Genomic DNA, 72,089 nt, shown 5'->3' with positions numbered 1-72,089 from the left:
TCTAGCTTTAAAATGGGCAGTCACTGAAAAGTTCCAGGATTATTTGTACTATGCTCCAACCTTCACTGTGTACATTGACAACAACCCGCTCACGTATGTCCTGTCCACTGCAAAACTGAACGCAACAGAGTTGGCTGATTTTCACTTCACGATAAAATACAGACTAGGGAAAGAGAACAGTGACGGAGATGCTTTGTCAAGGATACCACTGGATGCAGAGTCGCTGATGAGAGAATGTTCTGAGGAGTTGCCACCTGACGCCATCGCTGCCACCATTCAGGCCGTTGAGGTTCAAGAAGCGACTCTGCCGTTTTCAGCCGTATGTATGTCAGTCTCCACCGAAGGTGAGATAACCACTGCATCAGTCAGTCCTATACCAAAAGATAAGTTAAGAGATGCACAAAGATCGGACCCATGCATCTGTACTGTGCTAGATAGTAAACTGTCAGGCTACAAACTGCTAGCTAGAGAGCTAAAGTCATTCAACCCAAAGACAAAATGCCTGTTCAGAGAATGGGAAAAGCTGACAGTAGACAGTGACTGCATTCTGTACAGGAAAACCAAAGCCCATGAACAGTTGGTCCTACCAGAACAGTACAAAGGAAAAGTACTGGAAGAGTTGCACAATAACATGGGGCACCAAGGCGCCGACCGCACAGTATCTCTAGTACATGAACGCTTCTTCTGGCCCTATATGCAATCTGACATTGAGCACTATGTGACAAAAGCTTGCACCTGTCTCAAGCAGAAAAAGCCATGCCATGAAATGAGAACTCCCTTGACAAATATCGTGACAACACAGCCATTTGAACTCGTATGTATTGATTTCCTCCATCTCGACCGATGCAAAGGTGGATACGAGTACATCCTCGTCATTGGTGACCATTTCACCCGTTTTGTTCAAGCATATGCCACAACGTCAAAGTCAGGGAAAACTGCTGCAAACCTCATCTTCAATGACTTTGCTCTCAAGTTTGGGTTTCCCTCCCGCATTCATCATGACCAAGGGGGAGAGTTTGAAAATCAGTTGTTCACTCACTTAAAGAAACTCAGTGGCATGGCCGGGTCCAGAACAAGACCATATCACCCGATGGGGAATGGCCAAGTGGAGCGGATGAACTTGACATTGTCGCAAATGCTTAAGACGCTGACTGAAACACAGAAATCGAACTGGAAAGAGTCTCTGAACAAACTGGTGTATGCCTATAACTGTACCCGTGGCAAAATGACAGGTTACTCACCATTTTATGTGACTTGTGACTTATTTCTCCTCTATATAGATAGGGGGACAACATTTCCACGGCCGCATACTTCCTCTCAGCTGGGGACAACTTTCGACTGATGTAGAGGACCGTGTGTTCCTCTCCATTGAAGGTCTGCGAGAGAACGCCGCCCAGCCCGGTCTCGGAGGCATCTGTGTGTACGGTGAATAGGAGGGCGAAGTCTGGGTTGCGTAGCACTGGGGCGCTGGTGAGGGCCTCCTTTAGGGTTTGGAACGCCTGCTCTGGCTCCGCAGACCATTTCACCCGGTCCAGCTGGCCCTTCTTCGTAAGTTAGGCATGAACCTGCGATAATACCCTGCCAACCCCAAGAAGGCACGTACCTGTTTCTTTGATGTGGGTCGGGGGTAGTCCTTCACTGCCTCGATTTTCTTCACCTGTGGCTTCAGCATACCCCGGCCCAGGTACTGTGCCTTGGTCAGCCCTAGGTGGCATTTCTTGGGGTTGGCTGTCAGCCTGGCCTTCTGGAGTTCCTTCAGAACCTCCCCCAGTTGGAACAGGTGGTCCGACCAAGTGGAGTGGATGACTACGTCATCTAGGTAGGCTGCCGCGAACATACAGTGGGGTCACAGGACAATGTCCTTCAGTTGCTGGAACATTGCAGGCGCCCCGTGTAGCCCAAAGGGGAGAACCCGGTACTGCCAGTGACCGGTGGCTGTGCTGAAGGCCTTCTTCAGTCTCGCATCCGGTGCCAGCGCGACTTGCCAGTAGCCTTTCATTAGGTCCAGAGTAGATATGAACCAGGCCCTCCCCAGTCACTCCACGAGGTCGTCCACTCAGGGGAGGGGATAGCTATCGAACTCGGAGACCTGGTTCAGCTTATGGAAGTTGTTACAAAGTCGCATACTTCCGTCTGGCTTCGGCACGACGACGATGGGGCTGGACCAGGGGCTGTTGGACTATGATGTGGTCCCCCAATTTCTTCCTCAATAGATTTGCGCCAGGTCTCTGGGACACGGTAGGGCCGCTGTCTTACCACTACTCCTGGACGGGTCTTGATCTCGTGGTGGAGATGCGTCATTCCTGGGGAGAAAATTGGTCCACCAACTCGGTTAGCTCCTGTCTTTGTGTGGGGGTAAGATCTTCCCCCAATTCTACCAAGGTACCCTTGCCATGATCTGTCTCCAGAGCCGCATACGCCGATACTACCAGCACTAGTTCTACCCACTGCTTCAGCAGATTCACATGGAAGAGTTTTTCCTCTGCTCGCTTACCAGGCTGCTGCAGGCAGTAGTTTACGGTGCCTTTTCGCTCGAGGGCTCTGTACGGGCCTTTCCATCGGGCCAGGAACTTAGAGGAGCTACTGGGCACTAGTAGGAGCACCCGATCGCCTGCTTGGAACTCCCGAGGCTGCGTGGGACAGTTGAACACCCTTTTCTGTTCTTCCTGGGCGGCACGCATGTGCTCCTGAACTACCGGGGTTACCCGGTCAATCTTTTCTTGCATCTCCTGTATGTAGTCGATGAATGGGGACGGTTGCTCCTCCCATGACGAGTGGAATGGGGACGGTTGCTCCTCCCATGCTTTGTGGGCCACGTCCAGCAGTCCTCGAGGTCGCCGTCCGAAGAGGAGCTCGAAGGGGGTGAAGCCCATGGACGCCTGGGGGCACTCCCAGACGGCGAAGAGCACGTAGGGAAGGAGGAGGTCCCAGTTCCTTCCTTCCTCGTCTACCACCCAGCATAACATCTGTTTTAGCGTCTGGTTGAATCTCTCGACCAGTCCATCAGTTTGCGGGTGGTAGACAGACGTCTTGAGGTGTTTCACCTGTAACAGCCGACACAGATCAGACATTAGCTTGGACACAAAGGTGTACCTTGGTCGGTCAGAATGTCCTTTGGGATCCCCACGTGACTGAACAGGAGTACCAGTTCTCTGGTGATGTTGCGGGAGGTGGCTTTGTGTAGTGGCACCGCCTCGGAGTACCAGGTGGCGTAGTCCACAATGATGAGTATGTACGCATAGCCCCGGGTGGACTTGGGGAGCGGCCCAACGAGGTCCATGCCGATCCTTTTCGAAGGGGCCGCTGATCATGGGAAGTGGGATCGGGGATTCTTCTTGCCCCGGGCCATGTAAGCCAGCCGGGCTGGGGCCTCCTTGGGGGTTCCGGGCGCACGTATTCCCACGGCTCGTCGCTATGGGGACAGCAGAGCTCTCAGGAAATGGTCCATGGCCACCTTTTCTGCCACCTCGGCGGCGGTGCATTGGTCAGGGTGGAGACACCGTTTGGTGAGGCGCAGATGGGTGCTCATTTGACCATGGGGCTGGTCCCCTGGCCGGTAGCTCCACCGATTGAAGTCCGCTGCCATTCAGTAGGAAGTTCTGCCATACCATGCAAAGATCTCTTTCTTTACCTCTCTGTAGTCCGCCGCGTCCTCCGGAGAGAGGGTATTCTATGTAGTGCTGGCTTCTCTGGAGAGCAACAGGCCGAGGATGTGCGGCCAGGCTTCCATGCCCCAGTCTTCTTGGTGGGCGACTCGTTCGAAGGTCTCGAGGTAGGTCTCGATGTCATTTTCTGGTGTCAGGTGGGGGAGAAGGGGCTGGGCTTCTTGGCCAGGGTCCTGGAATGGAACTAGCTGCTGGAGGCTAGTGTCCATGAGACGCTGTAGCATGGGGTCCATGTTCTCTGTGTCCACCTCTCTATCCACTCAAATTATAATTTTCTTTTTTTAACATGTGGTTTTTCTTTTAAGTATTTACGTGGGTGTGTCTGCGCTCATGCCCGCATCCTCCACCAGTGTAGGGAATTTAGCCCACAGTGGGCGGAGCACAGACACACAGGAGGCCGTTTTAGTGTTGTTCGTGGAGGGATCTTTATTTAAGACGGGTGGTGAGGGGGGTGCGTGTGTGTGTGTTGAAGTGCGATCGGGCGGTGAGGGTCTCAGCCATCTTCGGTTACAGCCAGGGGGCGGAGCCTTCACTCGCATCGGATTCGTCTGAAAACCAGAAAAACACACAACAGCGATTAGCGGACATGCACGTGTCACAAAATATCACCTAACCCACACCAGATACCGCTCCAGCACATGCTCGGAGATCCTTCTCTTCTCTTGTGAGTGGAATATCGCCCCTTTATATTCTCCCCTCGCTCGCTGGTTGGTGGAATTCTTTCCACGCGGTGCACCATTCACGAGCCGTGGGTGTGTTGGCGGCCCCACCTCCCCGCCACATGCTCTTTGGCCATCCAAAACATTGGTAGCGCTGAAGCGGTGCTGTCTCTTCAGCGCCACCGCGGTGGAAGCGATCTTTGTTTCCTGTGTGCCTGCCACTGGCCTGTCGCCACAATATATATATATATATATATATATATATATATATATATATATATATATATATACAGTGTGTATATATATATATATATATATATATATATATATATATATATATATATATATATATAATATCTGGTAAAACATTTATGTGATGATGATGATGATAATAATAAAAAATGAGAAGCTATCAAATCATTATAGCCGATCGATACACCTACTGTTTGGAGATGAGTGGGGAAACTGAAGACAGGTGGTTTAGCTCCATCTCTAATCCTGACAGTCTAGCCTGACCTGTCAAAGTCCTCCGGCTTGAAATGCTCACTGCATAACACTCACTTGCGGAAAAACCTTCCTTTATTACAGCTACTTCCCACTGCCTCCTCACTGTCTCTCTTTGGGAAACCTTCCGTGTGAGAAAAGTTAACTAGCCAACTAACTACAGTAAGATTCACAATATGTCAGTCGCTCAGCCGAAACAATGAGCTTGTCATAAAAGTCAGTTTGGAGAATAACCGGCAATATAGATGACAATCTCAATTATGGGCAATTTAGTTTAGAATATAAACTATAATATAAGCTGAGACTTATACTGAGACTTATTACTGTTGCCCAGACCAAAATGGCGGTGACGTTGACGTATGATCCAGCAGCCAATGCGGCGTCTGTGTATTTGTCTATGACATGACGAGTGTGATGAAAACCTTGGAAGCTGATCTGTTTGAGCAGAGTGAAAGAGCTGGACAGGATAATGCACTAAAGTGCTGCTGCATCGCAATGAATTCCCAGGTAGAGCTACGGTATTGTGGGTAATGTAAGAAAGTAGTGCAAAATAGTGCAATATGTCCATGAAAGAAGTTTAAGCTAAAAAAAACAATTCAGAATTTTTAAAAAATGGGGGAAATATGTCCTTTAAGTGATGAGTGAAAGCAACAAAAAATTAATCTTAATTGTGATTACATTGTTCAAGCCTTTTTAAAGGTGAAGGTGTTTACCTGATATAGCTAATCGAGAGAGTTTGTTTACGTAAAAGCAGCCGATTTAACAGATTGTTCAGGTTCGATAAGTGCTTTATTATAAATAGCAGGACATGAAGAGGAAAAAAAGCAGATTCTCTTCCCAAACATGCTTTTCATCAACTGCAGCATGAATAGAGGAGACCATCAAGACAATAAGCAGTAATTACGACTTCATCCAGGAAATACAGGACGATTACTGTTAATGCTGCTGCTGCTCTGAATGTCTCATTAACATGCGTTTAGAAGCAAGGGAAATTGTGTTCTGCATTCACAAATAATTCCTACCGGTTTCCCTGGGCATTGTTTTAACTCATCTCGCTGTGAACATGGAAGAAAGAAGAAGAGAAGCTTTCGTATGGAGTTATCTCTGCCATTTATAGCTGATTTCAGACATTCAGGACGGAACCACATGCTAATCAGTCACACCAGCTAAAAAGAATTGTTTGAGTCTTCAAACACGCCATGTTTTGTTTTGTTTTTGTTGTCTTTTAATTATTAATGTCTGCTCCGTTTCTTCTAGAGGCAGAAAAGGAAAGTCATGTGCAGGACAAGGACAAGGCTGGGTTTGGTTCTATACACATTAAATGTCATCATGTTTCATTGCATAAAACAATACATTATGAATTAAACATGCATTTGAAGAACCTTACATTGATAAGACATTGATAAGACATGGTCTTTATTGTTTAAACTTTTGAACTTTTGTTCAAAAAAGTTCACAAAAATAATTTCCTATAACAGCTGGTATATATTATAGTACGTTATCGTTTCTATAGTAACAACGTATTTATGGCAGATTAAGAAAATCACTGATGTGGTGAAGTCTATAAGGAGAAGTTTATTTTATAGTTGTGGAAGGAGTGGAAAGAGTCACTGGTATCAGATGTAAAACTGTAGCTTTAAGTTTTCCGACATCTTCAGGACAGATAAGTTTGTTCTTTTGCAGTTTCTCGGTAACAAACAAACAACAAACTGTGTTTTTTGTTTTGTTTTATTTCTTTTTTGTCTTAATAACTTCAGGAGAGGAAATAAAGAGAGTCTTTTGAGCGAACGACTGTTTATAGCTACTATAATGTAAGTGAGAACTTGTTTCACAATATTAACAGATAAAAAGAATGACGTGTCATTTTTTAATAAATTGTACTTGGCAAATTGCGGTGGTGTAAGAGTAAAAAAAGCACTTCAGAACACACTGTTATATGAAAATAATCAACTTTGCGGTGGTAACAGTAACTCCGCTTCATCACACCATCCCAGAGATGGAACTAGTTTTTCAGGAATGTATGAATACGGTGAAACCGTCAAGAAAGTGTGAATTAACTGGAATTACTTTATACTGCATCGCTCCAGTGCTGGAAAGAAAGTTGGATAAGATAAAGAAGTCCATAAGATAAAACTTTCTCTCACATCCGTCTCATCCTCACAGCTTTACTGTTCCGGGTTATTGGCTGTAGTGTAATTTGTGTGTTGAAATTGTACCAGGAGTCCAACATCTGCCCTTAGACTTCCATTCTAACTGGGTTTGGATAACAACACGTTTAAGAACACGTTTTCTGTTCTTTTCTCAGAAAACAAGTCTTATCCATTGTAATCACACACACACACTTCAGATACAGTGGATAGAAATGACATTTTGGAGTTTCCCTTTAATGAGGAATCTGGAGTTCAAGAGACTAAACAGAAGGAAAAAGTTGGACTTGTGTTTCTGTGGAGGAAGTGCAGTCATTAAGAGCTGGCCTCAACCCTCACTTTAAAAACTGCAGACGAAGCAGAATACACACCGCCAGAATGCAGGATGAATTTTAAATCACATGCACACACACACACACACAAACACACACATTCACACGCTCATGTCAGTCGACTTACCCAGCACAGCGCAGGATTCATCAAAAACACTCATCCAATTATTCGTCAAACACCAAGAAACACCTGCTGTGTGAAGTGAGCGTACAGTTATGCGTGTATTGTTCTGCAGTGAGAAGACAGTGTGGCCTCATTTTAAAAAATGTAGTAAATAATAATAATCATAGTTGGAAGTTTCTCCAATTTGACTTCTGTTTGAATTATCCAAAACAGTGATACGTGGGGGGTCAGAAGGCCAAGTATTAAATAATTAGAGAAAAACATTGTATCTAGCGGCCATGATACACGTGTATGTTCTAGACTCGTTCAACATAAAGTTAGCAAACTGATTTTAAATAAAGCGGATTAGCTAGCTAGTTAGTTAGCTTGGATTAAGTACGGATGCAGAGTATTTTTTCATCTAAATGAAATAACAATAACATCATTCTCTGATTGTGGATTTTCTTTGATTTAAGAACACTTGTTCTATTTTATTTTGTGTTAATATAATTTGAGATGCTCAATTTATTCTATTGTATTTTATTTTTTTAAAGATGGACAACATATTGAATTGTTTTATTTAGCATCTGAAGGATCAGTGTATAAAAATCCTGACACTCTTATTACTGCAGTGTGATTTCATTGCATTTTCAGTAGAGAGCGAGAGTGAGAGAGAGAGAGAGAGAGAGAGAGATATTAACAATTTCACAAGCATCTGCACCAAACAGATCTGAAAGTCAGTAATTCTGCATCTCTCTCTCTCTCTCTCTCTCTCTCTCTCTCTCTCTCTCTCTCTCTTTTTCTCTTATTTGACTTGATGACATCGTCTGGTTTGTCTTTAGAAGAGGCAGATCGGAATCGATACCGTGATTGGCAGATCTGTTCCAGACTAAAAGAGCTATCGCAGCGGCACGGAGATGCCAGATTGCCCCCAGACGTCCTCTCTTTTAAAACCCTCATACCCACATAATGATGAAGCGATGTGTGCTAATGAAATGGCTCGAGTCGCCTCAAAGACCAAACTACTGGGACACTGAGCTTTCATGCCATTAGCCTTAACCACCTTCTTCCAATCTTTCACAGAGTTTTATTGGCTACAAACAGAGCAAATGCAGAATAAATAAGGTATAACACACTCAGAGTCATGCTGTTACAGGAAACTAAACATCAACAACGTTAATGCTACTTTCCTGAGAAGTTTAATCTATAACAGCAACTCCTCTTATACTACAGTACAATTTGACAATGATTATGATTTTTTTTATTCAGAAATTATCATTTTATCCATTTATATTTTCATTTAATTTTACTGTGACGGTATAAGGCAGAATAAAATACTTGGGGACATGCTGTTATAGCAAAGTTACCAACATCAGCATGGTGGCAGTAATGGCGCTTCATCTCACCACCCTATTGTTGAGTATTTTCCCATTACAGCACAGCACAGAGTGTTTATTCTTTACTTAGGAAAAAGGTTTCCTTTTATCCTGTCATATGAAAGTGTTACGAAGGAAAATAAAGCTCGGAAGGAAGTTGTAGAAATCGTAGCTACAATTAGTAGCTAGTACGTAGCTAGTGTACATCAATTCTGAATCAATTTTCACACTGATTATTATTTAATTTGTGTTTATTTAGCTAGCTTTAGAAGATATATATACTGTAGTTACTAATGTTTCTTATTGAAACTAAAAAACAAACACTGCACAGGCCAGGTCCACAAGCTACAGAATTTAGGCTTATATCCAGATGTGCAGGTTTATTAGCTATACTGATCTAGCAGGAGTGCCATACTAACTCTTCATAACCTTTGGGTTTGTAGATTTTAGCTTTCTTGTCTAATTTTGCTGCAATTAAAGTTTCGATCATGGCTGTTTTCATGATCAGCGTTTTCACACCCGATTAAATTCATCAGCTCATTTATTACTCAGGAAAAATAAGTGACTCAAGTGCACAGAGGGAGAGTAAAGACTAATGCGTATGTTTATCAGGGCTCATTTCTCCGTCCTCTTGTGTGGTGTAGTGATGTACGGCGTGTGTTGGCAGGGGAAATGTCCCGGCCAGATGGCGCTCTATTCTGTCTCTGGCTCACACACTCTCTTCCCAAAGGCCTTGTCAAACACTGTGACACTGTGCTCCTTGCCTTTGTTTGGGTATCTGTCGTCCTGCTCACCTTCGCCATGTTGTTGGCTTAGCTTGCTGTGCTAAGACAACATGTACGTGACTGACATAAAAAGTGCTACACCAGGACTGGACTGGACTAGAAACTAGCAGTGAGAATCAGTTAGCATGTCGTGATTTATATTGTGCTAACTGTTCTCGAATAGTTTTCAACATTGTGGCAAGACACACTGTATTTCTGTAATAGAATCTGTTTAAAACTAGCATGGTCTCTTATGAGTAATGGTAAATTGTCTAATAGTTGTTGTTGTTTTTACTCTTTATCAGCAATACTAGTATTTAAGCAAGGTATTTGCACGTATGTGTAAATTGAGGAAAGCTAACAGGAGTTGGTTAGCCAGTTAACATGTCCTGACATGCTAGCGCTTCTCTAATAGTTTTCTACATAAGGGAATGACCCTTTAATGTAGATTAATAAAACTTAATGAGGTGGTTGGTGAGATGGTTTCACTCTGTCAACAAACTGCAAATTTATAGAAAATACTGTTGTTATTTAGTTTTTGTCTGCTATCTTTGTTAGTGATGTGCAGAATTTACACAAATTACACATATTTTACACATATTGGCAATTAAAATAAGGAAAAACAAATAAATAAACGTCATAGATTTTATCCACTTATCCAGTAGCTGCGATTAATGTGGTGGACCATCATGTCATAATGGACTCAAATGGACTAAAGAAAAAGCATGACTGGTTTCGAGTTCACTAACAACAACCAGCACTTTCATACAAATTATACATACCAACATAAATCGGGTTTTATATCCGGCAAATCGATGACTTGTCCATTGGCTTCATCAGTTCCACTTTTCATTTATGATTCACACTTCACAACGAAAACCAATTATTCAAAAGCGTGTCCAGGGAAAGAGGTCATTCTGAAAGTGGGTTATGTGACACTGTGGCCTGTTCTGAAGAAGAAGAAAAGCGATTAGTCATGACAGAGACAGAGAGAGAGAAAGAATGAGGGCCAGGGTTCTCAAAGCAATTCAGCTCATGATTTCAAGTGCCATTGTTGTCATTGTTGGTCCTTTTTGTGAATCCAGTACCTCGTTTTCCTTTTCTCTTAATCGTCCTTAAAACAATGATTTAACACCAATTGATTTTATTTTGTGAAAAAAATCCAAGCAATTGCACTTCTGGCCTTGAGGCTGATTCACAGAAAGAGCCACACCACATTCATTTAAGCAGTTGGATAAATATCTCATTCAAACCAGTATATGGTTTTCTGTCTGAAGATCTTTAATAAGTGATACCTGAATTCTACTTCAACTCCTGCCAGATGAACTCTAGCCAGTAGCGACTTGAGTCATTTCCATGGCCTTTTTTTTTTTTTAATAAATATTTGATATATATTTGGCAGCAGGCCGATCTGTAATGCTTCCCAGTTCCTCCTGGGACACAGCTGTCAGACTGAACATTTTGACCCCTTTGATATAAAGTAACGTTTGCTGTTCTGCCTTTAATAAGCAAGGAATAAAAGACTTCAAGATATGCTGTTGTAGGAAAATAATCAACGATGGAGTGGCATGATGAAGCGAGATCACTGTTACCACCCCAAAGTTGATTGTTTTCCTATAGTGTAGCTCCAACCTCTGAAGAGATTTATTCCTTCTATTCCACAGCAATGTGGTGTTGTGATGTGGAACATCCACAAAACAAGTTAGTTCGTGTTCTCGCATTACGTTATAGCAGCAATAGTCATTCCATCACCAACCAAATTTTTTAAAAAGCTGTTCATTGTTAGGCTTAAATTATTAAATTATGTGGAGCAACCGTCCATGTGATTGAGCTGTTACTATAGAAACCATAACGTATTAGGATGAGTGCAATAATACAAATCTGTGATTTGACACCATTCTGTTATATAAAATTAATCAACACTTTCCAATCGGACCAATCAGAATCCAGAATTCCCACTCCCTGGACCACTTTTTTAAACTCTACATTGAATACATTATATTACTCTACATTATAAAGCTGTACACCAATTCCAGAGCTTGTCATCACCACCACAAAGATCTCGTTACGAATACTTCCAGTGGCAGGGCAGTGGTGGCTTGGTGGTTACTGATCAGAAGGTCGGGGGTTCAAGCCCAAGCACTGCCAAGCTGTCACTGTTGGGCCCTTTAGCAAGGCCCTTAACCCTCTCTGCTCTAGGGGCGCTGTATCATGGCTGACCCTGTGCTATGACCCCAGCTTCCTAACAAGCTGGGGTATGTGAAGAAATGAATTTCACTGTGCTGTAATGTATATGTGACTGATAAAGACTTATATCACTTATTATCATTATTATCGTGTGTTCACTATTTCCACCAAATTTGACCTCTTTGTGTCTAGCGCCTTGTTTGAGGGCTTCAAATCACCCCCGGAGCCACCATTTCTCTGCTTCATTTGCAGAGTTGCTCTTTTCTAAGATGCTTTGTGATTAGCAAGTGAGATTAGCAAACAAATTCAAGAGACTCCATAAATAACAAACGACAGTATGTACTGTGATATCACAGTACAGTCTGACCTCGCAAAAACACTCACTCACTCTCAAACACACACACACACACACACATATATATATATATATATATATATATATATATATATATATATATATATATATATATATATATATATATATATATATATCCGTGTGTACACTGATTAGCAGCGTTGTATGGAAGAGCAGCGCTGCCACCTACAGAAAGATCTAGAACCATCTCATTCCCTCTGGGCCTTATTAAAAACCTCATGTTTTATTTCCGTCTCTGAAAGCAGACTAGCTCCTGTATAGCACCCTACTTCATTAAGCTTCTGCTGATTTTTTTAAAATAAGATGAAGAAATTGACACAAAAGGCAGGAAACTGTTGACAGAGAGGAGATGGGTCATTTTCACCGGGCCTGGGTGGGCAATATGTCTGGATTAGAAATCAGAGAGGAAACCTGTCAGGAGAGCACTCATCATCATCATCACCTGTTCTATACAGCCTTGAATAGAGTTTACTCCACACTATAGTTAACGGTGCACAGGCTTACAGACGAGCCATCGATTTGAGTTTGTGGTTGTGTTGACGAATCCGTTTCACGTGATGAATCAGGACATGATTACGAGAGCGCCGCTACCGTATATTTTACATTGCTAATTTTTGTTTCTCTGTGTGAATCACGGTAAACAAAGGCTACAAGCCATGTGCAAAATGTAAAAATAAAAAGCAGTGCAGTGAGTCCCTGATGGAGCGGCATGTACACAGTGTTCTCCTTCATCTCCACAGTACACTGAGAAATTTGGCAGCTTGTTAGCACAAATATTTCCATCACAGAAATTAGGAACAAATTAAGCAAATGGTGTGTAAAATAATTTGATTCAATTTCATTTAATATTCAAGGATTTCTCAGAATTTACAACTGAGTTGTGTATTACTTTTGGAGACCTAATAAATACTTCAGTTACATGTGAAATCTTTCACATTTAAAGTCACTTTACAATCAATGAAAAAAGTTTTAATGTGAAAAATATTATGTTTTAAGTTTGGTTTTATAAAAAAAATTTTAAAAAATAAATAAAAAAAAAAAGATTATGCTGTATACTGTGAGAAGCAAAATGAATAAAAGATTTACACATTTCACAAAATATGGCTGTATATAAAATTTGCCAACATTTTATCTCAAAAATGATTTGCTAAATGAAAAAAAAAGTGCTTGAGAATGAACTTTTATATTAATTTAGTTAACTGACAAGATGTCTAGAAGCTAACCTGAGGGGGTTTCTAGAAGCTAACCTGACAGAATTTCTAGAGGCTAACCTGAGTGGGTTTCTAGAAACTAACCTGAGGGGGTTTCTAGAGGCTAACCTGCCAGGATTTCTAGAAGCTAACCTGAGTGGGTTTCTAGAAACTAACCTGAGGGGGTTTCTAGAAGCTAACCTGACAGGATTTCTAGAAGCTAAACTGAGGGGGTTTCTAGATGCTAACCTGAGGGGATTTCTAGAAGCTAACCTGAGGGGATTTCTAGATGTTAACCTGACGGGATTTCTAGGGGCTAAACTGAGGGGGTTTCTAGAAGCTAAACTGAGGGGGTTTCTAGAAGCTAACCTGAGGGGGTTTCTAGATGCTAACCTGAGGGGATTTCTAGAAGCTAACCTGACTGGATTTCTAGAAGCTAACCTGAGGGGATTTCTAGAAGCTAACCTGAGGGGATTTCTAGATGCTAACCTGAGGGGATTTTTAGATGCTAACCTGAGAGGATTTCTAGAAGCTAACCTTACAGGATTTCTAGAAGCTAACCTGAGAGGATTTCTAGATGCTAACCTGAGGGGATTTCTAGATGCTAACCTGATGGGATTTCTAGAACCAAACCTGACAGAATTTCTAGAAGCTAACTTGAGTGGATTTCTAGAAGCAAAACTGACAGGATTTCTAGAAGCTAACCTGAGGGGATTTTTAGATGCTAATCTGCGGGGATTTCTAGAAGCTAACCTGAGGGGATTTCTAGATGTTAACCTGACGGGATTTCTAGGGGCTAACCTGACAGGATTTCTAGAAGCTAATCAGTGCTTGGTTTCAGCAGCCATTTTTATAATGTAAACATAATGTTATCCAAACGAATCCTGATTAAATGAACTATAGTAACCTTTCAGTGTCTGTGTCCATCACATGACTGCTGGTCTCTTAACGACCTCCAAGCATAATTGGTGTTTATTTTTTTCTGTCTTCTCGTCTGGATGATTTCAGCTGAATAACGGACTCATCTATTATTAAGAGCTCATCTTTGTGTTGGTGTCTCGCTTTCTGTATAATTTATTTTAAATGAGAGCAAATTTGCCATCCTGTCTGATAGCGGACGCCGTGTGTGTGTGTGTGTGTGTGTGTGTGTGTGTGTGTGTGTGTGTGTGTGTGTGTGTGTATGTGTGAATCCCAGCGCTGTGTATAAAATTTCTTTCAAGTTAATCAAATGTGACCCAGAGGTGGTAGAATCCAGATGTGCAGTCCTATTCCAATAGTTCTGTCAATATAACCCATTGTGGTGCAAAAGTTTGAATACCAACTTGTTTTTTTTCTAGAACAATACAAAGAAAATACAGTACACAAGGAATAAAACACTCTATTTTGTGCTGTGACAGGAAAATAAGCAACGACGGAGTGGTGCGATGAAGCAGAGTCACTGTTCCCATTCCGAAGATGATTATTTTCCAATAACAGCACACCCATAAGCATGTTATTCCCTTTGTATATTACAGGAATTTGCAGATAATTACTTTGTTTTTATTTATGAAAGAACAACATGTCATACTTTTTACCCGTTTAAAGTTGCCGAACTTCTGGGAAACAAGTTAGTTTCTGTTCTCACTAACGTTATAGCAGCTGTAAGCAGTCTTTCCCTCACACCACCACTTGTTATTTTCTCTCTCTTCAAGTTAATAAGACGTTTTTTTTTGTTGTTGTTTTTTAATGCAACTCAAAGTGTAAACACATATGTCCTGAAGAAGGGGAAAATATAGTTTTACCTTTGACAGTTTCTAAATTGTTTCGCAGACAAGAAGTAACAATAAACATCTCTCTTTAATAAGGGAAAATGTAGTAGATGGTAAATGGTGTGCTGTGCTATAAGAGGAAGCTGATAGCAGCTGATATTCATAATTCATAACCATTCATCAATAATATTTCAGAATTTCAGCGTGTATAATAAATTATGTAATAAATCTGACGGAAGCAAAACATCCTGAAGTGCACTGAAGTACATTCGCTAAAGTCGGGTGTTTGTGATCAACGTCAGTGCTTTGTGTTTTTAGTGGAACAGCACTGACTCCCAGTGGTGGACTTCGGTAATGCAGCGTAACTTTACAGCACAATCTCTAACTCCGTGTCAAATCTTCACTTCTGTATACAGCGCACTAACTAGTGCACTCATTCTAGAAATACAGACTCATTCAATGTCGGTTGTGCTCCTGTAAATCACGTCGTAAGTGTCTGTAATATTAACACAGGCTGTGTTTGAAATTGAGTATTACCTACAACATAAAATACCTTAAAAATTAATTCTTTACAGTGCTTGGAGGAAACTGAAGCTCGGTGTGCTGGTTATGGTGCAAACAAAATGGAGTAAATAAAAAAAAAAAACACCACCACCAAACAACACAACATTAAGACATTTTGTTTTATTTCAGCAAATAATTTACTAACATTTCTGTGGCAGAATGCTGTAAACTTCACATTTTTGTTTTTTGGGTTTTTTTTGTACATACGACAAAGTCAAACTGTAACCGAGTCATTTTCAGGGACAAAAATCTTTATTTTTTTTAATCAATTTTTTCATTTTATGGAAAAATGGAAATAAAGGGTTAGTGGATCCTACATAACCTGGGAAGGGTAGTGTTTTGTAACATTAGACGATGAAAAGTAGAAAGAAAGGAGAAAGAGTCATGACGGTCATGTGATTTGGGATTGAAACATTTTTTTCAACATTTTTCAAATACCAACAATTCAAAACATTTACCTACTTAAATACCAAAATCTGCTTCATTGTCTCTCATCATAAAATCTAAATCAATAATGATAATCTTTAAAACTCTAATCCAAAGACTTCTGTATTAAATCATTAATACAGTATAAATGTTAAGTTTGAGTGGTGTGTAAAGGTACATGGTCAATATTCCAGATCAGGTGTAAAAATCTGTTTGTTTTGTTCGTTTTATTTCCTAGCATCACATCCTTACAAGGCGTCCTTTAAGAAACACAGGTTTCTTTCATTTCAAGTACATCAGCAATAAAGTTTCCTCTTCAACATAATTTTGAGCCACAGACCCTTTAATCATTGCACAAAAAGAAAGAAAGAAAGAAAAAAAATTGTAAAAGATGTACGAACGTTTAAAGATAAGCTCAATGTTATTTTTATTGCAACCGAATCATATCCAAAGAAGCAGCAGCTTTGAATGGAAATAATGCTCTCCATACACACCGGGGGGGATTTAAAAAAATTGTTTTTAAATTTTAAAAGGGGGGGGGGGGGGTACTGAATTGTACATTTCCTTGGCGGTGGCATCGTATTCAATTGAGGTCATACCTTTAATATGCATCTTTACACGGTAATGTGAGTAAAGCATATACTGAAGCTTGAAATGGCCAATCTTACTGTTTTAAAAAGGTAGACTGAATCCACATTTCCTCCACACATTAAAAGGTATGATCTCCACAACACTAGTTCCCCCCCCAGAGACTGTATGTTCAACAGAAAATAATAAAAACGTCATGATATGCAATGAAAAGCATGATGAAGGCAAAACAAATCAAATAATATATATTAAATATATACATTAACGTGGCTTTTGTAACAAATAAACCATTCAAATCCTAGAAACTCCGGAACGCTCCATGTGAATAAAGTGGCAATACTGTTATATATAATGCACAGTCACTATCGTTTGTTGATTATGGCAGCATTTGGCGGAGAACCTCACCCAAAAATATCAGTTGGCGATGAAATATTTCAAATTTGATGTCAAAAATCTGCTTCTATTTTCCCCCCTCAACGCCAGCTTGTCCTCAGTGTTGGTCGAGAGGTGAAAAAGCAGCAAGTATCCTTCACTGCAGAAAAAAAATATCCAGAGGGTGGAGTCAGACCTTATCCAGCTGCTACTACCTGGGCAGAGACAATTCAACATTCTAAATGTGTTGTTGGTTTAGGGGTTAGAGGAGTTGGATCAGGTCTGGCTCCACCCCCTGGATTTTTGGTTCTACATAAAACTGTGTCACGTGTTAAAGCTAGCTGATCAGCACTAAGTGAGCATTTTCGGGTGATGCGTCCCTTTTTTAACCCATCAGAGTCTACGTGTTAATCATCATGTGGCAAAATCAGTGAAATAACGTGAACGTCGAGGTACAACAGCATCTGCGTTCGTTACACGTTCAATGGCTTCCTTTCAAACTGGAACAGAAACATACTGAGGATTAAGTGGCTTTATTTTCGAGCAGCACGTGTGTGTGTGTGTGTGTGTGTGTGTGTGTGTGTGTGTGTGTGTGTGTGTGTGTGTGTGTGTGTGTGTTCTCGAGCTCAGATCGTCCTGTTGCGTTTGTGGGTCGGCGAGTCCGTGATGACGTCGCTGCACTGGGCACTCGTGCGCTTCCTGCCGCTGCCATTCTCCAGGTGCAGCGCCATCTCCTCCGCTATAAAAGTGTTCAAGTCGACGTCATGGAGGCCGTTTCTCCTGCGGCCTGGGTTTGAGCCGCCGCTCACGTGGGTGGGAGAACCCGGAGTACCGGAACGCACACTGATGCTGGCCATCGCACCGCTCAGACCTGCGACACCATGTGAGAACACACACAATACACTTCTTTTTCCCCTTGTATTCTCAACATTGAGTTTTTATACCATTCTAGATTCTGATTGGTCAGAAGAGTGTTGATTCATTTTCTATAAGAGCAGCTCTGACAGATCTGTGCAGCTGCAAGTCTCACACACAAACACACACACAGGTTGTATTAATGTGCTGGTTCTAACACATTAGGTTTCTATTTATTATTTATTTAACATTTACAGAAGGAGCCTCCAGTGTTGTATGTAAAGTAACGTAACTAAGTTTTCACGAGTTCTTCAGGACAGAGGAATTTACGTTTCTTTGCGGTTTCTCAGTAACATGACAATTCCGTCATATTTACTGGTGAGGGAACGACTGTTGTGAGAACTCCACATATTAAAAGTACGAATTAATGGTTAAAAAGTAAAAACTGTTTAATTAATAAAAAAAAATTTTCCTTGTTGGCACACTGATGTGGTATAAGAGGAATAAAGTACTTGGGGACGTGCTGTTATAAGAAAATATTTAACTATGGTGTGCCAACAGTGACTCCTCGGGAAATAGATGAAAGTCTTTAATGTAATGCAGATTATTTACCGTGCAGTGCGATGGCTTCGCGGAAAGGCTGCAGGTCTGTTTCCACAGAGGAGACCGTATCTGACGAAGGCGGTCGGTTGGGTGGGATTCTGGGTGTGGCTCTGGAGACCCTCGGAGGCGGCGTTTTGCCACACAGGAAGCTGATTAAATCCTCTCTCCGGATGGTCCTCCTTCGCTTCTTTACCCAGGCCAACATTTCCTTGTTGCGTCTCTGTTGACCCGTCTGGATCCCGAGCTCGTAGCTACGCTGATGTGCATCCACGCTTTCTGTTAACGTTATATTCAAAATATTCAAGGAAGATCTAGTCATCAGGATCGTACAGATAATCTATATCGTTTTTGTTTGCTAGCACTGGGATCAATTTTGGCGGTACCTTTGTACAGATTGGTGACGGCTGTTGCTGCATTCTGAAACGGCGCCCACAGGGACAGTCCTTGTTGATGGCAAACTCGATCTGGAAGACAAAAATAAAAGTGTGAGGGGTGCTGCCCCTTCTCACATTATACACGCATGCTTCTGCGTTTCCAAATAAACACGGCTTACTTCCTGGAAAACACACTGACAGGTACGTGTTACACAGTAGTCTGGGTGTGTTCACGGCAAATTCTGGAAGGTTCTTCAACACAGTCAGCACACAGTAAGAGCACTGCCCCAAGATCCAGTTACCGATCGCCACCGTTCCTCACAAGCCACCGCCACCGTTCCCCACAAACCATCAGCGATCGCCACCACTCCCCACAAGCCATCAGCACCGATCCCCACAAGCCATCAGCGATCGCCACCGATCCCCACAAGCCATCAGCACCGATCCCTACAAGCCATCAGCGATTGCCAACGATCCCCACAAGCCATCAGCACCGATCCCTACAAGCCATCAGCGATCGCCACCGCTCCCTACAAGGCATCGCCAGCCGCCACCGTTCCCCACAAACCATCAGCGATCGCCGCCGATTCACAAAAGCCACCAGCGATCGCCATCGTTCTCCACAAACCACCGCCGATCGCCACCTTTCCCCACAGGCCATGACCAGGACGAGTCAATGAATATGCAAATGAGGCTGCATCATCTGGCGACTTCTAGCTACTTTTGGAGCTACTTTCCCTTGAAAAGTGTTGGCAGCGCTTCTCAAGAAGAACTGGATGCCCAGGAAATCAATTATAGTGACAGGAAATCATCCTTAATGTGACCCCATCCAACCTCAAACTGAACCTTGGTGACTGAAATTCCACATGACGGCCACAAGCTCGAGGATGTTTTCAGGCTTCACTGCTGTCAGAATCAGCCGGCTTTCTGAATTCACAACTTACACTGACATTTTACTGAACTATACAAACACAAAGTGTTTATAATGCCTGATTAATATTATATCTTTGTTTAAAAAAAAATATACCGAAATACCAAATGACTCATTTTCTTTGCTTTATCATGTCCATCTGTCTGACAGACACCTCGCTAGCTAGCAAGCTAGTCATCCCCGTCGTCCAAAAGAAAATGTTTATCTAAAATTAGCTTCAGGAATTTTTTGAACACAATCCATTCAAGATTAACTGCTTAATTTTTTTTTTATCTATTTCAACGAGATTTAATCAAGCTAAACCACCTTATAGCTACATGCTAAGCTAGTCATATCAAAGCAGAAGAGTTATAAAGTGCTAATAATGCTGAGACAGCTAGCAAAATCTGTCACAAAGGTTGAAATTTTTATTTTAATTTATTTAAACCCGATCCAAATCGCAGTAATAAAGAATCAGAAGACGAACAATCTTTAGAAAAGAAATTGCCAGACTTGCTATATCAAGCTAACTAACGTTATACAAATATACAAATAAAAGCTAACAGCTGACTAATATAGTGTAGCGGTCGTTCTTTTCCCACCCGTAAAAACAAAAATCCCGCCTCTTAGTTATAATTGGCTAGCCTTTCTTGACACGAAGGAACACTAACCAATCCCGGTGCATGAACCTTGCTCTGATTATTAAATCCTAAAATCACATGACCCGGAATTCGCCGGGAAACGGTTGTGAAACAAAATAAGCGCAGCTAGCAAAGTATTCACAGGAAGCAAGCAATCATAGCAGACCTTTATAAAGCTGCGCTACCGCGGTAGCCGAATTTTGAAACATATGCCAGAGTTTTTCTCGGTTTTGGTCGACCTCCTCTTCGCTCGGCTCTCCTTGGTCGGCCTCGGCGAGGCACTGCCTCTCCCAGTTTGAAAACCAATGCTCCGGTCCGTGTTCTTGAATCTCTGCCTCGTTCTCTTCCTTCCGATCCTCCATTATGAAAAACACTCAAAAAGTCCCCAATAAAGTTCGCTTTGTTAACAGTCAAGTGTCTGGTGTGAACGTGTGAGATTTTAGAAAGAGTTATTCTAAGTTAATATTAACATAGCGCTAGGAACTGATAAACAATGAGATTGGAGCGGAATCTTCTCGCTAACTGCTCTCCTATCTACCAACTTCATTGACGTGTTGGGGGTTATAAAGTGACTACGCTCACTTTGTCAGTCTGGAAACCGCTGCCCACCGGAACAAAGAAAAAACCTGATTGGCTACACTTCTACTTTTGCGAGGACCAGGGTAAATCTGAATATTTGATTTGCCAGAGGAAACGCAAATCAAACCGTGACCGGAAGCATGTCACGTGGAATTAAAGGGCCAGCGCAGTTTTTACTTAGCTGAGTATTACATTGTGGATGACAAAGTCTTTTTTCAGTTATTTATAGCAGTAGCAAGTTTGGTTTTTACATTGGAAAGATCTATAAAAGATGCAAAATATAATTAAACACAAACTGGATCTTTGTGGGTTTATCATATTGCACACATCAGGATGATATCAATAGTATATTATTTTCAGTTAAATGTCAAATAAAAGTGTTTAAAGGGTTACACTGAATACAAATATTTTCTTCCTGCTACTAGAAACGTTACTTTTAGATTTTATTATTATTATTATTATTATTATTATTATTATTATTATTATTATTATTATTGCTTGGTTGTTTCATTATGTTTGTTGTTTTTGTTTGGTTTTTTATCTGTTAATTATTCATATAGCCTGTAGACATTTTTGTGGTTCTTGCACAGGCCTAGAATTAGTTTCATAATACGCTTCTCACAAGCAAGTGTCACAGATGGTTTTATTAGAATAATTGCACCATTCATTTGGTTGCTAAAAATATGGTTGTGAAATTTGCTACATATAAGTTGGTGTGCAAATCAGAAATATGTATTCACAAAAACAGCTATTTATTTTTGCTATTAAGTTGAATGCTTATTAAAAATTGCCAGTTTTCCTCATGGAATGTGTTTAGCTAGAAGCTTCACAACATGAAAATCAGTTAACTTTTATAGTTAATAATACATTACACACACACACACACACACACACACACACACACACACACACACACATATATATATATATATATATATATATATATATATATATATATATATATATATATGTGTGTGTGTGTGTGTGTGTGTGTGTGTGTGTGTGTGAGTGTGAGTGTTTGTGTGTGTAAATATGTTTATATATATATATATATATATATATATATATATATATATATATATATATATATATATAATATAAGTAGTATAATCAAATGAAACCCTCAGCTGTAAATAAATTATAAGTATAATGTATTTCTGCCAAAAATGTCATTCTAATATAATACATTATAGTTAAATATATAAATATAGTTTATGTACTTGCTATAGCATGTACTTGCAAACATGCTATTGAGTTTCACTGTTTGGGTGCATGCTAACAAAAAAAAAAACTTTTCTGTATCTTACACAAGGTGTCTGTGAAAGGCTATACACTATCTCTTAAAAAGAATCAGGTTTAAATCATGTTTAGACATTTTCTCATTTGTGATGTGTGAAGAGTGAGGACTAGAGAATCAGTATTCTCTGCAACGTACCTTTATTCCATACTTCAGTGTACTCCGTTTTTTTATTTTTTTGCACTCCATAGATGGTTTTAGGTGTTGAATCAAATCATGATATGAAAAAAACCCAAAATTCATTACACTGAATCTAAAAACAGACTCACTTTGACATGATGTGGTAGAATTATAAACTTTATTAATTATTAATTCAACTTCATTAACTCTGCAGGTTCGTCACAGGCCTCAAAAGTAAGTCTGTTTTCTGTCTGTCTATCTGTCTGTCTATCTGTCTATTTATATTTCTGTTTGTCTGTTCATCAGTCGTCCTATCTATCTATCTATCTATCTATCTATCTGTCTATCTATCTATCTACATGTCTGTCTGACTGTCTATCTATGTATTTATTTACAAGTCTGTTTGTCAGTCATCCTCTCTGTCTGTCTCTCTATCAGTATATCTATATATCTATTTACATGTCTGTCTCTCTGTCTGTTTGTCAATTTGTCTATCAGATATTTATCTATCTGTCTGTCCGTCTATTAATCAGTCTGTTTGTCTTTCTATTTATTCATCAATCTGTCTGTCTATCATTTATCTGTCTGTTCATCCATTTATGTGTATATACAGTGGGGGAAATAAGTACGGTATTGAATGCGTCAACATTTTTTTCAGTAAATATATTTCCAATGAGGCTATTCACATGAAATTTTCACCAGACTTTGGTATTAACTCAAGCAATCCACACATATAAAGAAATCCAAACCTTAAAATCCATAAATAAAGTTATGCATAATAAAGTGAAATGATAAAGGAAATAAGTACTGGACATGCTAACTGAAATTTATTTAATACTTAGTGCAGAAGTCTTTGTTTGTAATGACAGCTTCAAGACGCTTCCTGTATGAAGAAATTAATCTTCCGCAGTATTCAGGTGTGATTTTGGCCCATTCTTCTAAACATATTGTCTTTAAATCTTGTTCAACTGGATTCAAGTCAGGTGATTGACTGGGCCATTCTAACACCTTGATTGTTTTTCTCTGAAACCAATTGAGAGTTTCCTTTGCTGTATGGTTTGGATCGTTGTCCCGCTGGAAGGTCCACCCACGTCTCATCTTCATCATCCTGGTGGATGGCAGCAGATTCTTCTCAAGAATCTCCCGGTAAAGGGCTCCATTCATCGTTCCTTCAATTATATGAATTCTGCCAGTACCATGCGATGAAAAACAGCCCCACACCATGATGCTTCCACCTCCAAACTTCACTGTTGGTATAGTGTTTTTAGGGTGATGTACATTGCCATTTCTTATCCAAACATGGTGTGTAGTATAACAGCCAAAAAGTTCAACTTTGCTCTCATCTGACCAGACTACACTCTCCCAGTATTTCATAGGCTTGTCCAAATGAGTTGTAGCAAACTTTAAACGAGCTTCGACATGCCTTTTCTTTAGTAATAGTCTTGCGAGGTGAGTGTGAGAAGTGGAGTGCATTGCCTATTCTTTTCTCTGTGATGATGGCACCTGCTGCCTCCAAGTGTGTCTGGAGCTCTTTCTGAGTGGTCCTTGGCTCTTGGGCTACTCTTCTGACTACTCTTCTGACTCCCTGGTCAGGAATCTTGCGAGGAGCTCCTGTGCGTGGCCAGTTTGATGACGGAGTGATGTTGTTTCCACTTGTGGATAATGGCCCCAATGGTGCTTACTGGAAGATTTGGAAGTTTTGTATCAATAATGCTGTGAAGGTCTTGGGAGAGCTCTTTGCTTTTACGCATCATGAGATGTTTCTTGTGTGACACCTTGGTAACGAAAAGCCTTTTTATAGACCATCAATTTACTAACCCAGCTGATATTAATTTACACAGATAGGGGGTATAATTACTTACGGATTTCAGCTGGTTCCTTGCCTTACCTTGCCTTGGAGTACTACTTTTTCTTAGCGTGTTCAATACTTTTTTCCTGTGTCATTCCACTTTATTACACACTAATTTATTTATGGACTTTAATGTTGTGAATTCTTTATATTTCTGGATTTCTTGAGTTAATACTGATGTTTTGTGGAAATTTCATGTGAAGAGCCTCATCGGAAATATATTTACTGAAAAAAATGTTGATGTGTTCAATACTTATTTCCCCCACTGTATTTATATTTATGTCTGTTCTTTGACCTATCTGTCTGTCAATTTGTATGTCTATCTGTTTATTAGTCTATCTTTCTATAATGATATTACAGCACAGTGAAATTCTGTCTTCGCATACCCTAGCATGTTAGGAAGTTGGGGTCCTGTCCGTTGGGGTCTGTCCGTCTATTTACCTGTCTGTCTGTCTGTCTATCTATCTATCTGTCTGACCATCTATCTATCTATGTATCTATCTATCTATCTATATATATATATATATATATATATATATATATATATATATATATATATTTATGTGTGTGTCTGTATGTCTGTCTACCTAGCTATCTGTCTGTCTATTTACATGTCTGTTTGTCTGTTCATCAGTCTTCCTCTATCTTCCTCTCTGTCTATTTGTCAATTTGTCTATCAGATATTTATCTGTCTGTCCGTCTATTAATCTGTCTGTTTGTCTGTTCATTGGTTTGTCATCTGTCTGTTTGTCTTTCTGTTCATCAATCTGTCTGTCTATCATTTATCTGTCTGTCTGTTATTTGACCTATCTGTCTGTCAATTTGTATGTCTGTCTGTTTATTATTCTATCTATCTATCTATCTATCTATCTATAGCAATAATGAGTCTTTATTGGTCACATATATGTTACAGCACAGTGAAATAATTTTCTTTAGGAAGTTGGGACTAGAGCCCATGATACAGTGCTACTGGAGCAGAGAGAGTTAAGGGCCTTGCTCAAGGGCCCAACAGTGGCAGTGCTTGGGCTTGAACCTTCCAATCAGTAACCCAGAGCCTTAAACGCTAAGCCACCACTGCCCCTTCTATCTATCTATCTATCTAACTATCTATCTGTCTGTCTATATGTCTGTCTATTTACATGTTTGTTTGTCTGTTCATCAGTCTTCCTCTCTGTCTGTCTATGTATCTATATATTTACATGTCTGTCTGTCTATCTATCTATCTGTCTATCTATTTACATGTTTGTTTGTCTATTCATCAGTCTTCCTTGCTGTCTGTCTCTCCATATATCTATTTACATGTCTGTCTATCTATCTACCAAATTTCATGCCTGTTTGTCACTCTTCATCTCTGTCTGTCTGTCTGTTTATATATCTATTTATATGTCTGTCTCTCTGTCTGTTTGTCAGTTTGTTTATCAGATATTTATCTATCTGTCTGTTCATCTATTAATCTGTCTGTTTGTCTGTTCATTGGCTTGTCTGCCTATTAATCAGTCTGTTTGTCTTTCTGTTCATCAGTCTGTCTGTCTATAATTTATCTGTCTGTTCATCCATTTGTCTGTGTATGTATTTATCTGTCTGTCTGTTCTTTGACCTATCTGTCTGTCAAATTGTATGTCTGTCTGTTTATTATTTTATCTATCTATCTATCTACATGTATGTCTGTCTGACTGTATATCTATCTATCTATCTATCTATCTATCTACATTTCTATTTGTCTGTTCATCAGTCTTCCTCTCTATCTATCTATCTATCTATCTATCTATCTATCTATCTATCTATTTACATGTCTGTCTCTCTGACTGTTTGTCAGTATATCTATCTATCTATCTACATTTCTATTCCTCTGTTCACCAGTCTTCCTCTTTATCTATCTCTCTATCTATCTACATGTCTATTTGTCTGTTTGTCAGTCTCTCTATCTATCTATCTATCTATCTATCTATCTATCTATGAAAGTCCAAGACCTGTTTATTTCTCACTTATAATTACATTATATTAAAAATAATTTGTCTATTTTATTATTTAGGAGAAATGTGCCTTGGTTTATGATGTTACTGTGCTATAGTTCTACTCTTAAAGCTATTATTATTTTATCTATCTATCTATCTATCTATCTATCTATCTATCTATCTATCTACATGTATGTCTGTCTGACTGTATATCTATCTATCTATCTATCTATCTATCTATCTATCTATCTATCTATCTACCTACATGTCTACCTGTTTGTCTGACTATCTATCTATCTACATGTATGTCTGTCTGACTGTATATCTATCTATCTATCTATCTATCTATCTATCTATCTATCTATCTACATGTCTACCTGTTTGTCTGACTATCTATCTATCTACATGAATGTCTGTCTGACTGTATATCTATCTATCTATCTACATGTATGTCTGTCTGACTGTATATGTATCTATCTATCTACATGTCTATTTGTCTGTTCATCAGTCTTCCTCTTTATCTGTCCATCTATCTATCTATCTTTCTATCTACATGTATATTTGTCTGTTTGTCAGTCTTCGTCTCTATCTATCTATTTATCTATCTATCTACATGTCTACCTGACTATCTAGCTATCTATCTATTTACATGTCTGTCTCTCTGTCTGTTTGTCAGTTTGTCTATCAGATATTTATCTGTTTGTTCATCTATCTATCTATCTATCTATCTATCTATGAAAGTCCAAGACCTGTTTATTTCTCACTTATAATTACATTCTATTAATAATAATTTGTCTATTTTATTATTTAGGAGAAATGTGCCTTGGTTTGTGATGTTACTGTGCTATAGTTCTACTCTTAAAGCTACAGGTTTTTATCAGAGTTTCATTATAACACTGTAATGGTTATGGTTAAGATGATTATTTCCTTAGCTATGTCAACTATAACATTAAAACGCCATAACATTCATCCTGAATACCATTTTTATTATATATTGCAGGTCATATGAATTCATATTAATCAGATTTATTAGGTTGTTTCTTTAATTGTCAGGTTGTTTTGAATGTGTAAAGTGTGTGAGTGAATAAAATACATTGCAGTTACAGCAGGCTTTATTGCCCACTTTGCAGAAACAGGTGCATGATGCAACTTTTTTTTAAACAAAATAATTCTCAAAGGGACATTCTAGAACAATATCTAAAAGTATATATAAATTTGAAAAATGTCCAGACTATACAGTATATTTTAATAAAGAGAATATAACTGTTTTTACGCTCTCTAAAATATAACTGGGATTTAACTGTAACGCTATTACACAGTGCGGGGGCGAATCCGAAATGGCGCTGTGTTCCCTATACAAGTGATTTAGCTAGGGCGTGAAATAACGGCTTCCCCGCGCTATCCTAGTGCACTACTTGGTCAATAAGAAATGCGTTTGTAATCGAGTCTGCGCGAGTGTTTAGATCCCCGTGCGGATGTGACATTTCAGAGAGGAACGCGACCGCCATTTTGAGTTTTAGCTCTTGCTGCACATCAGGAACCAAACGGGAGCGGTAAGAGAGAGAGAGAGAGAGAGCGCGCGCGCGAGAGAGAGACGCTCTGGCCGTGACCGGGCAAAATAATAGATATTCATACACATATTATATATAGTTTTATTGAGAAAAAACGTTTGAAGTGCAGCTTGTAGTCAAACCGATACGTTAGGTTTGTGTTCGCTTTCTGCGCGCTAACGTCCGAGAGAGCAGCGCGAGCGTCTTTTGTCGGTTTAAACTTCTAAATGAGTGCGGATTTAAATTAACAATCCGGTTTGAATGGATTGCATTTTTCGCCGCTCCCCCCTAGAAGAGGGACAATCGGAGGAGCATACGGACTGGAAATATTGCGAGGGAAGTTAAAAAATTTTCTCAGAAATTGCATGACTCGCTAATTAGTATTTTGTTTTTGGTGTATTAATCAACGTTTATGCTAGTTTACATTAACTAGCATCAGCTAGCTATAAACAGGGTATTTGTTTTCTCTTAGAAACGGTTGATTCCCCCCCCTTTCATAATTTGGGCCTCCGTTGTTGTTATTGTTATTGTTTTGGAGCCCGGTTAAAGAGTTTAAGCTCACCAACTGTCGCTGCTCACTCAACCTCCCATCAAAAGGCGCCGAGATTGGGCGAATAGCGAGCAAATACGTCCGCGTTTCTCTGCCCGCGCCCCCGCCGGCCTCCCTCCCTCATTCCCCGGCGCCGACCTCAGGAAAGGCCGAGGTCGCGTCAGCGCAGGCCCGGCCCTACTCGCGCAGTCCCGATACGCACCCGCATCCTCCGGCTCCCAGGAGCCCTTTCGCTACGGAACCCAACCCGGACAAGGGCGAGGGAAACCAAGACGACGACGGCACCGACCGTGAGATCACAAACATGAACCATCACCACCATCAGACGCAGCAGCAGCAACAGAAAGCCGGCGAGCAGCAGCTCAGCGAGCCCGAGGATATGGAGATGGAAGGTAGAAACACTCCAAATACTAAAACTATTCCCACCAAGCTTTTATAATAAATATAACCATTTTTATAAATACTTTTATGTAGCACAATTTCTTTGGTCACGTGTGTACATAAAAACAAACCAGTGTATTGTAAACATTGGTGTTACTACAGTGCTAGTTAGCTAAACTGTTAGCTCTCGCGCTAGCTAGTGTGTTTTGACCTGATTAGCGCGCTAGCTGGATTTTTCCTAGCGAACCTAGCCTACATCACAGTTGGACTGTGGGGAACATTATTAGCGTATTAAGGCACTACTCATATTTACTAAAACAGTTGAATAGTTAAAATATCTATATACATGTTAATCATTTGACATGCTAGTTTGATGTATTTGTTAGCATAGCAGCGCATTTAACATTAACGTGAGATAGCAGTAGGGGATGTATAAATAAATGTAGACAATATAATATTGTATAATAATGCTAAAGCGAAAACTTTTGTAACACATGTAGTTGTCTTTCTTGGATTTATTTTTTCATTCAATTTAAATCATGTATAAAGCTAACGCTAGCTCTGGGCTACATCAACAAACGTGGTGCTAAGCAAAGTTAGCGAGAATGAACGCAGTTCCAGGACTACAAACAAGTATTTATGACTCTTATTTAATTTCCAAGATAAATTAATTGATTTAACTCAAACACTAACACGTGTCTGATTTTGAAAAATGTTAATTGCGGTACAGTTTGTTTTATTTTATTAGCGGGCCGCCCGCAGGGAAATCTGAGTTTTTCTTCAAGCAAAGATAGACGAATGAATGTAAGATAAAATAAATGAAAATAAAACAAAAATCAAATGCGAGTGGAATAACCTGTTTACCCGCATTTTATTTTCTTATTTACTGTCTTAATTCATTAATTAATTATAAATATAGAACTTGTGAAAGAGGTGGGGGGAAGATGAGAAACCAGGCCGGCTAGCATGTTGTGCAGGTTTACAGGTTTGAGTTGTGAATTAAATCATAAAATGTTTAACAAACTATAAATAACAGAATAAAATAACAAGTAATTAACTAAATTTGTGTTTATGACCAGCTATGGACATGAAAACGCTAGCGGTGCTTTGCTTTTTTCACCTTATTTCAGTTTTATTTATTTTTGGTAAACCAATCAAACTCGCTTTAAAATGGTGATTTCATTCACTTTTTTGTATTTTGTTTGTATATATGTCTACTTCGTAATCGTTCATGGGTTTTTTTTCCTCACTTAGCCGCATAACAAGCTGACTAGCAAAGCAAGGGGGAGTGTATCTGGCGTTTTTATTCCAAGATGGCGGACTGTACGTTCTCCCTATCCGTTCTCGGACAAATCCCGCCCCTGTTGTTTAGGATTGGCTACTTATTATCCAGATTTGCGCTACGATTGGCTGACGCGGCAAATGCAGCGTGCAACAAGATGAAAAAAGCCAATCATTGAGCAGGAGGCGGGGTTTGTCGAATACGGATGGGGAAAAAATAACTTTTTTTTTTTTTCTTTTTTTTTTCTTTTCCCCTTCCTCTCCTCTCACCGATCAATTAAGCAACGCGAGGCCCGCGTCTGCTCCGGTACGTCCGTTTGTTTATATTTTTTGAGGCAACTGGAAAACGACGCAGTAACAAGTAACGCATTCTATGTATTATTTTGAATATTTTTTCCCGTGTATTATATGATAAAGCGACAATTAGTAATTGTGAGTAATGTGTGCGAGGTGGAAAAAATAACAGCAGTGATGTTAGCTTGATCTCGCGCGAGTCATGGCGGAGGTGGGGAGAGGGAGGGAGGGAGGGAAGGAGGTGTAACGAACGGATCAGCTCCGAAACGCATCACCGATAAGATAATGTCACGCCAGTGTCTGTTTATAGACCGTTTATAATCTGTTTATAAACAGATTAAGCGGAGTGATGTGTTGGTGTTAGCTGACGAGGCTAAGGCTAATAATGAGGCTGCGGCAAGGCCATGGCGCGCGCGTCACTCATTCACTGACACAGCTTCTGCGCGTGCTGTTGTAGCGCCATTTTTAACGCCTATAGCATTTATTTTAATCCACATTTCTAATTATTTTTTTCATATTTACTCGTCTTTCAGTATCACTGTCATGGGTGTATAGAGATAGATACCGGTCTTTGGCATGCTCCATGCAGGGGGGCGTTTCTTCCGCCTGTGTATAAAGGTTTAAATGGCTTCTTCCATCATGTCTTCTCTGGATGTTATTTTATCATTTAAAATCTAAGTTAAAACTAGGCACTAACAAATCTGTTGATTGTGTGTTTGGTTGTTTAGGAATGTTGACCATGTGTGATGTTTGTTTACACCACAGAGCTGTTGAGTCCTGGATCCTGATTGGTTAGGAGGTGTTGATTGGTTTTCTATAACAGCAGCTCTGACAGTAGTGCAGCTGAAAATCACAATGCGCTACCGTCCCTATAGTAGCAGCTGAGGATGTTTGTATAATGTTTATGCACGGAGTCTCCAGTGTCAGACGTAAAGCTGTGAGTTTTCCAACGTCAACGCAAAGTTTGGAGTTGTTGAAGTGTTGCTGTGGTGTAAGAGGAATAAAACACTTCAGGACATAGTGTCATAAGAAAAGGATTGACTTCAATTTTTTGTAATGTAAATTTGTGAGCGGAGATGAGGTTATACATTGCTGGCTCCTTACTGTTTGTCTGTTCATCTTTGTGCATTTCCTCATCATAAGATCATGTCATGAGCTGGGAAAACTCTCATTAGTGCATTGGGGTTTTTTTCTGTTTTTTTTTTGGGGGGGGGGGCTGAATTTCACCAGCACAAGCACAGTGAGCTTACAAGTGCTGCTTGCTATAAATATTATCACAGTCCTCTGTGTGTTAAGTGCGCTGAGCTTTTTTCATTACACACCTGATGTTTTTTTTCCTCTTCTGACTCTCCCTCAGCTGGGGACACGGATGATCCCCCAAGAATTCCTCAAAATCCAGTCATCAACGGGAATGTGGCAATGGCAGATGGACACAACAACACAGAAGAAGACATGGAGGACGGTGAGCGTGAACTTTAAAAGCTCTTGTATTTCTCTTCTCTTCGTGGCTAAAATTAACGAGTGAACTTGAACAACCTGGATGTTCATCAGCACTATAGTCAATTTAAAATCAGAGTTGGCACCCAACTAATATAGTTTGTTACATACTTTTTAAAAATAGCAAGAGGGTGACTGTAAAGGAGGACGACACCGTGGCCCACTTTTACTTCTGCTTATGTCGATCACATTTTTATCAAATTGTTTATGAAAACAGATTTCCAGAGTTACACATCTTAACCAGAGAACAGAGTGAAGAATAGCTTCCAGGTTGATGCTGTTCATGCTGAAATTTTCTGCAGTAACGAGTTTTCATATCTGAATTCATGAATATTTGATTTCTATACTTGAAAAATGAGAGACAATTAAAATGAGTTATTTTCTTTTTAAAAATAATTTTAAGGGGGCATTTATATCACAGACCGAGGAAAATCTGAAAAAAACCTCTTTCCTAGTTTCCCATTTTCATTTTAAAAGTAAGAGGATGTTGTGACAAATGCTTACCACTGTCTGTCTGTTGTATTTGTAGCGGTGACACTGCTAAACTTATGCACAACTTTCGTTAGGAGTCGATGCAAAAAATATGACCACGTGCATCATGGGTGCGATATCCACATTCTATTAGTTATGTATCCTAATTCAGTTACCCTTTTTATGTACAGCCCTCAGAGTGAAACTATATCAAGCACACGATGGTCACACAAGATCAAATGCACATGTGAAGTCCGATAGGTCCACGTTATGTGTGTTTAGTTATGCAACCTCTGTGAGTATGGTGCACTAGAAAAAGGCCATGGGACTCGGGCATTTTAACTGATTTGGAGCTCCATTTCTGGTACGGAGCTCATTATGTTTCAGTCATGTTTGGCTCAGACACTGTGAGCTTGTGTTTGTTTATATAGAAGCTATCATGAATCTATAGTACAGTTTGTGTACAATATTAAACCTCTGTTTGTAGGAAATATTAATTTATTTATTTTTATACTGTCAAATACACATTATTTATTTGCATTGTTTATGACTCAGAAATCAAAAAGGATGGTGCTTTGGCGTATCTCTGCCGGTGTGAACTTGTAGTGGAGTGTACAAATCCTAAATTTATAAGCGAGCCTTGGCAGACTTTGGCCATGCTTTAATCTGGAAACACTCAATCTGAATGAAGTGACTAGCAAAATCAGTAACTCCTCACAAAAGATAGTAAAACCCCGAATGATTTACATACCCTGAAATGGTTTGCCGGGGAAGGGGGCGGGGGATTAATGAGTCAATCGAAAGTGGTAGCCAGCGTAATGTAACCTATGGTCCTGTTTACAGCCGTTTAGGCTGTGAGCTGCAGTGTTGTCCTCAAATTGCTTGTACAATAAATTGTGTAATGTGGATCATTTTAGTGTCAGGCGGTGGGATTTTGGAAGCGCATCCTGTACAGCATCCAGAAGTGTTTGATTACCATCATGCACGTTACTTTTAACATCCACCAAACTAAAAATTTTCTTGTTTGAAAAGTCCTATTCGCATCGGATTAGTTTATCAGGGAATGGCTGTAAGCATTTTTTTTCCAACGCCTCCTCGGGGGTGGGGGCACTTTGTGTTTTGTGCGAACCCAGATGTTTGCATCAGGCGGTTATATGATTACGCCTCGTTTACAGCTCGGCGGTCTAAGACGCGCTGGAGTAGAGACGAGACGCTAGCTCTTATTTCAGTTTGGAGCGAATCAAAGTTCTAGCAACAGTTACAATAAAATAAAAAAGTCACAAAGCATCCAAGAAGCATCCATTTTTCTTCTCACATCTCAGGAATTGTTCAATATTTGTGTGAGGGGCACTGATACACACACTACGAGATTAAGTATGACAAGTAGCAGCAGTGTCACTTTTTTCAGAAACATCTGCATAGAAAATGAGGGGAAAACCACAAACATGGCCAATCCGGACGGCAATAAAGTCAAAGGAGCGTCTGTAAAATAGGAAATGCACCCCATGTAAACTTAATCTTGTCCGAATCGGGCTACACAGGGTGTCCAAAATTTCCGGGGTCAATGGGAATACGTTGAGCAAAATTCCCAAAAATAAAAATATGATGCAGAGGCTGAGAAAATGCATAGTGTGTATGTTGTAAATAATTAAGTAGTATGTAATATTACAGTCGGTGGTTCCTAATCGTGTAGTTTATAAAGATATATGGTTTTTTCAATTCAATTCAATTTTATTTGTATAGCGCTTTTTACAATACACATTGTCTTAAAGCAGCTTTACAGAAATATCAACATGGTATACAGATATTAAAGGTGCGAATTTATCCCAACTGAGCAAGCCACTGATTGGCGAGTAGTGGCGAGCCACTGAGTGGTTTTTCTTTGTTGTTTTTAAATCTATCAGATAACTGTGAATTAACACTCGTCCCAGGTTCCTGGGCTACCGTATTGTCAACACCTTCAAAAACAGGTGTGTTTAATGTGCTTTCTTGGTATTGAAGATATGAGATTAATTAGCTAATTAAAGGAACACACTCTCCCCAGTCGGCTTTGTGGAGGTTTTAAGAGTCTCGTACACACTGACAGATGTGTTTTTTGAACCAATCTTTCACACCGCTATCGCTGAACATGAATAACACACATGCCGGAAAACACACTATTTTTATAAACTTTTCCTGACTTTGAAGTTGAAACGAAGTGTTTGTGATTTTCTGTAACACTTTACTGAACTCCACAGATACAAGCTGGCGTTCCGAGGCCACCTTCCGCTTTGTGGTGGAGCGCTTTAGCCGGCTCAGCGAGTCGGTGCTCAGCCCGTCGTGTTTCGTAAGGAACCTACCATGGAAGATCATGGTGATGCCTCGCTTCTATCCCGATCGGCCTCACCAGAAGAGCGTCGGCTTCTTCCTGCAGTGTAATGCCGAGTCTGACTCCACGTAAGTTACCACGGGCTCAGGTTTATCATTTATAGCTTACACAAAGGTGTGGTTTGTTTTTGTTTGTGTTTATTATTTTTTTTACTTGCAGCCAGGGGCTTGTTTTTGCTGACACACTTCTCTTTGGCATTTTGGGTGTACTCGTGGTGTGTAAATGCTGCTGACGGTTAAGCATTCCTGTTCGTCTCGACATTTAAAATGCGCTAGCAGTATCGGGAGCTGGATGAAATCACAGTGCAGGAGCTGAATATTCAACAAATTCCTTGAACTGTGATTATAGCCGATACATCACTTTCTAGATATGAAGATGCATCATATAAATGTGCAGTTGTGATTAGCAATATCCAACGGAAATCTGTCTGCCTTGCATAATAAACGGTTCTCATTTGAATAAAGGTGCCAAGGGGCTACTGGAAGACTTAAGTTTATAATTATTTTCTCACAAATTTACCACAAATATAGTTTTGATGTTTTAGCATTTTGTTAAGATCTTGGAATGGAGGATCCTTACCGTATACTGTAATATATCCGGCTGATGAGGCGGAGTTACTGTGACCACCTTGATGTTGATTATTTTGCTATAGCATGTCCTGAAGTGTTTTATTCCTCTTACACCACAGCAATATTTCATAAATGTTCAATATTTGGGACAATATGCTATGTTGTAGCTGGACCTGCGAACCCCACTCCCCCACCCCCCTTTTTCCCTTCTCTCTCTCTCTCTCTCTCTCATTTATTCATGTAAATTCTCTTATTTTTTCTCTCCACAAATCTGACACTTCAGAGACATTTCCATGCTGAAGCCATCAAGCTACTCAGAATTATTCGTCATCTTAACATCATTGTCCGTTTTTTCTTAGATCATGGTCATGTCATGCTCAAGCCATGCTGAAAATCATCAACTATAAGGATGACGAGAAGTCGTTCAGCCGGCGCATCAGCCACCTGTTCTTCCACAAAGAAAATGATTGGGGTTTCTCCAACTTCATGTCATGGAGTGTAAGTAATTATTATTATTTTATTTTTTAAAATGTTTTTTACAAAATATTTTTTCCCCACTTCTCCTTGATAACAATTGGCTTCTTGAGCCTTCATACTCACCGAGGTGTGCGTTTGTGCTTTTTAGGACGTTACCGACCCAGAGAGAGGCTTTGTGGAAGACGATAAGGTCACATTCGAGGTTTCTGTCCAAGCCGACGCTCCTCATGGTGTCGCGTACGTGAACTCGGTCATAGAAGTTTTAATGTTGTGTTTATTTACCATTAAATTGTAATAATTATGAAAATTCTGTGTATAGATGGGATTCAAAGAAGCATACTGGATACGTAGGATTAAAGAACCAAGGAGCCACGTGCTACATGAACAGTCTGCTGCAAACACTCTTCTTCACCAACCAGCTCCGCCGGGTGAGAAACAAATCATCCTTTATGTCAAACTGCGAATGAGTGCGTTTGAAATAAAATGGCTGTGAGGCACGACTCAGTGGGGCCAGGCGCTTTGTGGCTCAACTACTTAGCAATAGAGCAAGTCTAGAAACTAATGGGACCACCAGTGCTTGTTAGCAAAGGCAAACTTTTGATGATGATATGGTCCTGCTTCCTGTTTTTGGTAGCCATACTAAGTCGCAAATGGACTCTATAAGCTTGTTTATTATTGTTCAAGAAATGCCCTCACTTCCTGTTTGAGGACTTTGTTTGCATGCTATGGACTAATCGACCTGTATATCAAAAATCCAGTTTTGTTCGGATCGGTTTCACAATGCTTGGACAAAATTTGTAGGAAAAGAAGTGAAGAAAACCTTTTGAAAAAATTCAAAATGGTTGAAAATCCAATATGGCAGAAATTAAGTGTTGTCTGAATACTCATAGGAAAGTGGAATCATAGTTGACCTGCAGTGTGCTCCATAATTATTGGCAAGCTTGGTATAAAGTTCTACATAAAAGATTTGTGATTATTTAGTGTAATCCTACAGATAGTGTGAGAGAACTTGATGTTTAGTTGACCTAGATTTATTCGAAGTATGAAGAAAAAAAAAGTGCAAAATTATTGGCATCTAGTACTTCGTGCATAAATAATAATTTTTATTCCTCTTGAAAGTAGAGAGCTCTTTTTCTTATGTCAAGTTTCGTTCAGCGGAAACATTTAGGAATTGAGTTCTTATCCTATGCCGTCTGTAATTCTTTATGTGGTTCTAATGGTATTTGAATAATGGTCCTCTGTGTTTGGGGTTTATCTTAACATTTTTGGGGTTTGTTTTCTCGTAGGCGGTCTACATGATGCCCACCGAGGGTGACGACTCCTCCAAAAGCGTACCCCTGGCACTACAGAGGGTCTTCTACGAACTCCAGCACAGTGATAAGCCCGTTGGCACAAAAAAACTGACCAAGTCTTTTGGGTACGAGGACCTTTTGTTTTCTCATTATGCATAAAAATAAAAAGAATATTAGTAGTAATAATAATTTATTGTAATATTAGGAATAATAGTATTAAGCTTTGTAGTACTTTAAAATGGAAAGTCCTTTACAGTATGAAGTATCAAGTTAGGTAGACAAAAATAAGAGAAAAATGGGTAAAAGATAATTAAACAAATAATAGTACTTATGAAAATAGAACTTTCCACATAAAATTTAACAATATATAATATGTTAAAATGGAATAAAATTACAAGGACTGTAATATATGTAATGTGGCAGTAATTAAGTTGTATAATAAAAAGCAAGTGAAAGTGGGGGGAGGGGGGTTGTCTCTTTTTTTTAAATCAGTGATGGACGGAGCCTGATTCATATTGGAAAAAATAGAAGTGAATTTTTTTTCCAATTTAGAAGTGGTTTTAGGCATTATATTGTAGGAAATCGAATTTATTGGTATAAATAAAATTATAGTGAGCATCCATGATGTTCTTCCTTATACATTTGATATCTGTCTTATAAAACATAATTTATATCGTATGCTTGTATCCAGTGCACGTCTCTGTGCTGTTTGTGTAGTTACACTATGTGTGTGTGTGTTGGTCAGGTGGGAGACGTTGGACAGTTTCATGCAGCACGATGTCCAGGAGCTGTGCCGAGTGGTGAGTTTCAGAGGCATGAAGTTTTTAAACACCACATAGAAATATTCTCACTCCTAACGTCTAAGTGCAAACTGAAGCTATGGCGTTTCTCCCTTCCAGCTTCTGGACAACGTCGAGAACAAGATGAAGGGGACATGTGTGGAAGGCACCATCCCGAAGCTCTTCAGAGGAAAGATGGTGGTAAGCTGGCTCACTTTTGTCCCTTTTTCTGTGTTTTCTGTATTAGTTTAAAAAAAAAAAATAATTAATTAATTTATTTATTTCTGTTGAGGTGAATTGATAACCGCGTGTGTTTTGTAGTCCTATATCCAGTGTAAGCACGTGGATTATAGATCTGAGCGAATAGAGGATTACTACGATATTCAGCTCAGCATAAAAGGAAAGAAAAACAGTGAGTACCCCCCTTCCCCCCAAGTTTACAGTGATATTTAGTGCGAGTTCATTGTACACCGCAATGTTCAGGTACTTTAATATACTGTGATGTATTTTATTTTATTGTGGACACGAGAGTATTATTTCCAAATGTGAAAGGTGATAAACAGCCACAGCTGTTCTGACATGTCATCTTTTTTTCTTTTTTTAAATCTCTGCAGTCTTTGAGTCATTTAAAGATTATGTGGCAGTGGAGCAGCTCGATGGGGATAACAAGTACGATGCAGGGGAGCACGGCCTACAGGTGCACATTTCACTCTTGAGACTCTCCATTGAACCACACACTTGCACGCTTTCAGCACATTATGATCCTGACTCGTGCTACTGTTTTACAGGAAGCTGAGAAGGGGGTGAAGTTCCTCACTTTTCCTCCCATCCTGCACTTACAGCTCATGAGGTTCATGTACGATCCCCAGACTGACCAAAATATTAAGATCAATGACCGGTAAGAACTGTTATGTTGACAATAGTGCAACTTCCGTTAACACTGTTACTCATGAATATGCAAGCTAAATCCTTTAAGTAAAATTGTAATGTAATTTTCAAACAGTAGCTGGATTCTCATTTGACCAATCATCAGCACTCCTGAGCTGGTCAATTACCTTTCTTACGTTTGCGGTCTTTGATTACTACAAGTGTGGACCCAAACCAATATGCTAAAGCATTATCATTTGGGCACATGGCGAGTGCTGGAGTTCTTTTGTGTTAAATGAATCAAATCCTCCAGTTTATTGTTAGTAAGTATGTGTATCGCACAAAGAGCGAGGTTCACTCTAAAAATAACCTCACGATTGACTCCTCTAAGCAGCAGTCATTAACTCAGTAGTTTGGAGCTGCTATAAGCTTAGATTTCTTTGCTGATATGAGTCCAGGTGTGTGTGGTGATGATGAGTAACGTTGCGTCCTCAGTTTCGAGTTTCCCGATCAGTTACCACTGGATGAGTTCCTGCAGAAACCGGATGTAAAGGACCCGGCCAACTACATCCTGCACGCCGTTTTGGTGCACAGCGGAGACAACCACGGCGGCCATTACGTCGTCTATCTCAACCCCAAAGGAGACGGCAAAGTGAGTGTCACGGAACCAATAGTGAGGACCCATTTCCTTATTTTTTGGGGGGGGGGTACTATAGATGAACATATTAGAGCCCAAGACAGGTGTCGCTCTAGAAACTACTGCTCAGGTAGTTGATTATTTTACATTAACAGCACATCCTAAGGCGCTTTATTCCTCTTGTACAATAGCAATTGTATTCTGTATACACATTCTAGGTAAGATATTGGATCAAGAGCATTAATGTAAACACCTCCTGAACAAACAGCATCTAGAGTTCTACAGCGCTGTGGTATAATGGCCTTTCGACCAATACGTAAGAGGTAGAAACCATTTGGATATTTTAATATTCGTAATATAATTGCTTTTTTTATTTGAAGGCGTAAAAGTCTTACCATTAGAGATCGTAAATACACTGCGACTTTGCATCTCTTTGTACAGATTGACAGCTGTCTAACGTCTCTAATATGTAAACATCTACAGTTCTGATCTGTGTATATTGTCATGTTTGCTGCATGTTACATAATGAGCACCTTCCCTTGTTTGTGTTATACTCTGGGATTAGTTTTTGGTTTAATGGTCAAACCTAATGCAGTTTTTTTGGGGGGGGGTTTTTTGTTGTTTTTTTGTTTTTTTAGGAAAAATACATTTTAACGTGTTAGAGTTCCTTAAACATTTCTCGCCATGAAAATAGCTGTAGAAGCTGCCATGGTGTTAAAATAACAAAGAAACATTTTGGTCTAGTGTAATTATTTAAGCATGTCAGGGTATTTTTGCTTAGTGTTAATCAGCCACAATTGAAACGCAAAATATTGTTTTCCCCTCTATGGCTGTTATGCAAATAGTTAAAGTGGTGCAAAAAGAATGTATTCAAAAGTGCTCCAGGCAAACACAGCTGTTGTGTCTGAAGTGCTGGAAAGCGATGCAGCAATCTGTAAAACAATTTTACTTAATAAAAAGTTTTAAGATGTTATAAACAATTAGAGTTTCAGATAATTGTCTTGTGATGCAATGTCTATATTCTGTTGTCTGATGTATATAACATCGGAGAGGTCTACATAGTCTTCAGTGCAAGGGTCAATAAATCATACTTATTAACCATCACCTCAATATTGATTATTTTCCTGTAACAGCACACCCCAAAGTGGTTTGTTCCTCTTACATTTTTTTACTTTTTATTTAAACACTTTTATAGTTGCTCTTAATGTTGTGGAAAGCTGGTATATATTTAGCCCACAGAGTTTTTAACTTCCTTTAAAAGCTACTTGGAAGCCATATCTTAAATGCAAGGACATGTAAAGGATTTGCGACCCGGCAATGAAGGTAATAATATGTTCGTTGTCCTTTCAATTTGCAGTGACAGTCTGTGCATTACCCCACCCCCCACTACCCCCCTCGTTATTCTGGAGAGCTGACTAGAGTAAGAGTGACGGATATGATGACAAATATATCATGATACTTGGACATTTTATGTATGTATCATGATATCTATAAAACTAGTCAAAGTTTCTAGTCAAAGTTTGTTTGTTAGAAAATGAATTATATTGATTTTCTATCTTCACATCGCCCAGCCCTAGTCCACTATTCTGTCCTCAAAATGACAGCTGTTTTAAAGTGTGACCTTACACAAGACAAGACGCAACACTACTACAGGTAGCGTTCCCATGAAAGCGTTCTCATTATTGTTGTTTTCTCACAGCTTTGTGATTTCTCTTGCTCCTCATCCAAGTGTAATTTAACATTTGCATAAAAACGTGGTCTGTCTGCGTATATTAACAACGCATGCCAGCGGAATTAAGTTGTTTCCCTTTCCACCAGTGGTGCAAGTTCGACGATGACGTCGTTTCCCGATGCACTAAAGAAGAGGCCATCGAACACAACTACGGCGGCCACGACGACGATCTCTCCGTGCGCCACTGCACCAATGCCTACATGCTGGTCTACATCCGAGAGTCTAAGCTCAGTAAGTGGGTTTCGTTTCTTCAGTTTCCTTTAAACTGACTGAAACCAGCTGCTCCGTGATGGTCTGTTCGTTACGGAGCACAAAATCGAGACAGGAGAGCACGAGTGCCAAACTCTGTTACATAACCTGCCGAACCAAGTGTTCTGTGTCGCTCTGATGAGAAGGTTCTCTTTCAGCTTTTACTGGTTGTGCAGGTTTCAATGTAGGCAAAATTTATTTTAATTGTTAATAATAAATTCAGTGTTGAATTAGTGGAGACCGAATGCAATGCAGCTATATAACTGATGCGCTGGATTACCGCAGAGATTCAGCTTAGATGATGAGTGATGCCCAAATCCCACTTCACTATCAACAGGTAGTTGAAAAGCGTTGTGGGTAATGTGGGAAACTGGTGACCAAAGTAAAAATCGATCCACGAAAATATCTTGGGTATAGCAGATGATTAGGACGGAGGGTAGAGATCAGTGTGGTGCTTGCAGTTCACCTAACAGACAGCGGAGGGCTTTGGCCATTACACACTACTCCCTTAATTAGATAATCATAACAGTACACGGGGATAAACTGTGTGTGTGTAGGTGAGGTGCTGCAGCCGGTCACAGACATGGACATCCCTCAGCAGCTGGTGGAGAGACTGCAGGAGGAGAAACGGGTGGAGGCACAGAAACGGAAGGAGCGCCAGGAAGCTCATCTCTACATGCAAGTGCAGGTGAAAACATGTTTCTTTCAGTTTTTTGGTCTGATTTCAGAAAGCTATCAAAGATGTTCTGAGCTTGTGATGGATCTGCCAGTTTTTTTTTGTTTTGTTTTTGTGTGTTTGTAGATGGTGACAGAGGACCAGTTCTGTGGGCACCAGGGCAACGACATGTATGACGAGGAGAAAGTGAAGTACACCGTGTTCAAGGTGCTGAAGAGCTCCACCCTGGCCGAGTTTGTGCAGAACCTCTCTCAGACCATGGTGAGTTCCACAGCACACACCTCACCAGGCTTCCCCGTTCAGTTTACCTGCTGGCGCTCCGACTGTCCCTACAGTGGTACGTGCTGTGCCCTTTAGAGCTTCTGTGGTTGCTCAGAACGATGACTTTATTGACCCTGTAAGGAAATTCTGCCTTGTTAATGCAACCTGGGACACCAAACTTTGTTTTCCAACCAAGTCTTTAGGATGGAGGACAGGAGAGCTGTGATAAAATGGCTAATTTTAGTAAACATAATTAAAGGTGTCAGACTTCTTGATGGGGTTGTCTGCTGTTAAATTCATCAAAAGGATTTATTAAATCAATAGAACAAATTGTTTTAAGTGACGATGTAAATTGAAACTGATGCTGAAATCACACTCATTAACCGTAGTAGTTGCAGTTTATCCAGTCATATGCAGGGAAAGAGGACATGATGGTGTTTCTCATTTGAATTTCATGCGTATTCATAAAGGTAACGATGTACTGATGTTTCTAGGCCCCTTCAGTGTAGTTAAATCAGGCTCCTTCTGGCCAGATCAGATCAGAATCTCTTGCTTCTGTGCTCAGTCTACTCAAACTGGTGTTGAATGTCTTATCGATTGTGTGCAGGGTTTCCCACAGGACCAGATGCGGCTGTGGCCCATGCAGGCCAGGAGCAATGGCACCAAGCGGCCGGCCATGTTGGACTATGAGGCAGACTGCAACAAGTCTGTAAGGGATTAGCAAAAGCCATGGAAATAGTTTGGCTCTTCACGTATCCTTCTGTTGCCTGTAGAATTATATATCAGGTCTGTGCGTGTGTGTGCTTAAGCGAGATTTTGCTGTGCTTCACTCACTAGATGATTGACTTGAGTGACAACGAGAACCCCTGGACAATATTTCTGGAAACGGTAGATCCAGAAATGGCCGCCAGTGGTGCGACATTACCCAAGTTCGACAAAGACCGTAAGTGTGACACCAGACACACACACTGAATTTTCTCTGAAAACATTTCATCACCTCCATTTACCTCTAGTCTTCTGGTTTAATGTTCTTTTTCTTCCTTTAATTTTCAGATGATGTCATGTTGTTCTTGAAGATGTATGACCCAAAAACCAGAAGCTTAAATTATTGTGGACATATCTACACACCTATATCCTGTAAAATACGTAAGTAACGTAACTTCTGTGGGATGGATGTTAGGTTACAACACTTGTTTCTCTTTAAATTATCTAATTAAAGATATAAAGCTCAGTTGCAGTGTTAAAGGTGGAAAGCTGACCATCTCTCTCTTTCTTCTTTCTTGTGATCAGGAGACTTGCTGCCAGTCATGTGTGAAAGAGCAGGGTTTCAGCAGGGAACTAGTCTTCTCCTCTATGAGGTATGTTTTTTCTCTCTCTTTTTTTCTCTTTTTGCATTTTGTGTTACTCAATCCTGTATTGTTTTTGCTAATTTGTTAAGCTGTGATTTATCCCTGTAATCCACAGGAAGTTAAACCGAATTTAACGGAGCGGATACAGGACTTCGACGTCTCCCTGGATAAAGCTCTGGACGAGCTCATGGACGGAGACATAATTGTGTTCCAGAAGTACGCGTTCTCTCCTCAGTCAGCTTTGAGTTTCTGTTCAGTTTCTCGGGGGGGGGGGAGCAGGTTAATGACTCTTCCTGTCGTCTGTTTAACAGGGATGACCCAGAAAACGACGCCAGCGAGCTTCCAACAGCAAAAGACTATTTCAGAGACCTGTACCACCGTGTGGACGTCATCTTCTGTGACAAAACCATCCACAACGACCCGGGCTTCGTTGTTACACTATCCAACAGAATGAACTACTTCCAGGTTGGTTTTGTGGAAATAAGTGACCTTGACCGTGTGAGACTGAGTATAAATAGAACTCTGTAGAGGGGTGGGGGGGGTGTGCGTGTGTGTGCTATGATCAAAAGTAAACACAAGTAAAATAATATTCCTAAAGGCAGTGAGTTACAGAAACCACAAGGTGCAGTGAAAGTGAGTTTTTATTATTAATTTAGGACTGTAGTTTATTTGGGTGCTTTTTGTGCATCCATAAACATAATGCATAAATACTATAAAATAAATTTTATATAAAATTTATTTTGTAGTATTTATGCATTATGTTTATGGATGCACAAAAAGCACCCAATTAAACTACAGTCCTAAATTAATAATATATATTCTTTGTGTGTGTGTGTTGGGTTCTTTTCTGTTTTGGGCGCAAATAGTTGTGTAAAGTTTTAGTATGAAGTTTATATTTGTAACACTGTGGATTTTATTTTAAATAAACAAAAAAATGGTACTGCAAGCTTGCCCCGCCCCCATCCGATTAATTGAAAAAATAACCGGCCAACTAATCGATTATGAAAATCATTAGTTGCAGACCTAATTTTAACCCAATAACCGACCCGCAGCAGCTGATTTAACATTTTAAAGCTGTGATCTGCTCCTCATGTTACAGCTCAAGTTAAGACCGAAAATTCCACTTCTCTGGTTTGCTTCAGTGCATCTGGACACGCAAAAGATTCATCATTCCTGAGCAGACTGCCTCCCTTGTTCACTTCCTCATATGTTTTTAATGTTATTTGTAGGTGGCAAAGACTGTTGCACAGAGGTTAAACACTGACCCCATGCTCCTACAGTTCTTCAAGTCACAAGGGTAAGTCTGCTCACGTCTCACCCTCATGTCCCTCATTTCCTCATGTTCACTGTGTCATAACTAGTTTTAACCTTATTTGTCCTCTTTATGCTGGGCAGGTACAGGGATGGCCCGGGAAACCCACTCAGGCACAACTACGAGGGAACTCTCAGAGACCTGCTGCAGTTCTTCAAACCACGGCAGCCCAAGAAGCTCTACTACCAACAGGTGAGCTCATCGGAGTCGCATAGCATCGTCTTTAGGTTTTTTTATCAAGAGATGACATACAAATCGTCTTTATTTGCAGTTGAGTTCTGAATGGAAAGGGAAACCGGGAACACAGAATAAAATGGTTTATATAAACACACGAGACTTTTTTAAAAGGAAATTCGGATTGGTAATATAACTAGCGCTGTGGTGTCATGGTCATGTCTTTCAGTGTTGCTAGTTTGTGATAAATATCATACAGAGGACCTGTGAGTTAAAATAGTGATTCATAGGCTACATGAGTACCAACATACCAGTTATAAATATAGCTTTATTTTTTGAAGACTGAGCTTTTATGGTGTCTTGAATATAAATGAGTGAGTAAAGCAGAGTAGAATGATCGTCATAAGCATCTCGATGCCATGCTTGACAGTGCTCCTGTATAGCATGACATGTTGGACGTAGCAATCGGAGCTCTCTGTACAGGAACCTGAGCCCCACCGTGCAGGTTCAGCCCCGGTCCTCTGATTTAATTCACGTCTCCTCTCGCAGCTCAAGATGAAGATCACAGACTTTGAAAACCGGAGGAGTTTCAAGTCCATATGGCTCAACAGTCAGTTTCGGGAGGAGGTAAAGAAAGTTCCTCGAGGAGCATCCTGCATTCATTTACTGTAAATTAATTAATTAACCAGTCTATTTGTTTATTTTCGTCATAACGCTGTATTCCTGTTTTTGTTTCTGTCTTCCAGGAGATCACACTATATCCAGACAAGCATGGCTGCGTTCGAGACCTTCTCGAGGAATGTAAAAAGGCGGTGGAGCTCTCAGACAAAGGCTCCGAGAAGCTCAGGTATAAACCACTGCTAGTGTTTAGCGTTCATGCTTTCGTTTATCCTGTCCTTGGGTCTGTAGAAAGCTCTTACAGAAGCATTTTGATGAAAAGCTGATGCCGGTTGCTTTCCTAATGTGTCTCATGTTGAAGCGCGCCATTAAATCCGATTCACTCCTTCACTCCGCCTGTCACTACTTTTCATCAGTCTTATATTGAACCTCCTTTTGAGCTCCTTGTCTTTTTGCCCTCTTTTTCCCGTAGGCTGTTAGAAATCGTAAGCTACAAAATTATTGGGGTTCACCAAGAGGACGAACTGCTAGAATGTTTATCTCCCGCAGCCAGCCGGACGTTCAGAATAGAGGTGAGATCTTATTTGTGCCTCCCCTCAGGGCCTCTCCTTGCTTCATTCTGTAAATCCAGATTCACCCAGTTTTCAATCGATGTGTGCTTGCAGAGGTTGTGAAAGTGTGTATTTGGAATTTCGTTTGTGTCCGTTAGGAAATCCCTCTGGACCAGGTCGACCTGGATAAGGAGAACGAGATGTTGATTCCAGTTGCACATTTCCACAAGGAGGTCTTCGGGACTTTTGGAATTCCGTTCTTGCTAAAGATTCGTCAGGTGTGTTAGTTTTGTGTGAATCTGTGGGTTCATGTTTGACGATATAGGAGCCATATTGACTTGATGAGTAGCCAGCTAACAGAGTAAACTAATCAAAGCAGCACAAACGATAATGTTCATCCCATGCCCACTCTGCCTCATTATCAACCAGGATATGAATAAATTTGGTCATAACATTGTTAGTAGGAGCATTGAAACAGAATCGTGTGTCGTTATCAGTTAATGAGCATTAACGCTAACCCACTGCTGTGCTGTGTCCAGGCCGAGCCCTTCAGAGAGGTGATGAAGAGGATCCAGGGCATGCTGGATATCCAGGAGAAAGAGTTTGAAAAGGTAAATCATAATGTCTGCTGGTTTAGACGTAGCCACTGCGTGATGTGGACTAGGGAGAAATGTTTTGTTATGCCTTTTGTAGTGTAGATTATAAGATATTCACACATATATATATATATATATGTATATATATATATATATATATATATATATATATATATATATATATATATATAAATTAAAAATTTTATTTATTTATTTATTTTTTACTTATTTTTGGGGGGGGGACACCAAACCAAAAATGGCACAGCTACTGAAGGCTGAGAGTGTTTTGCCTTTAGTCTTTTGTCTAATTGAATTTTTGTTGAGCATGTGTGTGCACATTGGTCTGAATTTCCAACATACTTCAGCCCTATTTGGCCAGGGTTAGCTTACCTGGAGAGCTCCTATAATTTAACGTTAGTTCGTAGTGGCTTGTTAATGTGCATTTCATTTTTATAATGATTGATAATGATTTTAATTATTTTTTTGCATTTCAGTTTAAATTTGCGATCGTGATGATGGGCCGGCACCAGTACATCAACGAGGACGATTACGAAGTGAACCTGAAGGACTTCGAGCCACAGCCGGGTATGTCATTAAGCTAGATGTTAAGTACTGTGTCCCGTGTCCTTACATGACAAAGGACCTACAGCTCACTGGTGTCACTTACAGTTGGCTTTAAAGAATGGTTTTAATCTCTCAACCTTGTGGTCAGTTTAGAAGCAAGCTACAGCTACCACATTCAGCCTAGTTCTCATTTTCGCATAGTGTAACACTGTTATATTCTGATTGGGCAGAAGGTGTTCATTTATTTTCTTTAACAGCGGCTCTGACAGTAGCGCGGTTGCAAATCACTCGTCGTACCAAGTTATCGTTTCTATAGTAACAGTTAATTTTTTGTGCAAGTGGAATAATTCAGTATAGAGGGGAGGTGCTTGGACAGGAAATGATTGAACTTTGGCGTGATAACAGTTCCGGTTAGTTATTGTTTAAACAGACCACAAAAAAAAGATACTCCATTTGCTGAAAGTCTAGGAATTTCATTCATTTATTGGTCACTGGATCTTGCACATGAAGATGTAATATTTGTTGCTCTTTTTGTTTTGTTTTTTTGCCCCCTCTGCAGGAAACATGTCCCACCCGAGACCCTGGTTAGGGCTCGACCACTTCAACAAAGCGCCGAAGCGAGGGCGCTACACGTACCTGGAGAAGGCTATCAAGATCCACAACTGATGTGCTCTCTCCACCTTAACCGCCCCTTATTAAAGACTCTAACCAGAAGTTGTGTGTGTGTGCACCACTTTTTACCACCTGCCCTGCGGTTACACAGGCCCTGCCTATGAAGTCTTCAGCAAATCAGAGTTCCTGCTCATCATGTTCTTCTCCCCTGACACCCCCCCCCCCCCCTTCCTTAAGCTCTTTGATTTGACTTCTGTCACCCGCCTGTTTTTTTTTTTTTTGGTCTGGGAGAATGAATTGAATTTTAACAAAAGGGGGAACAGTATGAACTATGTAGACAGGTGTAATTTTTTTTGTTTTCTTTCCGTTTTTGGTTTTGTTTTCCTTTTAATTTTTGGTTTTAAAGAATTGTTACGGCAAGAAAGCTGCTGTGTGCGTAGCGAGGGAGGGAAGAGGACAGAAAAAGTTCTGCCATTTACACACAAAACGGATGACGAACAGATGGATGTCGGCTATTTAACCAACTTTTAACCAAAAAGGACACCACTGATGGCTAAAGCTTGCTGGAACTCTGAAGCAGTTCCATGTTTTCTCGTTCCTTAGTGCAAAACTAGTTTTTTTTTTTTGTTTCTTTTTCTTTTTTTTTTCTTCTATGTTTACACAATCCTCACTTAGCTCAGTTAAGAATTCAGTCGTATCTTTCATGGAAAAAGTTGTATGATAAAAATAAAGATCCACAGCATCGTTTTAAAAGCAAACAAGAAACGAAATGAATCGTCTGTACTTCATTTTGCACGTTGGCACTTAATATCAAAGGTTTTACATTTCTCCTGACTGGTAAAATGTAATCTTTGACCGTGCTTTGGCCTCGAGGCCCCCTGTGTTCTCTCCCCCCCCTTCCACCCTTTTACGCTTTCTCTCGCTCTGGTTTTCCAACTTCCTTCATCCTTCTGAGGTTTTTGCCATGGCGTTGGAGGTGGTGTCGCTTTCCATTCGTCCTATATTTGCAGGAGGCTGCAGACTTTCGCTAGACTGGTTCAGGATGTAGAGAAACCAGCATTAAAAATGAATCGTTTTTTTTTTGTTTGTTTGTTTTAGTTTTGTTCCTTCTCCCTATTTTGTTTCTAAGCACAGAAGGAGGCGTGCTCCCGAGTGCGTAGTCTGCTTTGTAAAGACAAACATTTAAAATTGTGTATATTTAAAAAGGATGGACATGTAAAATTAAAGACACACTTTTGTTGGGTACAGATCGATTCAGATGTTCATATTCATTGTGTGTAGTTTTATTTTGGACACCGTTTTATTTTATTTTCCTCAACTACTTGCTACAGTTCGTTTTGAGTGCAGATGCGGATCATGTCTTTTGAATCCGGTCCCCCCCCCCCCCCCCCCCCCCCAGCCTAATTCCTCCGTGTAGCAGCAGTGTACAACAACTATTCCTGTATATTGCCTTTTTGCTGAAAAATGTATGTTGAATAAAATTTTCTATAAAAGCTACTGCAACCATTGATGGAACATTGTGATCCTGAAAAGACTGGTTTCCTATGCTGATTGGCACTTCAATGCTGCAATTAAAAAAAAAAGTTTTGGTCTGCTACGTTTGCGAATCTGGATAATTTTATCTTTGAGTTTTGAGTCACACAATTTTTTTTTCCCCTCCCACCGTAATGAGTGTTCATTCTGCACTTGCTGTTCAACATCAGCATGATTGACTGAGTACGGGACGTTTAACAAGTCTTAATGCAGACTTAAAAACAAATCCAAAGAGGAATAATCCGTACAGTTAAGTTAAAGACACTAGAAAAATTTGCATGCACACATGGAGGCGTTATGTTTCCATCAGTGTATGCACACATGGAGGTGTCAGGTTTCCATCAGTCTGCTTTCCGTTAGCACGACATTTCAAGGACGCGTGTTTGAATGTTACAGGATTTATATGGAATAATCACAGTAACCAGCAGATGAACTGATGTAGATTTTGGAATTGATCCAAACAGGCTACAAGGTCACCACAAGGTCAAATGTCTGAAATAGCTTTCCTTTAATAGTTTATTTCCGTTCTCTGGAAGTATATTTTAAGGGTATTTCTAGCATACAAATTAGTGACTTCTTAGTGGTGGAGGTGTCTCTGTTTACCCCGTTATTAATAAAGTGTGCATGTAAACATTTCGTGTCATGAACATCTGATACGGACAAACGGCAGCTTTTTTCCCCCCTCCTCATCCTGGTGGTTACCGTAAAATCCAGTATATATTCACATTCTCAATTTTATACCACCACAAATGAGCAAACTCCTTTAATCACTTACTAATTACTATTATACTTAAGTTTTTATTTCCAAGTCAAAATGTTTGCTTCCCGCACCCCACCCCATTCATTTAAATGTTTGCTGTCATCCTAATTTGGCTACAATACTATTAAGTCAAACACACGCTGATAGCTTTTATTTCACTTTAATGACCTCAAATCATTCCCCATTTTGAGGATGCTGCCTAGTATGGAAATGATACTAATGTGAGATTGGTTTAAAGGGGGTGGGGTTTCAGTTAATATTGGAGAGTTCAAAAGACCTACCCAAGTGTCAATCATTCCATTCCAGGCTCATTTGCTGTTTTTATTCAGCCAAGAAGACCAAAGAAAAAACTTCTCAACAAACCCTATTGTTAAAATGTGAAGCTCTACTGCAAAATGTTATAAAACATGGCAGGTCTGTTTTCATCTCTGATACAATACCAAATCAGATGATTATTTACAGATTTTTTTTTTTTTTTGTAAACCAAACCAAAGCGGAATGGAACTTAATTGACATTAAATGGCATTGGGGTTTTTTCCTCATCATGATACTGAAAACACATTTAAAGTCAACATTCAGTTCATAAAATTGTTTGTTTTTAATGGTAAGGCCGAGATTCTCAATTACATTGATGTGCAAATCATTGTAGCAGAGCTCTACACTATAATAAAAATATACATTTAAAATAATTCAGATTTATGGAGAATTATGTACAAAGCACAGGAGTTTCCCATGGATCAATGAAAAAAAAAAAATTAAGTCTCATTTACTAGTGTTTAAAGCAATGGCCAATTCTGTGTCTGATGGAGAACCAGATGGTACCGGTACCTTGGTGCCTTATTACGTCTTAATGTATCAAAAGCAGTTTACCATTTTGCACAAAATCATTTATGTAATACTTAGAGCCCAATGCCCCTAATAATATCCGCACCCCGTCTTCTGTAAGAAATTCTTAAATTTAGTGGTATGTTATAATAATTATTATAGAGTGAGTAGTCCTCAGTTGCCTACTACACATTTATTTCCTTCATATAAAACACCGGATTCATCTGTTCAGGTGATTGTATTTGTCTGCAGGAAGTCCAGAGGAACTTAAACTCTCTTAGACCCTGTAGATCGGCGTTTTTCAATCCAGTCCATGGTTTCATCCCAAACGCTAGAGTTCATGTCCTAATTAGTGTTAATGTAATAATGTCAGCCATTTTAAGTAAAGTCATTATTTAGAAATGTATGTGGTATTGCTCCATAATAAACATTAAACTTTATCAATTTGCCTTAAAAATCCTCTCAGAAGTTCTGTCAGCTTAGCTTATGTTAGCAAGCATTAGGAGTAAAGAGTACCAATATTTAGGAGCTTGACTTAAAAAGCCTCATAGATCCTCATGGTTGAAATCAAGAAATCTTGTCAGGTTAGCTCATATTACATAGCTAGATAGCATTAGCCAGAAAGATTGCGAACCTTTAGGAACATAACTTGAATATGACAAGGTATCCTTTCATCTTGTCATATCCTGAGGTTAACTTATGTATGCTAGCTGGCTAGCGTTTTCAGTGAATATAATGAATATTTCTTTATAATGTCCTTAAAATGCTCAGAAATCTTGTCAGGTTAGGTCATGTTAACTAGGTAGCTCAGAAGCATTAGCAGTGAAGAATGATGAACATGATTTTAAAATAGTCTGAGTCATCTTGTCATGTTAGCACATGTTAGCTTAATTAAGTGGTTACCTTAGCACTAAATAATAATGCACACAAGAATTTGACAAAAAAAAAATCTAGATTAGCTCATGTGTTAGATGGCTAGCATTTTCAGTAATGATAATGAATTTTTATGACATTAATCCTCTCAGAAATATTTTCTCATGTGAACTAACTAGCATGCAAGCATGAGCAGTGATGAGTAATGTTATTTATCAATTTACTTTAAAAATTCTATCATAAATCCTGTCAGGTTAGTTAATGTTAGCTAACTGGCAAGAATTTTTGTTTTAATCCTTGCAGAATCGTGTCAGGTTTTCTCATTTTAGCAGGCTATTTTAAAATCCTTAGAATCTTGTTAAACTAGCTTATTTAGGTTAGCATCTTTCTGTCAAGATAACACAAATTGTGTTAGGATAGCGCATGTAAGCTAACTGATTAGCATTAGCAGTGAAGAACAATTTTATTTATAGACCTGCTATAGCAATCCTGTCAGGTTAGGTCATGTTTGCTAATAAAAACCTGTGAAAAATGCAAATATATGATTTCAAATAACCTCTTTTTTAGTATTTAAAGACATATATATTATTGTGTACTATTGCTAATTAACTGAATACACAGTAGGAATTCAGGTTGCGAAATAGGTTTGAAAATTGGCAAAGATACAATGTTTTATTTTAATCAAGACACTATCGACATTTTTGAACACTTCCTCTGCCGAACGCTAGTGTCTGGGATACGTTTTTGCTCTATCCAGCTTCTGAACCAAACAAACAAGAACACTGAACACCTGAAAATAGAGCAAAAACGTGGACTCATGGAACTTCTAGATCAGAAAACGCCGATCATGCAAATTGAAACATCCTAATTTGCACATGTCTGAAGCAAAGCAAAAATCAACGGGTCCCTCAAAATGCTGAGGTTGTGTATTGCAGTAACATATTACAAAACTAACATAATGATTAGAACAATACATTGTAAGGGTTCTAAAGTATGCCGTAGTGTCCAACAGCTAATCTCATGTACATACATGATCACGTCGATTAGATGGTGGTGGTATGTGTGTTGTGTTGTGTTTTTTTTTCTCTTCATTTTCTGCAGAAAAGAAAATTCTATGGAGTGAATGTTAGCTGCGAGGAGTTCATCTGGGGTCAGCAACATTTTTTCTTTTCCACATGCAGAATACGGTGACACTTGGGGCAGGAGTGGTAGACGTCTTTGAAGAACTTGAGGCAGAATGGCAAGAGGCAGCAGCCAATCACGAACCTGAAATACACATATACATGCGTATATGTCAATATACATTTATATAATCCCAGTTCATTCATTTATAGACACAGATTTCTTTCAGATCTTTACATGATCATTTAAACAATGTGTTTACCTTTTAAAAGGGCGTTTTTAAAAATTTTAAATGTAGACTTATTATAATAATGTGACATTTAGACTATTTTGAAAATTTGTAATGTTGCCATGTGGCTAGTTTATTCATTTAGAGCTTTTAGGTTTTTTTGTTTTTGTTTTTGTTTTGTTTTGTTTTTTAGATAAATGGAAATTTTTTAATAAAAATTATTATTCAGATTAAATTAAAATATTGAAAGTATTAAATTAGATTTTCCCTAGGTGTTGTTTTTGAGTGATTATGCTGTCAATGGTCAACATAGTTTTTTTTTCATTTTTTCTTTTTAAAAAACACACACATATATATATATATATATATATATATATATATATATATATATATATATATATATATATATATATATATATATATATATATATATATATATATATATATTTGTGTTGTTTGGTACCAATGGTCACGTTTCATATTTTAATATGAATTTTGTCATGTTATAATTAATATTTTATTTGACATTTATTCCTATAAATACCTTATTTATTATCACGTTTGTCACAACTCCATTAAATACCCCTAATATACAGTCCCCTCCAAAACTATTAGAATGGTTGATGGTTCACAGCTCTCACAATTTTACTGTCATCAGCTGTTTTCCTTGGCCGACCCGTTTGGTGTCTGTTGCTCACTACATCAGTGGTTTCTTTCTTTTTCAGGACATTCCAGATTTGTACTGGCTATGAACAATGCTTGTGCAATGCCACTGATTGATTTTCCCTCTTTACTCAGCTTCAAAATAGCTTGCTTTTCTTCCATAGACAGCTCTCTAATCTTCATGTTGGTTTACCTTTTATTTATTTATTTATTTATTTTTAAACAAATGCAGTCTTCAGAGGTGAAACGAAGGCTAAAACCAAGAGTAGATGTTCATTGTTTAAACAGTAAATGTAACAGGACACACCTGGGTAACACGAAACACCTATCAGTCACATGTTCCAATTTTTTTACTTTCCTAAAAATAAATCTGATTCTAATCTGATACAAAATGTGCTACGTTCTATCCCGTTCTAAACTCTCTTCTCGTATTCATCTTGTGATCTCAAACCCAAATGTCTTAAGACTACAGCAAAAACAAACAAAATGGCCTTGTTGTTTCAATAGTTTCGAAGGGGACTATATATGTTTGTTCTACATGTGAATATTCTTGTTAATAAAAAATAATAAATCAGACTGAAATGGATTTGATTTATGTAAATCAGTGCAGATTCAGATTGGTTGCATATCATTTGCATATATTACAAGAAAATTAATACAAAAAAGTATTAATATTAATGAATACTAATAAAAGATGTATTAATATGTATTGATGTCTATTCTGAGTTTTCATTTGAATACGAGTAAAATGAGATCCAGCCATAAAGTCTATATTACGCGTTTTATAATTATTTCTGCATTTTTTCTTTCTTAATGGTTGTTGCACATTAAGCTGAATTGCATGTGAAAGTGTCTGTATAAATAATAGCATTTTATTGCTCCTACCCGCACAGGATGAAGAGGAGGCACATGAGCCAGGCATACATTCCCACTTTATAGGTGACTTGGGTGAGCACTTGCTCTCGGCAGGTGGTGCAGGTGACCATGCCGGGAGAGCGCCCGAGCTCCGTTTCATAATTCACAAACTTGTTCCTGTCCCTGTCAGTGGACGTTGTTTGAACTGCCAGAGTGAAGGAGGAAAACAAAGTAAGCAGAGAGTAAGCAGGATTTAAAACTGATGTGTCAAGCTGATACTCACCTGTCGTGGTTTGGGTCTGCACTCTGTAGCCTGAGCTGGCGGAAGCGGAGCTTGGCGTGAATGGCGTGTGCACCTTGTACACCTTCACGTTGTCCTGTTGGTCCCCCACTATGGATAACAAGAGATCATGAAATCATGACATCAAGCAGTGTACTCAGAGGGCCTTCTTTACTGGGTACATAATTACCATCAGAATAAAAGTGGATAAGGAACCAATAAGAACATCACATTCCATTGAACTATCAGTACAGACCACCAGAGACAACTAGACAATCTCGAATATTTTCTAACAATGTGTACTTTCAGCACAGCAGTCCAACAGGGAAATACATTTGAAACATTTCACTGTTTGAAAAGCAATATTAGCTGGAGGGTACTCAATCCCACATCATGAAGAACACACTATTATAAGGAGAAAGGAGCTACTTTGGGTTAAAAATGAAAATTTTATACTGACCCGGTATGACATAGGGTGGAGGGTCATTTATTCCTGAGCTCATTTCCTTATGTGTTTAGCCGTAACTGCAAGAAACAATCAATCAATCAATCAATCAATCAAGAAAAGAAAGTGTTCATTTCACTTAATATTTATCTGAATTATTTGATATTAATGCTAAAATATATATTTATGTCATATATTTATTTTGGTTCCATCTTTCCATCCTTTGTACTGATATTGTGTTTTATTTACATTTTCTTTTATTTCCTTTGTACGTATCTTCTTGCAAAATGACTGAATCTTATCGAGTTGGTGTGTTTTAATGAATGTTTTCCCCCCCTTGTTTTGTCATGGACCAAAAACGACTTTATGCCTTTCCTAAAACTCGTTTTGACATTAAAACATTTGAAAGTGTGCTTTTATTCTTGATGAGAATGCAGCAAAAGTTGCATCAGCTGATCTCAGTTGCACATTCAAAACCATACAGGAACTTTCCTTTTGTTACCTACAAACAATTCAAAAGAAAGAAATATATCATCTTGTATTGTGTCATTAATCTAGAATGAATATATGAAATAAAACTAATGGTAAATTTGAATTGATTATATTATTACAATGTTATTACATCAAGTAATAGACCTTTAATCTTACTATTCATAGTTACCACAAGAAAGTGCAAAATATTATCAAATAAACCTTCAAATTGTCTCATCAACCTGCAATTTCAACAAATTTCACAAATTATGACCACGAGGGGGCGTATGAGCATCATCGGAGTGGACGGAAAATGTCTTGCGGAATAGTTGTCATCTAATTTCATCCATTATTCCAGTTACAGTCCAGTTTAGTGTTTGACTCAATTTAAGTTGAGTCGACCTTAGAGACAGGTCACACCTTCATGAATACTTCATGAATATTTAGTACAGGATTTAACTCATGAATACTGTAAAAAGTGTGACGATGACATGGATTGGTCGAGTTCATTACGATTCCCTAGTGAAGATGTCTGCGATTCCCTAGTCTGCGATGGCATCCATGTTACGAAAGATCATGTTAATACAGGAACTATTTGGTCTTTAAATTGCGTCTTGTTTGCAGACACTGTTGCAGAGATGTATGGACTAATGAAGAACAAAAAACACAAGTGTAAATCCATTTGTAGTTTCAGAGTTCAGCGGTATAAAAAAAAGACATATTTTGTTGTTATTTTGTTTGGATTATACCCCAGCATTTATATATTTATTTATTTTTTAAGGTAAACAATATAATGTGATAATGTTTCCACTTCAGTGACAAGTACACTTCTCTCCGGAGATGGTTTTCAGAAATGCCTGAAGAAATTCAGATGTTTCTAAAAGACATGAATTTGTCCCAGTGAACGCCTCGATGAAAAATCTGACTAGCCGAGCCTGTCCTGGGCCAGGCGTCCACTGGTGAGGTGTGGAATGTCACCCGGCAGCATGTTTCACTCGGCAGTCTCGTTGATGATCAAGAACTTAGTATGTAACCTACATTCTCAGAAGTAAAGGCGGTAAGCTGTACTTTCCCTTGGTGCTGCAGTGGTACCATCAAGAGTAAATGATTTTAAAGGTACAGAATATCCTCATTTCCAAGTGAAACATACGTCCTAAATGTACAATAGATAATGTCTGGTATGGTATCATCAAGGTGACATCATCAAGGTGAGATCATGACATCATGAAAAATCGTTATTTCCCGGCGTGTCGCTTTTTAAAACAAGACAGGGTGAACAATCCCTGAGTGATTATTTCATTTTAAGGTGTGTATCAGGGCTGGGATTCTGCATGATCCAACAAAAAAGGTCACACGAAGCTTGCGTGACAAAGAAAGGCAGCACAGGTACTGGTGCTGTGCTGCAAGATGCATTTACTGTGTTCATTCATTCGTTTTCAGTAACTGTTTTTTCCTGAGCAGAAAAAAATACCAAATTGAACCTCTCCTTGTTGCTGGGGTGGTGCCCTCAACGTACCTTAAATGCATGGCCATAGTGCACTTTAATGGACTGTAGTTCTTTTAGAGTGAAGCTTTATAAAAATGGGTTTTTATGGGTAAACAATATAAAAGATATACAATGAAGATGCCACCTGAGCAACAAGAAAAGGTACAGGTTAGTACCCTTTTCTCTAAGATTAAGATGTAGTATGGGAGTGACTTAAAAAACAACAACATATGAAACAGGAAACTATTAACAGATCCAGAATTAAATTTCACTCTCATATCCCTTACAACATGTATCTCCTATTAGTTTCACTGAATAATATCCTAAAACATAGAATAACAATCTGGAATATTCACCATTTGTTTTACAACTAATGATGTTGGATTGCTGTTATTACAACCAAAAAAACACTATTAATCACTCCAAATCAAATCCATACATCATTAATCAGATTTATAGATTATACACAGTAAAATCCCTAGTGTTGAATTAACACCCAGACTGTGTATTTGAATCCAGTGGATTTATATAAACACTGTAGGATGTAAATTCGACACTGTGAGTGTTAAATCAACACTGGTGATTTTTGCTGTGTATTACAGATTGTTAAAGAGTTAAGAATGTGGGTTACAATGACGAATGTATGTAATCCATTCAGAGCTTTTTTAGCTCCAGTAAAATACTTGTTTTTTTTACACTACTGGTTTTCCTCTCAATAAAAAAACCCATTATATAAGCATGTCACATCACTAATTGATTCTTGCTTAAGGAAATTGGCAAGCAGTTCCTTATTGGATATTTAGTGTGCTACCTAGGGTGGTCGAGCAGGGAAGCACTATTTTATACCCTATATAATTATATAAGGAACGTATATAGGGAACAGTAAATAAGATCAATCCTTATTGGGTATAAAGTGCACTATATAACCTATATATACCTATGTATAGTAACTATATAGATATATATACAATATATAACTGTATAACTACATACCCATAACTAATTATCTATATATAAATATATAACACACTGCACAAAGTGCATGTAGCACACTGCATAAAGTGTAAGCATTATTTTTATTCAATATTTCATATATGGTTCCTATATTTCCTATATATTGTACTTATACAGGGAGTATGAATCTATTTTGATTTTATTATTTTGTTTTTATGTTCATTTTAATGTATAATTAGTACCAATTAGTTCTGCCGTACTTAATAGCATTTATAACAAACACTTTTAGGTGACTTTTTAAAAAGTCTGACTACTTTTTTGCTTTATTTTTCCATTATTCTGTGTAATTCAGGCCTTAAAGCTTAAATAATGTGAAAATGTGAATAATGACACGGTATAAACTCCATCAGGCGTGCCTTGTCATCATTGTTGTACTTGTTCTTTTGATTAAAGGTCACTATGGCGCTATTACGTAATTATTCCTTCTAACTCCACAGAATAAAGCTCTTTTTTTCTTTGAATTTCATAACGACCCCAAACCAGACTCGAGGCCTGAAACTGGACTAAAAGCGACATCAGAATCTTGATGAGTAGCTTTATAACGTTCATGTTATCTTTCAGAAATATTAAACATATTCTGTTGTTGTTTAAGTATCAGAAAGGAGTTTGACGTTTAACAGCTCACAATAATATTCTAGTAAAATGTTTATCATGTGATCAGGATGTTAAGGAGACGTTTACACAGTTCACGAGCTACTGGATGTTAATGCTGGAGGCACAAAAAGGCTCAAAAATATGATTTAATACCTTAAATCAATTTTCTAAAAATCGAGATCAAAAGATATTTTTCATGACCCAAAATCACTTTCAATATTTTATCATTTTAATCCTAAACCATGATGATGAGCCAAAGCACACGTTAAAGCCAGGTAGATGAGGAAGTCTCTACTCACCCGTTTGCTGTCGATGCTTTCGGGGCGACTGAATACAATTTTGGAAGAATTGTTTCGCTTTTCACAGCCACTTCACTCCACCCTCCTCGATAAGGGTGCGCTTTCATACGCATTCACATCCCCCATGAATATGCATAAGCCTGAGTCAGGTAGTCAAGTTCTTTTCTCTACCACTGTCTCCCTGAATAACCTGTTTTTTTGTGATAACAATGCACCATTACAGGTGCAGACAGGCAAGTATGTTTTTTTTTTTCTTTAAAACCTAAAACACAATTATACACACAGTTATAAGATTATTTCCATGTGAGTCATTCAGTTAAACTAATTTCTAAGTACTAATGTAAAGAGCTTTTTTAGAACTAATTTGAAATCAATAAATTTAATATATATGTAAACAGCTGTGTTTACCATCAGGGCAAAATGGAGGAATATTATTTAGAACAATTCATGAAGTATGTTTTCTGATTTACCTTTTCTGCAATTTTTAAAGCTATAGGGGGCAGGGGGATGCAAACCTTTTAACTCAAGTATAACTGTCCTTGCTGTATCCATGCTGCATCTTGTGCGATGTCTACTGCACCTCCCTGCCATTGATGATGGTCTGTAAGTGAGGAATAAAACACTCTGCAACGTGCTGAAATTAAGAAATTAATCAACAACTGGGTGTTATGATGAAATGGAGTTACAGTTACCATGGCAATTTTTCCTATAACTGTACATCTCCAAGTGATTTATTCCTCTTAAACCACAGCAATTTATTCAACAATTACAATTTTTATTTCATCCATTCATCCAACCATCTTCTATACCACTTATCCTTTTCAGAGTCACGGGGACACCTGGAGCCTATCCCAGGGAGCATGGGGCACAAGGCGGGGTACACCCTGGACAATACGACCAAAAAAAGACGTTTCATGTTACTGACAAACCACAAAAAAGGTAAATGCCTCCATCCATCCATCCATCCATCTTCTATACTGCTTTATCCTTTTCAGGGTCACGGGGAAACCTGGAACCTATCCCAGGGAGCATCGGGCACAAGGCAGGGTACACATTGGACAGGGCACAATCACATACACATTCACATTCATTCATACACTACGGACACTTTGGATATGCCAATCAGAGGTAAATGCCTCTGTCCCAAAAAAACAAAGCACTGACACTGGAGACTCCTTCCCTAAATGTTACATAAACATCTCCATACAGAAAACTTCACCATATCAACTATTGCACACATTTGTTAATCTGTTTAAGTCCCTGTTACTAGAGCAACGATAACATATTAGAACAAGCTCATTAATATAAACCTGAACTATTGTCAGAGCTGCTGTTCTAGAAAATTAATCAACACCTTCTGACTATAAGCTACATTATCAGATTTTCACATAAATCCTAAAAGTAGACAAAAAAATATACTTGGTCATTTATTTATTGATGAAAATGATACAATATAACATATCTATGTGTGGCAAAAGTATGTGAACCTTTGCTTTCAGTATCTAGTGTGAACCCCCTGTGCAGCAACTACAACTAAACATTTCCAGTAACTGTTTATCAGCACAACCTACACATTTTAGCCAATTCCTCAGTACAGACCAGCTTCATCTCTGTGAGTGTTGGTGGGTTTCCTCACATGAAGTGCTTGCTTCCACAACATTTCTATAGGATTAAGGTCAGGACTTTGACTTTATCTTCTTTAACCATTTTTTGGTAGAACAACTTGTGTGCTTAGGGTTGTTTCCTTGCTGACCCACTTTCTCTTGAGATTCAGTTCATGGACAGGTGTCTTGACATTTTCTTTTACAATTCACTGGTATAATTCAGAGTTCATTGTTCCATCAATAATGACAAGTAGTCCTGGCCCAGATGGCCAAACCATGATACTACCACCACCAAAAATTTTTTATTTTGGTCTCATCCGTTCACAAAACATTTTTCCAATAAACTTCTGGCTTGTCCACTTGATCTTTAGCAAACTGCAGACAGCCAGCAATGTTCTTTTTGGAGAGTAGTGGCTTTCTCCTTGCAGCCCTGCCATGCACACCATTGTTGTTCAGTATTCTCCTGATGGTGGACTCATGAACATTAACATTAGACAATGTCAGAAAGACCTTTAGCTGCTTAGAAGTTACCCTGGCTCCTTTGTGACATCATAGACTATTACACCTCTTGCTCTTGGAGTGATCTGTGTTGGTAGATCACTCCTGAGGAAGGTAATAGTGGTCTTAAATTTCCTCCATTTGTACACAAGCTATCTGACTGTGGATTGGTGGAGTCCAAACTCTTTAAAGATGGTTTTGTAAACTTTTACAGCCTCATGAGCATCAACAACTCTTTTTCTGAGGTCGTCAGAAATCTCCTTTGTTCATGCCATGATACACTTCCACAAATATGTGTTGTGAAGATCAGACTCTGATAGATCCTTGTTCTTTAAATAAAACAGGGTGCTCACTCACACCTGATCATCATCCCATTGATTGAAAACACCAGACTCTAATTTCACCTTCAAATTAACTGCTAATCCTAGAGGTTCACATACATTTGCCACTCACAGATATGTAATATTGGATCATTTTCCCTAATAAGCAAAAGACCAAGTATAATATTTTTTTGTCTCATTTGTTTAACTGGATTCTCTTTGTCTACTTTTAGGACTTGTGTGAAAATCTGATGATGTTTTAGGTCATATTTATGCAGAAAAATAGAACATTCTAAAGGGTTCACAAACTTTCAAGCACCACTGTAAATACTTCCATTGTCCCTCAACATTAAGTTGATCTCCTCCTAAATTGGGTAGTGTCAGCCTGCCATTTTCCAATAATTACATCTCCAATTGTTATTCTATTGTACAACCTCAAATTCGTCACCTATCACACACCCAGACTAACTGGAGTGGGCTGAATTACCTCCCCAATTGATGATACTGTGGAATCAGGGTTATGGCCTGGCGTTAGCATGACCCATGCGCTGTTTTTAATATATGTGTGTGTGTATATATATATGTGTGTGTGTATATATATATATATATATATATATATATATATATATATATATATATACTGTACATATCTTATTTACAATTATCAGCGTTGCTCAGTGGTCATCATCTTCATATTATTATATTATAATGTGGTTGAAAGTGTGGATCAATCGTCCTTAACAGCAGCACTGACAGAAGTTCTAGCTGCCCCATCAATCACTGGATTCAATTCATCCGTTCATTCTAACACGTTATCGTTTCTTTAGTAACAACTCATTCACAGGTGGACACTAATAACAAACTGATTTTCAAAAACATTGTTGTCATTTAACAAAGAAAATGTGTTGATACGGTGATTTTCTGTTAGATGTTTATTTATTAACATTTATGGAAGGAGTCTCCAGTGTCAGTATTTTGTACCTACCTATGCTATGAGTTTATGCTTTCTTGGAAAAATGACAACATTCATTTTAATGATAAATGGATCAAAAGTCTTGTGTCATTCATTAACAAATACAAATTTTATTCAGCAAATTGATGTGGTTTAAGAGGAATAAAACACATCATGTTGTGCCACTGTAGGAAAATAATCAACCAAGCAAATAGTATTATTGTTGTAATATTAGTCTCTCTTAATGCTAGCTCTAGCTAATGTTAGCTAATTCTTCATATCATTGTAATGTTAGCTTGGTTGGCAATGTTAGCTAAAACTTTCAGTTGTAGCTAGGTTGCTGTAGGTGTTTTAAAAAGATAAATATCTGACATCAAGTATTACCTTATGGTTTGTATGAGAATGAGCTGTACCTTATACTCAATGCTATATTTAAAAAAAAAAGTTCAAACAATAGTCTGGTTACAGGTTTGGCTATATTTAATTGGTTGTCGTTGTTGTTTTGGCATAACTAGCAAGGCCTCTTTTTCTCCAAAAGGAGAAGAATGCTAAGGCTAGTGAAAACCTGACAGGCATCAAAAAGCTCACTATGCAGAAAAATAAAATAAACAAACCCCACATTAAAGTGTTAGTTAACTGTCTAGGTGTCTAGCTTGCTAAAGTAATTTGTACATTTAATACTGGATAAAATCTGTAGTTGTTTTTTTTTTTTGTTGTTTTTTTTGTTTTTGTTTTTTACTTCAGTGACTGTTAACAGATTCTAGAGTGTTTTAAATTTGCTTCACTAATTTGATTAGCGCTAAGCAAAATCATGTAACATCAACCCAAAAGAGTGGGAAAAAATGACGTAGCAGCTGTAGGAGATTTTTTTTCTTTTTATGTGTGGCCACGTCATCATGTGCTTGCATCTCCCCTCCCCTTTAAATCTTGCTAATGCTGAGTAATGCTAGATATCTATCTAGCAAATGTGATGTGGTTTCACTGAAACTAGCTTGATATTTAGGGTTACGTAAGCTCTTTTTTTGCCGCACCTTATGTGAGGCCATGTTACCCCGGTAGCTAAAATAAATGTAGCTAATGCTTAGTAATGCTAGCTGTTCCTTTGTTTCACAGATGCTAGCAAGATATTAACGGTTATGTAAGTCCGTCCTTCCCCCCCAAAGGTTTCCCAGGTTGGAACTATCTGATGGTTGTCGTTTGCTTATGTATTGCACTTAACCTGATTTGAACTCCATGACTGTTTAAAAAAAGCATTTCATGCATTTTCCATATCTGTATTACCCTCATCCTCTGTAAAGAACCTGCACCAACCACATCCTTCACATAAAATCCACAGATTATGGTGTGAACTTTCACCTGTAGGCTTTGACTCTTATGCTCGCGATATGGCTGCATTACTGATTGATTTATTAGCCTCATTCAGGGGTTTGAAATGTGTGTGAGGGGTGTAACAGGGAGCTACTGGAGACGTGGAGGGAGAACATCACACACCTTTTTGCCTCCAGCGTTGGCTTAGTTCAAGTCAGAAATGACCGGGTGTGGGACAGAACGTCAGAAAGAGACTACTACAGAGTGATAGCTCAGTCATACACACTCACGCGAGAGCTGACACACCTTTTTTGCCGTCACAGTCGATCCTGCACTACAGCATTCCCCAGGTCGCGCCCAAACCTCTCTCTGTTTAACATTCCAAAAATGTCTGCTCATCAGGCAGGAGAGGATCTGTGCATCACGACAAGTGTATAACTTTTTAATCTTCCTAACTTATTATAAGCCCTGAGGGGACCCTTATGGAAAGAACACACACATCTGACATGTGATAATGTTTTCCCAATGTAATTATATTTGTAATGTGATTAAAAACTGTGGGGGAAAAGTGTAAACATCTATGTGAATTCGAGTAAACATCATGTGAAAAATATGTGATCATGTGACAAATGTGGGGGGAAAATATCACGTTAATAAAAAATTTTTTTTAAATGACATGAAAAATTATTTTAAAAATAGATAAAAACAAAGAAAAATGTGTAAAAAAATTACACAAATGAAAAAACAAAAATAATTTAATCATTGAAAATATCTTCACCTATGACTATGCATGAACAAATGAAAAAACATGCTTGCATGAATCATGTAAAATTAAATGAAATACCACTGAAAAAATAAATGCTTCATGAAAAAAATCACATGCACCATATCTGTAAAATTAACATGAAAATAAATGTTTAAAAATCTCACGTGAAAATAAATGAAAAATGTGACAAAATCACACTTATATATTAATAAAAAAGTGAAAAATTAATATAAGCAAATAAAAGAATCATGCAAAAAAAATCACGAGAAAAAAAAACGTGAAAAATAAAAACATGTGCACTGTATGTGAAAAATGGACCTGTGAAAAATATGAGAAAAAAAAATCACATTAATTTATATTCAATTAAACCCTTAAATCTGTTCAATTTATATCTTTTTCTCCTTTGTGTGAATAATGTATTTTATGGGAAAGCCATCGTGACCTAGCCCCATCATCGGAGCGTAACATCTTGTGTTTTTTCAGGCCTGATCTGTCACACAGTTATCCAAAAACGTGTGTAACACCATTCTGACTGCTGGAGATCCTGCACGCAAAAGCCAGGCTTCGTGTAAATAAATCACCTGATAGTCACATGTTTCATTAGAGTAATAAGTTCTATTTATGCCCTTGGAGTGAGAACTGAAGAACAAAACTATGTATCACATCAGTCACAGACTCAAATACTGGATTATGTAAATAATTTTTTATCACATAATTGTTATAATTCATAAATTATTCATAAATGTACTAATTTCCTAATTTCTAACATAATTGTAAACCAGTGCACCGTATTTTAATCTCCTTATATAGACTACGATTACAGATGGCATCCTGAAGTTCCTACTGGTGCCAATATAAAGGCCTACAAGTTACAAGAATAGCAGGAGTAGGAGCTTTGTCAGCCTCAAGATGGCAGGAGTAGGAACTTAATTAATTATAATTATAAATTTATACATTTTTAATTTTATATATATATATATATATATATATATATATATATATATATATATATATATATATATATATATATATTCATTTATTAATTAATTCAATTACAATTTATTAATTTTGGCAGCCTTAGCATTGCAGCTGGAGGAGCTTGTGGCCTACAAGTAGATGCATTTTAGCTACATGATTGCTGAAGCAAGAACATGTAGACTTCAGGATGGCAGGCATAGGTGCTTGTGGGTTTCAGGATGGCAGGAGTATGAACTTTTCTCAGCCTCAGGATGGCAGAAGAAGGAACTTGTGGCCTACCAGTAACTTGTAACCGGAACAACTGGAACTTTTAGACTTTAGGAAGGCAGTATCAACTATATCAGTCTCAGTGTGGCAGGAGTAGAAACTTGTGGCCTACAAGTAGGTGCTTTTTGGCTTCATGATACCAGAAGTCTTGGACGTCCTGAAGTGTTTTATTCCTCATAGCACTTTTTATTTATTAAAGAACAGACATGTCACACTTTATATCCATTTATAGTTACATTTAATGTTGTGGAATGTCCACAAAACAAGTTAGTTCTTGTTCTTATATGTTATAGCAGCTATAAAGAGTCGTTCCTTCAACAGCCTCTTTTTCTCCTCACTTGAAGTTAGTTTAAAAAAAAAAAAAAATTAAAACAACTTTTCATGTTACAGAGAAATGTTATAAATGTTATCCAATCATCTCCCTTTAGGTTAGAAAACTTCACCATATCAACGATTTTTGAGCTGTACTATAGAAATGATAATGTGATAATATGATATTATTAGAAAGAATACATTACTACTGTCAGACCTGCTGTTATGGAAAATTAATCAACACCTTATGACCAAGCAGTAAAAGCTGCTCTATGTGCTATATATGGGCTACACTGTAATCTGTTATGAAGTGCATTTCGGCATTCTTATCATTTTTGTCATTTTTTTTTTCATTTATCTACCTTTTAAAATGCTGCCTGGCATTTCAGTGTATGTGTAAATATTTGGGTGTGGTTTTGGGTGTGTTGTTGTCTTGCTAAATCTGTTCTTGCAGAGAGTGATTCAATCTGCAGTATCGCCAAAGAACATAGTTGGCCTCAATGTGGGACATCATCATCACTATCATCATCATGAAGTGCATTCATGTCAACTTTTTGCAGAAGTCACTGAAAATGACAAACTAAGAAATGTAGCTCATGATCCTTTAGATAAGCTAGAACAAGGACAGGCCTGTGTCGGAGGCTGAGGAGGTCAGACAAGCAGGTTTCTGCTGTAAATTAAACACACATTTTTCTGTCAGACACACACATTCATTTTTTCCATGACAGAAGAGTCATGAGAGATTACATCTTGTTCATAACAATCATCCATCAGCTCTAAATCACGGCAATGGGCATGTCTTCTGAATGAACACAAGAGAGAAATAGTTTGTATATAATGTAACCTTATTTTTTACAGGTATAGGTCAAAGGTCAAAAAGATACATATTCTTACTCTCTATATCTAGGTCAAAGGTCATGATCATAAAATATATTTATATTTATGTTAAATCTGGATCACATACATTCCTGACACAAACGTTACCATACATGGTACGGCCATATGTATTCCAGACACCCACACACGTTGCACACATGTTCTTTCTTTTCACATAGAATAGGAAACACTCTGAGGTAGGTCATAAAAATATATATAGTTATGTTAAATCTGGATCACATACATTCCTGACACAAACGTTACCATACCTGGTACGGCCATATGTATTCCACACACCCACACACATTGCACATGTTCTTTCTAACACTCTGAGGTAGGTCATAAAAATATATATAGTTATGTTAGATCTGGATCACATACATTCCTGACACAAACGTTACCATACATGGTACGGCCATATGTATTCCAGACACCCACACCCATGTGTGCAACACACATGTTCTTTCTAACACTCTGAGGTAGGTCATAAAAATATATATAGTTATGTTATATCGGGTTCCCATCTATTCCTGACACAAACGTTACTAGTTATGTTAAATCGGGTTCCCATCCATTACTGACACAAATGTTACTATACATGGAATGGCTATGTAGGTTCCCATCCGTTACGGATAAACACAGACACACGTTGCACACATGTTCTTTCTAACACTCTGAGGTAGATCATAAAAAATATACAGTTATGTTAAATCGGGTTCCCACACATTCCAGACACAAATGTTACCATACGTGGTATGGCCATGTGTATTACACACACACATCCAAACAAAAATATGACACACACAAACACACTTTATTTTCACATTATTTAAAAGGAATTTAAGTGTTATGTACTAAATTACCATAATTATGAACACAAGTTGTTAAGTTGACAATAATTTTTAAAATTACGTTTCTCCATTTAGATTGTCTGCAGTAGAATGCAGTCTTTTAAACCAGGAAAAATGACTGCCTTTAAGTTGTATAACAATAGTAAGTACAATCCAGTGTGATTTACATTACAAATCTCATACGTAACATCTCTGCAGGATTTATAGACGTTAAAGCACTGAATGAAATGAGCAATATAGACAAAAAAGAAACACTCTGTGTCTACTACTGCTAAATATGACTAGCATTAGCTACGTGTAGTAGTGCAAAATAGTCCATCAAATGTATTAGCAGGTGTAGCCTATACACGAGTGCACTATTGGTCATATCACAATTGAGAACATGCCCCAAATTCATTGCTTTAGTAGAATTTAATTGTAAGTGAAATGATACTCACATTGTAATGTCCTTAGTATTTGTTCAGTCTACAGGTCCCCTAACACTCTGTTAAATGAATAAATGTAAATGTACTACAACGTAAATTTTGTTTTAAATCAATTAATGCAGAAATTTTTTACTTAATTAAAAAAAAAAAAAAAAAAGTTTTTACCTACCTTCTAAATAGGTCCCTTTAGGAGGTAAACATTTTAAAGATGGTGTTTTATAAGAAACGCACGTATTACATGCCTTCTAAACCTAACCCTTTAGGATGTAAAATGTTTAAAGTGTTGCTTAAAAGAATCGAGAGTTTTGTTTAAACTAACAGACACATTTTTCGGGCGATGTCTTGTAGGCCTATACACACTGTCCTACACATGTGTTTTCCCGGGGTGACAGTTCTGTAGATAGTGTAAATTTTACATTTATGAGCTCTGGTGACAGTGTCTGAAGTGTGTGTGTATGTGGGTGTGTGGGTGTGCGTGCGTGTGTGTGGGTGTGTTAGAGAGAGAGAGAGAGAGAGAGAGAGAGAGAGAGAGAGAGAGAGAGAGTCATGTGTTTCCTGGGGGTTTGCTGACCAGAATGCTTACAGTGTGTTTATGTTAATGAATTAAGAGACGAGTCATGTGTTTCAGGGTTTTACGATCCCTACCAATGTGTACATTTGTGGTTTAAGTGAATCTTTGTTTCTGAAATTACTTCTGTGGTAATTATCAGTTTGTGTAACTAATCTATCAGAAAATACTAGACCTGGTGACTGAATGTGGTGGATGTATTACAATTGTGGACATGTTATGCATGTGTAGCTCCCTATGTGTATGATCTATGTGTAATTCTTCTGTCAAGAAATGAACAGACTGAGGTTTGTGAAATAATTGAACTATTTATTGGCTACGTTGTTGAGAAAAACATTGTGATGTGTAAAACATTTCTACAGTCCTTCAAGGCTGTATGATGTCGTTGTTCTCTTTTACTGAAAGAAAGGTCAAAACCATCGGTGTTATTCGTTGTGGAGACTGAAGTGACAATATGTCTGAAGAAAATGAAAATACGTATTACATATCCTACCTTCTAACCAGGTTATTTTAATGGTGAAAAAACCTTTTTTAAAGACGGTGTTTTAAAAGAATCGTGCATTTTGTTTAAACTATAAACAAGATTTCAGAAAATGGTTCGCCAACGAGGATACTTACACAGAACTGTCGCTAAATACATAAGCGTTTGTCTATGCTTTGACATCCCATGTCCCAGCAGTACATTTATGACCTCTGGTGACCATGTGGGTGTGCGGGGGTGGGTGTGAGAGAGAGAGAGAGAGAGAGAGAGAGAGAGAGGGGTGTTCTTTTTGGGGTTTTGCTGACCAGAATTCTTACAAATGTGTTTGCTAACGAATTAAAGGGAGTCGTGTGTCTCAGTGTTAAAATAATGGTTAAGACGTTGTAGTTAAAACACAGAAGAAACTCTGCAACTATCTGTTACAATGTCTGCTCAGAGAAATCCTAATACCCTTAGAAGATTGCTGTGTATTTGCCAACAAGAGGACCTGTTGAAATGAGAGAGAATCTGACTTTTTCTCCAAAAAAAAACAAAACCAAGAGTTTGACAATTTATTAATGAAGGTAATGTAAAGACGTTGTTGTTTAACCCTGAGCAGGGCGTCAACAACTCCAAAGATCGTGTCTTAAGTCCGAGGGTTTAGTTAGGAGGTAGAAAAACATTTAAAGATGGTGTTTTAAAAGAAACAAGTGTTTCATCCTTAATGGTAAAAAAGAAAAATGGTTGTACTCCAATATGAAATAAAACGGTGGAGACACACTGAGTACATTTCTGTTCCACAGTCTATAAGGATCCCAAAACTTCATGTAGTGTGAAAAATATATGCACCCTCCGTGACTATGTTACTTAAGGTTTAAACATTTTTATTTTGTGATGGCAGCAAGACAAAACGGTTGTGCATTTGGTATCTGGTGATTTTAGAATTAGGCCCCAAATGTCAAATATGTTTTGTGTATGGCTTCGTCAGGCAAAGATCACGATGGTATGGAAAAAGAGTATACAAGAGTAATTGGGGTGATCTAATGCTTAGGATTGTACAGTACTTCAACTCAGGAACGTCCCACCATGGCGTTCAGAGAGCCGTTATCTAAGGTACACGTATATATAATATAGATCAGATCATCAGTCTGTCTTTACCCACTCCTGATCTGCAGTCAAAATGATTAATGTTTATTTCCTTGTAGGGGTTTATGACCGGGAGCCATATATTACAGTTATATATATATATATGTGTGTGTATATATATATATACACACACACACACACACACACATTTTATACATATATATATATATATATATATATATATATATATATATATATATATATATATATATATATATATATATATATATATATAAAATAGATAATCATTATAAATGGTCTACACCAATATGGGGGTTGGGGGGGCTTTAGTTACAAAAGTTTGAGAACCTCTGCCTTATAGACGACAGAAATCTCGTCAATATGGCCGCCACGATTAGCTCGATGTTGCTAAACAAAACAAAACAAAAACTACATTTCCCATGAGTAGTTCATTCGCACTTCCGTGTTTCTTCTTCGTGGACTGTCTCGCGCTCCGTCACGAGACCGTGTATGATTGTTAGTCATGGGCGACGAAGCGTTTCTGCTGGTTCTTCAGCCTTAGCTGGCTAATTTTAGCACCTTTAAAAATAAGTTTTGTACTTTTTTTTTTAACACCACTGACATGGCTAACAACATAGCGAAGAAGGTCTCGTGGTCTGGAGAAGGGACGCCGCTTCTGAACGGGGCTGAGGAGAGCAGATACAGCGGGCAGGTTAGCAAACAAAAACACAAACAACAGCTGACACTTCGCTTTGTGACAGTCAGAGAGATAACTAAATAAACATGATGTTAAAAACACTGTGGGTGTTTTGCATTGTGTAAGTGATTGATATCTGTAGCAGGGATGCTAGACTTCTGGAGTTAACCAAGTTGTCTAGTTATCTGGTTAGCTGGGTAGGAAGCTGACTTTACTTAGCACATATTCATGGTTTTGCGCTTCTCATTTTGTACTTGAAGCTATAAAATATCCTTAATGACAACAGTAGTTTCATTTTCGCGAGGCTGCAGTCAGAACAGCAGGTGTTTTGCAATCCTGGAATGTCAGAATCCCTCTGCTTCCTAAATTAGTTTTTTTTTTTTTTTGCAGAAGTGTCTGGTGAAGTTGGGTTATAATCAGAAAGCTAGAAGTCTCTGATATAATGCATCTTTTAAGAAATATATTTTTTGGTATTGTTTTTATTTTATAGCCATCTGGAGGCAATATGTTTCACATAGGCAGGATGAGCACTGTGGATCTGGAGGAGGAGGCTATAACGGCAGAAGAGGTAAAACTCACAATCTTCACCTCTGAAATGCAAAACATTACACACTCTGTGTCAAAGCTCTTTATTACTGTGTCAGAGTATGCTGGAAGGAGATATTAGTCAAAAATACGTCTTTCATTCCCCCTTAATAAAAACCATGATCGACCTATGAATCTGGAATGATTAACATTGTGGTTACTGTAAATTCCTGTG

The 72,089-nt window shown here is 38.6% G+C and overlaps 4 protein-coding genes across 9 annotated transcripts in view; 2 read left to right on the top strand and 2 right to left on the bottom strand.

The window, feature by feature from the left end:
- Nucleotides 1–15,720: 15,720 nt before the first annotated feature.
- Nucleotides 15,721–20,995, bottom strand: hapstr1a (HUWE1 associated protein modifying stress responses a). Its single transcript, XM_017460756.3, has 4 exons — nt 20,551–20,995; nt 18,843–18,923; nt 18,469–18,735; nt 15,721–17,872 (listed from the first exon to the last, which is right to left on the bottom strand). The coding sequence occupies exons 1-4, from the start codon at nt 20,744–20,746 to the stop codon at nt 17,628–17,630; spliced, it is 789 nt and encodes a 262-aa protein (XP_017316245.1). The 5' UTR covers nt 20,747–20,995; the 3' UTR covers nt 15,721–17,627.
- Nucleotides 20,996–27,689: 6,694 nt separating this feature from the next.
- usp7 (ubiquitin specific peptidase 7 (herpes virus-associated)) lies at nt 27,690–49,488 on the top strand. 4 transcript variants are annotated; one of them, XM_017492462.3, is made up of 31 exons: nt 27,690–28,676; nt 31,598–31,702; nt 34,446–34,644; nt 35,505–35,643; nt 35,771–35,859; nt 35,942–36,050; nt 36,909–37,039; nt 37,660–37,714; nt 37,814–37,894; nt 38,015–38,105; nt 38,308–38,390; nt 38,482–38,591; nt 39,056–39,212; nt 41,016–41,160; nt 41,736–41,866; nt 41,981–42,115; nt 42,723–42,824; nt 42,953–43,058; nt 43,169–43,261; nt 43,406–43,473; nt 43,580–43,680; nt 43,776–43,929; nt 44,694–44,761; nt 44,860–44,968; nt 45,500–45,577; nt 45,697–45,797; nt 46,041–46,140; nt 46,278–46,397; nt 46,659–46,730; nt 47,210–47,300; nt 47,839–49,488. In XM_017492462.3, exons 1-31 carry the CDS (start codon nt 28,589–28,591, stop codon nt 47,943–47,945), a joined length of 3,318 nt encoding a protein of 1,105 aa, XP_017347951.1. In that variant the 5' UTR covers nt 27,690–28,588; the 3' UTR covers nt 47,946–49,488. The 4 variants fall into 4 exon arrangements, with proteins under 4 accessions (XP_017347951.1, XP_017347942.1, XP_053529547.1 ...); XM_017492453.3 differs by having other exon boundaries at nt 39,056–39,233; XM_053673572.1 differs by lacking the exon at nt 27,690–28,676 and adding an exon at nt 30,197–30,253 and having other exon boundaries at nt 39,056–39,233.
- Nucleotides 49,489–50,758: 1,270 nt separating this feature from the next.
- Nucleotides 50,759–59,468, bottom strand: si:ch211-157c3.4 (LITAF-like zinc ribbon domain-containing protein). Its single transcript, XM_017492475.3, has 5 exons — nt 59,341–59,468; nt 55,492–55,556; nt 55,035–55,142; nt 54,782–54,956; nt 50,759–53,148 (listed from the first exon to the last, which is right to left on the bottom strand). Exons 2-5 carry the CDS (start codon nt 55,532–55,534, stop codon nt 53,034–53,036), a joined length of 441 nt encoding a protein of 146 aa, XP_017347964.1. The 5' UTR covers nt 55,535–55,556; nt 59,341–59,468; the 3' UTR covers nt 50,759–53,033.
- Nucleotides 59,469–71,118: 11,650 nt separating this feature from the next.
- clcn7 (chloride channel 7) overlaps nt 71,119–72,089 on the top strand; it is a 19,364-nt gene continuing 18,393 nt past the window's right edge. For 2 of the 3 annotated variants that reach the window (XM_017458057.3, XM_017458048.3), the window contains exons 1-2: nt 71,120–71,344; nt 71,820–71,897. In XM_017458057.3, coding sequence (XP_017313546.1) covers nt 71,255–71,344; nt 71,820–71,897 — 168 coding nt within the window. In that variant the 5' untranslated portion in view covers nt 71,120–71,254. Of the gene's footprint in view, nt 71,345–71,819; nt 71,898–72,089 lie in introns of all 3 variants that reach the window. The other variant, XR_008393058.1, reaches the window with a different exon arrangement.

Source organism: Ictalurus punctatus, chromosome 2 (genome assembly GCF_001660625.3).
Source record: "Ictalurus punctatus breed USDA103 chromosome 2, Coco_2.0, whole genome shotgun sequence".
Classification (NCBI taxonomy): Eukaryota; Metazoa; Chordata; class Actinopteri; order Siluriformes; family Ictaluridae; genus Ictalurus; species Ictalurus punctatus.
Note: the sequence above shows the minus strand (reverse complement) of the source record. Positions and strands in the feature narration are given on the sequence as shown.

Bases quoted from the DNA above. Each gene is read 5' to 3' on its own strand.
- usp7 (XM_017492453.3), top strand. From the start codon at position 28,589: ATGAACCATCACCACCATCAGACGCAGCAGCAGCAACAGAAAGCCGGC. The intron at 35,644-35,770 runs GTAAGTAATTAT...TGTGCTTTTTAG, and splicing joins CCAACTTCATGTCATGGAGT to GACGTTACCGACCCAGAGAG. The intron at 43,262-43,405 runs GTAAGTAACGTA...TCTTGTGATCAG, and splicing joins ACCTATATCCTGTAAAATAC to GAGACTTGCTGCCAGTCATG.
- si:ch211-157c3.4 (XM_017492475.3), bottom strand. From the start codon at position 55,534: ATGAGCTCAGGAATAAATGACCCTCCACCCTATGTCATACCGG. The intron at 55,143-55,491 runs GTCAGTATAAAA...TGTTATCCATAG, and splicing joins TCCACCCTATGTCATACCGG to TGGGGGACCAACAGGACAAC. The intron at 54,957-55,034 runs GTGAGTATCAGC...TCACTCTGGCAG, and splicing joins GCAGACCCAAACCACGACAG to TTCAAACAACGTCCACTGAC.
- hapstr1a (XM_017460756.3), bottom strand. From the start codon at position 20,746: ATGGAGGATCGGAAGGAAGAGAACGAGGCAGAGATTCAAGAACACGGA. The intron at 18,924-20,550 runs GTCTGCTATGAT...TTTGTCTTCCAG, and splicing joins GGTAGCGCAGCTTTATAAAG to ATCGAGTTTGCCATCAACAA. The intron at 18,736-18,842 runs GTACCGCCAAAA...TAACGTTAACAG, and splicing joins CGTCACCAATCTGTACAAAG to AAAGCGTGGATGCACATCAG.